At 42.0% G+C, this 54,583-nt stretch overlaps 1 protein-coding gene across 2 annotated transcripts; it reads right to left on the bottom strand.

Moving 5' to 3' along the window:
- Positions 1–28,632: 28,632 nt before the first annotated feature.
- Positions 28,633–54,362, bottom strand: LOC308618889 (kynurenine/alpha-aminoadipate aminotransferase, mitochondrial-like). 2 transcript variants are annotated; one of them, XM_081237208.1, is made up of 13 exons: positions 54,074–54,362; positions 53,336–53,504; positions 52,230–52,362; positions 48,941–49,015; positions 43,474–43,683; positions 42,842–42,907; positions 41,519–41,601; positions 40,983–41,079; positions 39,701–39,762; positions 39,369–39,433; positions 37,960–38,066; positions 30,053–30,154; positions 28,633–29,655 (listed from the first exon to the last, which is right to left on the bottom strand). In XM_081237208.1, the coding sequence occupies exons 1-13, from the start codon at positions 54,138–54,140 to the stop codon at positions 29,515–29,517; spliced, it is 1,377 nt and encodes a 458-aa protein (XP_081093334.1). In that variant the 5' UTR covers positions 54,141–54,362; the 3' UTR covers positions 28,633–29,514. The 2 variants fall into 2 exon arrangements, with proteins under 2 accessions (XP_081093334.1, XP_081093335.1); XM_081237209.1 differs by having other exon boundaries at positions 28,633–29,140.
- Positions 54,363–54,583: the final 221 nt, after the last annotated feature.

Genomic DNA, 54,583 nt, shown 5'->3' with positions numbered 1-54,583 from the left:
ATTGTCAGGAACCGGCTAAGAGAGTAGGACGGCCGCCCCAGCTTCTCCGGAAGTGCCCCCTGTCGCTGGGTCCGCCAGGGCCTCACTGCCTGTGGGAGAAGGCCGTGGTCTGAGTGGGCCTCTCTGCCGGCAGGGCCTGGGGGGCCAGGAGGCTGAAGGCTGAAAGCGCAGGGTGATGCCGCCTTCCGGGGGCTCGCGCTTACCCTGTTCCACCTCCTCTCCCGTCCCTGTCCTCAGAGTCGGGGGTGATGGAGGAGGGTGCGGGTCCTTTGCCTTCAACCACCCCCAGTCTCCCACCCCTCGTGGCGGCACCAGGTGGAGGCCTGGCATTGGGGCTGGGTGACCCTCCCGCTGCCCTCCTGTCACCTCTGCTCCCCCCGAGCACAGGCTGATAACCCGCTGGTTGCTGGGGCTAGACTCTGTTACCCTGACCCAGCCCTGTTGAGGATTCCCAGCATCCTGTGGGTCCCCCTGGGCTTTCCTCGAGCCCCTCAAAGCCAGCAGCCTCTTTGAGCTGCAGCTCAATCCCGAGTCTTAGAGCCATGGGTTCCTTGAGGTGGACCATGGAGAGACAGGAAACAGGAGCTTAAGAGGGGATGTATGTCCGCACTTCATCCTCTTGTCAGGTGAGTGCAATGTTTTCATGGAATCAGAATCTTTAATATCTATAAACACATATTGATCGTTTTAGAGTGAGAATATTTTTCAGTTGCTGCATTAACTGTCAAACTGCATCCTTCTGAACACTAAGGTGATGGTACCCACGTGAAGTGTTAAAGGGGCGGTGTTGTACAATCATTACAACAATTTACTCTTAATGTCGGTGCAAGAAATGAGCCGTAGAATCTGTGACTTTCAGACTGCATTAGGTGCAATATTTTGGGCCAGTGAGACTAACACTGCACATAAGTGGGAAAATTGAGTCTCACACATACATTTTAATTTATTATGAAATTAATATGCCAGATTTGTCTAACAAGTTAGGAACATTGCATAACTTATAGTGACAGTTCATTTACGAAAGAACTAGGGTGCCTTTTTTTTAAGCCATAAAACAAATTGGAGAGTGATTCTTAGCCCGTAAGTTATTTATGTAGGAATATTAGTAAAAACATTAAGCATGATGAATGCATTTGCGGTGACAGGGTTACAGCAAGAACAAATAATAACGAATGCCACATTTTCAATCGGGCTAAAGAATTTTACTACACAGCAAATTAAGGAATCTTATTTTTATCTGGTACAACATTAAAATTGTCTTATCACGCAAACGGCATTGAACACACATTGCCCATCCCCCCAAACTAGTTGGAACTCCTTGAGGACGGAGGCCACGTCTCCTGTCCGTGCAGTCTCTGCATCCAGGGTGTTATCCTACACGTGGTTGGTACTGGCTCAGTGTCTGCTGGGTAAAACCTGAACTTAAGACTGACTTAAACAGTTTTTTTTTTTAATTAATTTTTTTTGGAGTCTAGCTGGTTTACGATGATGTGTTAGTTTCAGGTGGACAGCAAAGTGAGTCAAAGTGAGTGGACATGCACATATATGCACTCTCTTTGAGATTCTTTTCCCATATATATAGGTCATTACACAGTGTTGAGTGGACTTCCCTGTGCTATACAGTAGGTCCTTATTAGTTATGCATTTTATATATAGTGGTTTTAAGTGAGCTCGTCTTTATGAGGAAATGTACATGAAAGAAAGGCAATGACTTCCTTTTGAATAGTTGTTTACCTAAAAAACCTGAATGATGACTTGATTAGAAGCAGGTTGGTATTTGGGGAGGTGGCTTTTCATGTACGGCTAATCTCTGAGATTAGTATGTAGTAAAAATTACTCTAGAAAAGCCCTTGCCTTGGCCATAAAGGTTAACGTTCCCGTTTGAGTATATACTCTCTCTCCAGTGGGAGAATGAGAGGACGTCTGTACAGATGTCCGGGCAGTCCTATCCACGGTCTTGAAGGAACCCCTCTACTCGTCTGCCCTGATAGTAAACCTTTATTCTTTAGTTCATTTATTTCACTATGGGGATTAAACATCAGGAGTTGCATTTTCTACATCCCACATAGGGAAGGGTCAGATGCGGGGTCAGAGACCACACTGCCTTTTGTGCTAAAAGTGGGGATTCTGTGATGTGAAGGAGCCAGTTCTTTGACTGAGTTATGTCGGGTGAGAGGCGGCCGTCTGGAGCCAGGCTGCACGCACTTGTGTTGATCCAACTCGAACTATTCAAGAAAGGCCGGTTTGGTTGGTTACTGCTCTCAGGTCACAAGACACATCAGCGTGACAGTAAAGCCAGGGCATCATTTATGTTTGGAATTTAGCCTCACTTTGTTGTGGTTTTAAGATGATCACGGGAGGTTGCATATGAGGCAGGGTGGACAAGTGTAGCTTGTCACCGATATTAGAAAACCGGGGAGCTCGGGTGGGCAGTTGGAAGTTGATTTTGTGTCTGAGGTGCATCAGCAGTACTGCCTTTGGACCGGAGGTGAGGTATTCCTGCTCCATTGGTACGAGTGCACTGTGTGTTTCTCGGCCTTTCCTTTAACGATGACCTTGCTAATCTAAGTGCCATCAGGGTCCTGTTTGTAACCTGCTCAGGAACCTGGGTGATCAAAGCCAGTGCGAGATTTACTCTGAAACAACCTGATGGTTTAAATGCCAGGGATGCTGCTTAAGTTTAGGCTTAAGGGCCCACAACGGCTTATCTTCCAGCGAGAGGCCTGCTGACAGAGGAGTAGGAACTGCATGTGGAGAGTGTGGATTCCGTAAGCCCCGTGAGTTTGGTGTCGTCTCTTTTTTATTAATTACATTTAATTTTTATTAATAGTAATTCTATTTAATTTAATAATTTAATAATAATTAAGTTTCATATTCCCAACAACGAACCCTTCCCGGCGGCCTGGCGTCCCTCGGTGGCCGAGCAGCTGGACCTCCGCGTGCTGAGGTCCTCAGAAGCCAGAGGCTCTGCCTACTGCTCGTCCTGCCGGCGTCCCCTGGCCATCCTGCCGAGGGGCGTCTCTCCCCCACCTGTGCACTCCTGCCATCTGAGCTGCCCTGCATTTACCAGGGCGCCTGGTCCTCCCCCGACGTGACGTGTCCCTCTGGGGAAGGATGCATCAGGACTTCAGTATATGAATTTTGGGGGACACAGTTCAGTACATAAGAGTGTGATCGGCATGAAGATAATCAGCTTTTGGAGGCGTAGACCCAGTAGGGTCTTGGGAGATGATTGGATGCAACCTGATTATTTTGCACGTGAGATCAGTGGGCAGTAAAGATCATATTATTTTAAAAATTAAATCGGGTAAAGGGTCCTTCAAATGCTGCAAAATAATTAAAGCTCCTTTGTTTGCCCATGTGCCTCTCCAGCCCCAGTGGTCCTTCTCTTCTTTCTCCGACTCTGCCCATCCTCCTGGCTCCAGCCCACCTCCATCACTACCAGGAAACGTTCCCTAGCTGTTCTCACCAGCAGACGGCCCAACTCTGTACCACCAGCCTTTAGGAACTTGGTTCCTTCTGTCTCCTGATTTTTATTCACTGAAATTTGAAATGTACACACCATCTTATGTTTTAATCACGCCATGCATTTATTAGTCTCCTGACATTTGTTGAAGGAAAACTTTCTGGTTCCGCTATTAAAAGGAAGTCTGATACATAGGCGTGTAAAATGTTTCTGAAATACAAGGTGGGTTGTTTTGGTTTGGTTTGGTTTGGTTTTTGACCACGCCACGCAGCAGGCGGGATCTTAGTTCCCAGACCAGAGACTGAACCTGGGTCCCCTGCAGTGCAAGTGTGGAGTCCTAACCACTAGATTGCCAGAGAAGTCCCCTGAAATACAGGTTTTAATCACCTGGATTTTGAACAGTGGACGTGTGGGGGTGGGCTGTGGAGTGGGTGGTAACGGGTGACTCAGGTAATGAGTTCCTGGCTGGCCTTTCTTTACCTAAATGTGAAACTCGATGACATTCTGCACCTTGATGACGTTAAGTCTTTTATTGGGACTGTAGGTGCAATCATATCTTTGAGAGCTTTAGAAAGCTCCCGGGGACATACGACTCTGATGGTCTCATCTGTATAACAAAGCTATGGGCTCCTTGAAGGCGGGAACCTTCTCTTTCCTGCTTCATGCCAACTTCCTGCTGGGGCAGAGCCATACTTGTTGACCTGTCACACCAGCTACGGAAGCCAGAGGTTGACTTAATGTGAATAAGGTCAACAGAGGAAAATGTGTTATCTTACTGGACTAGACTCGGCAAATATTTTGAGAGTAAACGTATACTTACCATGATTATCCTACAAGGTTTACCATTTTGAGTACTATATGAAATATACTTTTAAATGTTATAAAAATCACAGCCACATATGAATCTTTCTGAAAAGTTAACAGTAAATTTTGTTATTTCTCTACAATGAATGAAAACTTGAACTTTTTGATGAAAACTTGAACTTTTTTTTAATTAAATGAGACCCAGGAGTATGCAATATACAGTTAGTGACAGGCCTCACATAGGAAGACAAAATATGTTAAATATCTTAATGGGAAAATCAATGTTTAAATATATTACTTCCTCCCACTACGACTTAGAATGGCCTAGACATTGTGCGTTACGTGGAGTGTGCAGAAATGTCTTGACAATTAATTCACTTAATACCTACATGTATTATCTTGTATTCTTGCAGTTAATTGAATGAACAGATTCAGACAACATGATTCATGAAACTCAAGGCCATAGTATGATTAAACACTGCTGCGTTCATAATTCCTGCTAAATATGAGATACATCTGGATTTTTGTGGTGGTATCACTGAGAATCAAAAGTTTAGTCATCCTTTCTGTGAGCTTTCGAAGTCATCATGAGGCAAGCCTGCCACCTGCTGGTCAAGGAGTGTTACTTCAGCCTACATTTCAAATAATCTGGGCATTTTTCATTACAGCCAAAGAATGTCATGTGGGACTTCCCTGGTGACGCAGTGGTTAAGAATCCGCCTGCCAATGCAGGACACACGGGTTTGAGCCCTGGTTCGGGAAGATCCCACAGGCCACAGAGCAACTAAGCCCGTGCGCCACAGCTACTGAGCCTGCGCTCTAGAGCCCGCGAGCCGCAACTACTGAGCCCACATGCCACAGCTACTGAAGCCCGTGCGCCTAAAGCCCGTGCTCTGCAACAAGAGAAGCCGCTGCAATGAGAAGCTTGCACACTGCAATGAAGACCCAACGCAGCCAAAAATAAATAAATAAATATAATTTAAGAAAAAAAAGAATGTGATACAATTTGAAGCAATCCTACATATGGACTTCTGAGATTTCCCAGGCTGTCATGAATTATTGAAGCTTGAACATCCTAACCATTGTCATTCCCACAAGCCTTTCATGTTTATTCTTCCCTTCTGATGACCATTGGTGATAAATCTACAGCTGTATATTTCTGGGCCTTTGATACAGAGTCCAAGTTCCAATCAGGCTTCTTTCTCTTGAGCAGTTGTGTGCCAAGTTGGCCCGTAAATGCAGCCAACCCTCCTGCAGAGTCTCACTCCTCTGCCTTTTCTTTCCTGACCACATTGCGCACACACACACTGGTGCAGCCGCCATGTCCCCGTGGAGGACCCCAGCTGGGCTTCCCCACTCCTCTGTCTGGCCCTGAGCCCAGCCCAGGGTCATTCATCCCCCAGGTGTCCCAGGACCTCAGCTTCCTCATCTGTGAAGTAGGGCTGATGATTCCTCTGGGTTGCCTTGAGCATTAAGTCAGGTAATTGTGGGAAAGCACTTAGCCTCCTGACTGTAAGATTCTCCTGTATGTGTCCATCGTCAGCAGTTCAAAGACTTGCCAAGACACAGCCCTGTGACTTTTCACCTCATCTGTGTCACCCATTTAGTCCTCTTTTTCTTCCCTGTTGTACTTTGAAGACCTGCTTCATGGGCAGGCAGGCTGCAATCCCAGGGACTGGATGTTCAGGGCATCACCATGAACAGCATAGAAACTGTCTTGAGGCTGGAGGGAAACGTCGGTGGGTCCTGCGAGCATTTGAAGCTTCTCCATGTTGATTCGGCTGTTGATTCATCTGCACTCATTAAACCTGACTTTGTATTTGCTAGAAAGAGGGGTAATTGTCATGACTCAAAAAAGAGCAAGGGAGATAATTAGTGCAATAAGTGTTAATTAAGTGATAACCATACACAGTGGCCGGGGGAGGTGCTGGGAGCACGAGGTCAGGACAGGACCCTGTCCAGAGCCCTGCGAGAAAGTCCCCTGACTCTGTCAATCCCAGTAATAAGGTCCCTTCTGCGGCTGTTTTATGTGTTGTGTTACAGTTGGGTTTCCCCAGGTTTTTTACCTTTTTAGGTCTTCCGAGCTTCAACTGCCTGAAATTTCTGCTTTGCCTGCTTCTCAGTGGAGCTGACGGGTGTGGGTGTGGCTGGCTCTGTACTCATCCTGGGTAAACGTGGCCACAGTGTAGAGTAAGCATTCAGCGACCCCGTTCATCTCCTTAAATGTGGCGTTTAGCTTGTTCTTGCTGCATGGAAAGGGTTCCATAAACGTCTGTCTGAATTACTGAAAAGAATCTTCAAGTTGTCAGGGGCCTCATTAATTTCACAGTGCTCCATCATGGAAGTTAGGGAACAGTAGACCGGATGTGCGTCGTCTCATCTTCTTGGGAATCAGAAGGTGGGCACTGCCTGGGGACTGTTACTTTGCAGCAGTTGAACTGTTATGTACTGGACTGTCTCATGTACCGTTGAATTTGACCTACACTTTCTACGGCTCAGACCTGAGCCCCCGGGACTCAGTCAGCCTCAGGCCAGCATGGGCTGCTTGTGGCTGAAGCATTTAGAGAGGGATGTTGATCACTGTATTTTCACTTATTATAGACTGATCTGCATGATCATTTTAGCTCCCCAGTAAAGAGGTGCGGGGGACGGGACCTCACCTGGAACCTCCTGACAGGGGCACACTGCCTGCTCACATTTTCCTGCACGTTGCCAGGTGTTTACAGTGAACACAGCTGTGTGGAGTCTTTCCCTCCCACTCTGTCCCAAGCCCCCTCCACTCAGCTTTTCACGCCGCCTCTATGCCACGAAGCTGCTTTCGTCCAGGTCACCTGCTCTGCATGACCCATGGGTCGTCCTCGGCCTCAGCACCACCTGACCTCAGCAGCACTGGGCATGGCGGGTGTTCTCTCCTGACCTTTGCCCTTTGTCCTCTGGCTTCCAGAGTGCACACTGGCCTGGCTCTTTCTTCTTTTTTTTTTTTCGGTATGTGGGCCTCTCACTGCTGTGGCCTCTCCCATTGCGGAGCACAGGCTCTGGACGCGCAGGCTCAGCGGCCATGGCTCATGGGCCCAGCCGCTCCGCGGCATGTGGGATCCTCCTGGACTGGGGCACGAACCCGTGTCCCCTGCATCGGCAGGCGGACTCTCAACCACTGCACCACCGGGGAAGCCCTCGAGTGTTGATTTTTGAGTGGTAAGCAGCCGGACCTGATTGGGTAACTCCAAGTCTCACCTCTAGCCCCAACGTCACTCCAGACTCCGGGTTGACACTTCCAGCCACTTCATCCATGCCTCCATCTGGGTGTTCTGTCAGGAAAAGAGATGGTGCTCTCTGCGTTCTGAGTACATAGTTTGTTCAAGGGATTGGGACTTGAGACCATGGTGAGAAGGCCTCGGGGAGGGACAGTCAGCCAAGCTGTCACTCTGTTTCACCTGCAGCAAGCACACACTGGAAGCCACCAGGTGCCAGGGTCCTCCGGCCGGCTCCCTCAGGCTCCCCCAGTATACTGTCCTGAAGATGATGTGAGTATTCGAGCCTTGGTCCAGGAAGATCCCACATGCCACAGAGCAACTAAGCCCATGCGCCACAACTGCTGAGCCTGTGCTCTAGAGCCCACAAGCCACAACTACTGAGCCCGCGTGCCACAACTCCTGAAGCCCACGCGCCTAGAGCCCATGCTCTGCAACAAGAGAAGCCACTGCAATGAGAAGCCTACGCACCGCAACGAAGAGTAGCCCCCGCCTGCCACAAGTAGAGAAAGCTCGCACGCGACAACTAAGACCCAATGCAGCCAAAAATAAATAAATACATAATAAATAAATGAAAGAAAAAAAGATGCTGTGGGTAACAGGCACCCACCAGCATCCCAGATGTGGGCAGTTATCACAGAGCTCACTCAGAAGCCACTGCCAACCTCCCTCTGGCTACAACCACTCCCAGGGAATCGGGCCTCATATCTGAGGCCTCTCATTGGCTGACTGATGGAGAAGGGATTCCGGGGAAGTGGTTCCCGGCCTCTGGTCAGCAGATACTTTGTGAGAGGCCATTGCAGACAGTGACGCACAGATTCCTGGCAGGCTCCTCAAAAGTGACACGTCCGAGGCTAAGCCCCAGTTCTTTCTTTCAAACTGGCTTCGTCCTTTGCCTTCATCTTTGTGGTTGTCAACTCCACTCCCGGTTGCTTAGACGAAAACCTGTGGGTTTTGATTCCTCCTCCTGTCACCCCTCACATTCAATCCATTAGGAGACCTCCTTGGCTCTGTTTTTAAAAACCTGGACAGCAGCCTCTCCTAACGACCTGTCTGCCCTCTGCTGGGTCCGAGCCGCCATCCTCCCGGGCCTGGGTTACTGTAGTAGCCTTTGGACAGGCCTCCCTGCCTGTTCCCCTCAATTCCACAGCCAGAGCCACCCACTCAGACTGGAGATCCCGTCTGTCTTGTGGTCGAAATCCCACCATGGTTTTCCCCCTCGGAGAGCGAAAGCCACCGTCTTCACCTGGGCAACAGGAGGCTCTGGCCACACCCCCCTCCTCTCCCAGTGGGTCCCTCTTGTTTGCTCTGCTGCAGCCACACTGGTCCCCCGGCTGTCCCCTGAACCGAAGAGGCTCAAACCTGGGGTCCTGCTACGCCCTCAGACACCCGCTTGGCTAATGCCCACTTGAGTCTTTGCTCACCTTCCCAAGGACCAGGCTAGCATCTTAATTTCAGGTTGCACCATGCTCCTTGCCAGCCTCCCAACCCTCTCTGCCAGGTGACCCCCCATGGCCCTTTGTCCCATCTCACAGGCTATATGATGTACTTGTGTACTGTGCTTATTATTTGTGGTAAACCTCCCGTGCTAGAATGTAAGCCCCATGATAACAAGTGTCTTTATTCACTGATGCGTCACAAACACTTATAACTGCGCCCACAGATATGGGCATTCAAAAATACTGGTTAAACATGCGGATATATCCTTTTGTTAAGCAAAAAAAAAAACACCAAAAAGCAAACAAACAAAAAACACGGGGCTCATATTGTATAAATAAACTGCTTTAGCAAAACTCTTTTGCATGGTGTCTCTTGAATATCTTCCCATGTCAATAGACATGCAACTCAAACTTTTTTTCTAACATTAAATGCCACTGTATGGTAATTCTCTTTAGTGTTTAGTTAGTTTACTTGTTTTAATGGTAATGTCTTTTTATAATAGCTTTGTTGAGACGTAATTCACACACCACAAACTTCCCCATTAAAAGTACACAATCCAGTGGCAACGCATATTTACTGGAGGCCTGCCCTCGACCAGGCTCTGTTGCAGGCCCCGAGGACGCTGCCATGACGAGCATGGCATAGCTTCTGACCTCAGAGATGAGGGCTTGGGAGAGAACATCAATTAACAAGTGCACACAGAATTACTTCTTACTGTGGGAAGAGCTACAAAGGAAAAGAGATCAGGCTCCTGGCCTGGCCGTGGGGTCTGAGCCTCCTCTCCAAGTGTGTGGGACCTGAGTCCTCAGGGTGAGTGGGGATGGGGGGGCGGGGCAGGGTTGGGGGGCACTAGAAGGAACTCGAACCCCTCGAGTTTGGGTTTTGTTTTTTTTTTTAACATCTTTATTGGAGTGTAATTGCTTTACAATGGTGTGTTAGTTTCTGCTTTAAAACAAAGTGAATCAGTTATACATATACATATGTCCCCATATCTCTTCCCTCTTGCGTCTCCCTCCCTCCCACCCTCCCTATCCCACCCCTCTAGGTAGGTGGTCACAAAGCACCGAGCTGATCTCCCTGTGCTACGTGGCTGCTTCCCACTAGCTATCTATTTTACGTTTGGTATTGTATATATGTCCAAGCCACTCTCTCACTTTGTCACAGCTTACCCTTCCCCCTCCCCATATCCTCAAGTCCATTCTCTAGTAGGTCTGTGTCTTTATTCCCGTCTTGCCCCTAGGTTCTTCATGACCTTTTTTTTCTTTCCTTAGATTGCATATATATGTGTTAGCATACGGTATTTGTTTTTCTCTTTCTGACTTACTTCACTCTGTATGACAGACTCTAGATCCTTCCACCTCACTACAAATAACTCAATTTCGTTTCTTTTTATGGCTGAGTAATACTCCATTGTATATATGTGCCACATCTTCTTTATCCAGTCATCTGTTGATGGGCATGTAGGTTGCTTCCATGTCCTGGCTATTGTAAATAGAGCTGCAATGAACATTTTGGTACATGACACTTTTTGAATTATGGTTTTCTCAGAGTATATGCCCAGTAGTGGGATTGCTGGGTCCTATGGTAGTTATATTTTTAGTTTTTTACGGAACCTCCATACTGTTCTCCATAGTGGATGTATCAATTTACATTCCCACCAACAGTGCAAGAGGGTTCCCTTTTCTCCACACCCTCTCCAGCATTTATTGTTTGTAGATTTTTGGATGATGGCCATTCTGACCGGTGTGAGATGATATCTCATTGTACTTTTTTTTTTTTTTTTTTTTTTTTTTTTGCGGTACGCGGGCCTCTCACTGTTGTGGCCTCTCCCGTTGCGGAGCCTGTGTTCTGGATGCGCAGGCTCAGCGGCCATGGCTCACAGGCCCAGCCGCTCCGCGGCATGTGGGATCTTCCTGGACCGGGGCACGAACCCGCGTCCCCTGCATCGGCAGGCGGACTCTCAACCACTGCGCCACCAGGGAAGCCCTCATTGTACTTTTGATGTGCATTTCTGTAATGATTAATGATGTTGAGCATTCTTTCATGTGTTTGTTGGCCATCTGTATATCTTCTTTGCAGAAATGTCTATTTAGGTCTTCTGCCCATTTTCGTATTGGGTTGTTTGTTTCTTTGTTACTGAGCTGCATGAGCTGCTTGTAAATTTTGCAGATTAATCCTTTGTCATTTGCAAATATTTTCTCCCATTCTGAGGGTTGTCTTTTTGTCTTGTTTATGGTTTCCTTTGCTGTGCAAAAGCTTTGAAGTTTCATTAGGTCCCGTTTCTTTATTTTTTTTTATTTCCATTCCTCTAGGAGGTGGGTCAAAAAGGATCTTGCTGTGATTTATGTCATAGAGTGTTCTGCCTATGTTTTCCTCTCAGAGTTTTATAGTGTCTGGCCTTACATTTAGGTCTTTAATCCTTTTTTTTTTTTTTTTTTTTTTTTTTGTGGTACGCGGGCCTCTCACTGTTGCAGCCTCTCCCGCTGCAGAGCACAGGCTCCGGTCGCGCAGGCTCAGTGGCCATGGCTCACGGCCCTAGCTGCTCCATGACACGTGGGATCTTCCCGAACCAGGGCACGATCCCGTGTCCCCAACATCGGCAGGTGGACTCTCAACCACTGTGCCACCAGGGAAGCTCTTTAATCCATTTTGAGTTTATTTTTGTGTATGGTGTTAGGGAGTGTTCTAATTTCATACTTTTACATGTAGCTGTCCAGTTTTCCTGGCACCACTTTTTGAAGAGGCTGTCTTTTCTCCACTGTATATTCTTGCCTCCTTTATCAAAGATAAGTTGACCATATGTGCGTGGGTTTATCTCTGGGCTTTCTATCCTGTTCCACTGATCTATATTTCTGTTTTTGTGCCAGTACCATACTGTTTTGATTACTTTAGCTTTGTAGTATAGTCTGAAGTCAGGGAGCGTGATTCCTCCAGCTCCATTTTTTGTTCTCAAGATTGCTTTGGCTATTCAGGGTCTTTTGTGTTTCCATACAAATTGTGAAATTTTTTGTTCTAGTTCTGTGAAAAATGCCAGTGGTAGTTTGATAGGGATTGCATTGAATCTGTAGATTGCTTTGGGTAGTAGAGTCATTTTCACAATGTTGATTCTTCCAATCCAAGAACATGGTATATCTCCATCTATTTGTATCATCTTTAATTTCTTTCATCAGTGTCTTATAATTTTCTGCATACAGGTCTTTTGTCTCCTTTGGTAGGTTTATTCCTAGACATTTTATTCTTTTTGTTGCAATGGTAAATGGGAGTGTTTTCTTAATGTCACTTTCAGACTTTTTATCATTAGCATATAGGAATGCCAGAGATTTCTGTGCATTAATTTTGTATCCTGCTACTTTACCAAATTCATTGATTAGCTCTAGTAGTTTTCTGGTAGCATCTTTAGGATTCTCTATGTACAGTATCATGTCATCTACAAACAGTGACAGCTTTAGTTCTTCTTTTCCGATTTGGATTCCTTTTATTTCTTTTCCTTCTCTGCTTGCTGTGGCTACAACTTGCAAAACTATGTTGAATAATAGTGGTGAGAGTGGGCAAACTTGTCTTGTTCCTGATCTTAGTGGAAATGGTTTCAGTTTTTCACCATTTAGGACGATGTTGGCTGTGAGTCTGTCATATATGGCCTTCATTATGTTGAGGAAATTTCCCTCTGTGCCTACGTTCTGGAGGGTTTTTATCATAAATGGGTGTTGAATTTTGTCAAAAGCTTTCTCTGCATCTATTGAGATGGTCATATGGTTTTTCTCCTTCAATTTGTTAATATGGTGTATCACGTTGATTGATTTGCATATATTGAAGAACCCTTGCATTCCTGGAATAAACCCCACTTGATCATGGTGTATGATCCTTTTAATGTGCTGTTGGATTCTGTTTGCTAGTATTTTGTTGAGGATTTTTGCATCCATGTTCATCAGTGATATTGGCCTGTAGTTTTCTTTCTTTGTGACATCTTTGTCTGGTTTTGGTATCAGGGTGATGGTGGCTTCGTAGAATGAGTTTGGGAGTGTTTCTCCCTCTGCTATATTTTGGAAGAGTTTGAGAAGGATAGGTGTTAGCTCTTCTCTAAATGTTTGATAGAATTCACCTGTGAAGCCATCTGGTCCTGGACTTCTGTTTGTTGGAAGATTTTTAATCACAGTTTCAAGTTCAGTGCTTGTGATTGGTCTGTTCATATTTTCTATTTCTTCCTGGTTCAGTCTCGGAAGGTTGTGCATTTCTAAGAATTTGTCCATTTCTTCCAGGTTGTCCATTTTATTGGCATAGAGTTGCTTGTAGTAGTCTCTCATGATCCTTTGTATTTCTGCAGTGTCAGTTGTTACTTCTCCTTTTTCATTTCTAATTCTATTGATTTGAGTCCTCTCCCTTTTTTTCTTGATAAGTCTGGCTAATGGTTTGTCAATTTTGTTTATCTTCTCAAAGAACCAGCTTTTAGCTTTATTGATCTTTGCTATCGTTTCCTTCATTTGTTTTTCATTTATTTCTGATCTAATCTTTATGATTTCTTTCCTTCTGCTAACTTTGGGGTTTTTTTGTTATTCTTTCTCTAACTGCTTTAGGTGCAAGGTTAGGTTGTTTATTTGAGATATTTCTCATTTCGTAAGGTAGGATTGTATAGCTGTAAACTTCCCTCTTAGAACTGCTTTTGCCGCATCCCATAGGTTTAGTGTCATTGTGTTTTCATTGTCATTTGTTTCTAGGTATTTTTTGATTTCCTCTTTGATTTCTTCAGTGATCTCTTGGTTATTTAGTAGTGTGCTGTTTAGCCTCCATGTGTTTGTAATTTTTACAAATCTTTTCCTGTAAATTGATATCTAGTCTCATAGTGTTGTGGTTGGAAACAATACTTGATGCGATTTCAATTTTCTTAAATTTACCAAGGCTTGATTTGTGACCCAAGATATGATCTATCCTGGAGAATGTTCCATGAGCACTTGAGAAAAATGTGTATTCTGTTGTTTTTGGATGGAATGTCCTATAAATATCAATTAAGTCCATCTTGTTTAATGTATCATTTAAAGCTTGTGTTTCCTTATTTATTTCATTTTGAATGGTCTGTCCATTGGTGAAAGTGGGGTGTTAAAGTCCCCTACTATGATTGTGTTACCGTTTATTTCCCCTTTTATGGTTGTTAGTATTTGCCTTATGTAATGAGGTGCTCCTGTGTTGGGTGCATAAATATTTACAATTGTTATATCTTCTTCTTGGATCGATCCCTTGATCATTATGTAGTGTCCTTCTTTGTCTCTTCTAGTAGTCTTTATTTTAAAGTCTATTTTGTCTGATATGAGAATTGCTACTCCAGCTTTCTTTTGGTTTCCATTTGCATGGAATATCTTTTTCCATCCCCTTACTTTCAGTCTGTATGTGTCCCTAAGTCTAAGTGGGTCTTTTGTAGACAGCATATATACGGGTCTTGTTTTTGTATCCATTCAGCCAGTCTGTGTCTTTTGGTGGGAGCATTTAATTCATTTACATTTAAGGTAATTATCAATATGTATGTTCCTATTTCCATTTTCTTAATTGTTTTAGGTTTGTTATGGTAGGTCTTTCTCTTCTCTTGTGTTTCTTGCCTAGAGAAGTTCCTTTAGCATTTGTTGTAAAGCTGGTTTGGTGGTGCTGAACTCTCTCAGCTTTTGCTTGTCTGTAAAGGTTTTAATTTCTCCATAAAATCTGAATGAGATCTTTGCTGGGTAGAGTAATCTTGGTTGTAGGTTTTCTCTTTCATCACTTTAAATATGTCCTGCCACTCCCTTCTGGCTCGCGGAGTTTCTGCTGAAAGATCAGCTGTTAACTTTATGGGGATTCCCTTGTGTGTTATTTGTTGTTTTTCCCTTGCTGCTTTTAATATGTTTTCTTTGTATTTAATTTTTGATAGCTTGATTAATATGTGTCTTGGCGTGTTTCACCTTGGATTTATCCTATAAGGGACTCTCTGTGCTTCCTGGACTTGATTAACTATTTCCTTTCCCATATTAGGGAAGTTTTCAACTATAATCTCTTCAAATGTTTTCTCAATCACTTTCTTTTTCTCTTCTTCTGGGACCCCTTTAATTCGAATGTTGGTGCATTTAGTGTTGTCCCAGAGGTCTCTGAGACTGTCCTCAGTTCTTTTCATTCTTTTTTCTTTATTCTGCTCTGCAGTAGTTATTTCCACTATTTTATCTGCCAGGTCACTTATCCGTTATTCTGCCTCAGTTCTTCTGCTATTGATCCCTTCTAGAGTATTTTTAATTTCATTTACTGTATTGTTCATCATTGCTTGTTTCCTTTTTAGTTCTTCTAGGTCCTTATTAAATGTTTCTTGAATTTTCTCTATGCTATTTCCAAGATTTTGGATCATCTTTACTATCATTATTCTGAGTTCTCTTTCGGGTAGACTGCCTATTTCCTCTTCATTTGTAAAGTCTTGTGGGTTTTTACCTTGCTTCTTCATCTGATGTGTGTTTTTCTGTCTTCTCGTTTTGCTTATCTTACTGTGTTTGGGGTCTCCTTTTTGCAGGCTGCAGGTTTGTAGTTCCCGTTGTTTTTGGTGTCTGTCCCCAGTGGCTAAGGTTGGTTCAGTGGGTTGTGTAGGCTTCCTGGTGGAGGGGACTAGTGCCTGTGTTCTGGTAGATGAGGCTGGATCTTGTCTTTCTGGTGGGCAGCTCCATGTCTGGTGGTGTGTTTTGGGGTGTCTGTGGCCTTATTATGATCTTAGGCAGCCTCTCTGCTAATGGATGGGGCTGTGTTCCTGTCTTGCTAGTTGTTTGGCATAGGGTGTCCAGCACTGTAGCTTGCTGGTCGTTGAGTGTAGCTGGGTTTTGGTGTTGAGATGGAGATCTCTGGGAGATTTTCGCCGTTTGATATTACGTGGAGTTGGGAGGGCTCTTGTGGACCGGTGTCCTGAAGTTGGCTCTCCCATGTCAGAGACACAGCACTGACTCCTGGCTAGGGCACCAAGAGCCTTTCATCCACACGGCTCAGAATAAAAGGGAGAAAAAATAGAGAGAGAGGGAGAGGGAGAGGGAGGGAGGGAGGGAGGGAGAGAGATAGAGAGAAGATAAAATAAAGATAAAATAAAGTTATTAAAATAAAAAATAATTCTGAAAAAAATTTAAAAAGTAAAGAAAAAAAGAACGGACGGACAGAATCCTAGGAGAAATGGTGAAAGCAAAGCTATACAGACAAAATCTCACACACAAGCACACACATACACACTCACAAAAAGAGGAAAAGGGGAAAAAATATTATATCTTGCTCCCAAAGTCCACCTCCTCAATTTGTGATGATTGTGGAGCTTTAATCCACTGCTTCTGAGGCTGCTGGGGGAGATTTCCCTTTCTCTTTTTTGTTTGTAAAGCTCCTGGGGTTCAGCTTTGGATTTGGCCCCGCCTCTCCGTGTAGGTCGTCTGAGGGCGTCTGTTCCTCCCTCAGACAGGATGGGGTTAAAGGAGCAGCTGATTCGGGGGCTCTGGCTCACTCAGGCCGCGGGGGAGGGAGGGGTACAGAGTGCGGGGCGAGGCAGCGGCAGCAGGGGGCAGCGTGACGTTGCACCAGCCTGATGTGCGCCGTGCGTTCTCCCGGGGAAGTTGTCCCTGGATCATGGGACCCTGGCAGTGGCGGGCTGCACAGGCTCCCGGGAGGGGAGGTGTGGAGAGTGACCTGCGCTCGCACACAGGCTTCTTGGTGGCGGCAGCAGCAGCCCCAGCATCCCACGCCCGTCTCTGGGGTCCGCGCTTTTAGCCGCGCCTCGCGCCCGTCTCTGGAGCTCCTTTCAGCAGCGCTCTGAATCCCCTCTCCTCACGCACCAGGAAACAAAGAGGGAAGGAAAAGTCTCTTGCCTCTTCGGCAGCTCCAGACTTTTTCCCAGACTCCCTCCCGGCTAGCCGTGGCACACTAGCCCCATTCAGGCTATGTTCATGCCGCCAACCCCTATCCTCTCCCTGCGATCCGACCGAAGCCCGAGCCTCAGCTCCCAGCCCCTGCCCACCTCGGTGGGGGAGCAGTCAAGCCTCTCGGGCTGATGAATGCTGGTCGGCACCGATCCTCTGTGCGGGAATCTCTCTGCTTTGCCCTCTGCACCCCTGTTGCTGCGCTCTCCTCCGCGGCTCTGAAGCTTACCCCCTTCCCACCCACAGTTTCTGCCCACGAAGGGGCTTCCTAGTGTGTGGAAACCTTTCCTCCTTCACAGCTTCCTCCCACTGGTGTAGGTCCCGTCCCTATTCTTTTGTCTGTTTTTTCTTTTTTCTTTTGCCCTACCCAGGTACGTGGGGAGTTTCTTGCCTTTTGGGAGGTCTGAGGTCTTCTGCCAGCGTTCAGTAGGTGTTCTATAGGAGCAGTTCCACGTGTAGATGTATTTCTCATGTATCTGTGAGGAGCAGGGTGGTCTCCATGTCTTACTCTTCCGCCATCTTCTTCTCGAGCTCAAGTTTGGGGTTTTTAAGGCATGAGCCACCCATCTCCTTGCATGGCCCTGCAGTAAACCTTTCTCTGTTCCAGACTCTGACGTTTCGGTATTGTTTGGCCTCTCGTGTATCAGGCACACAAACTTGCGTTTCGGTAACAATTATGGTGAGCCAGCCAGGAGGTCTGTGCCAGTGGCAAGTGGACCCCAGCCAGGGGCAACCCCTTTCCTGAGTTCCCAGCAGCTGCTGGAGCTCATTTTGCTCCAGGGAACTGGGAGGGACTCTCCCTGATAGAAGTCAGCTGCCCCAGTGCACGAGGCTGTTGGGAGCAGAGAAAGATCCGGAGCTGTGCTCCACATTTGGTGTTGCTTGGGGGTAAGTCACTCCAGCTTGCGCAGGCTGGGAATTCTCTCCACTCCGTTTGGGCTGCTTCTGTTGCAGCAAGTGAGCCACTTTGGGTCCGTTCTCTTGAGAGCTGGGCCACTCTGTTTGAAGGCCTCTGTCTGGGAGTGGAAGTGGAATTTTAGACTACACTTCCTTTGATTTTCTGTCTATGCAACTGTAGCTTATTTGTTGTTTGTATTTTTGTATATGTCATTTTGGGGTGAGCCACTCTGGCTTGTGCTTTTGTTTGTGGGACCGTGTTTGTTATTTGTATATTGTATGTGTGTGAATCAGTACTTGCATTGGCTTGTTGAGATGTCTTTGGTGAAAAACGGAGCTCAGGTGTGATGACACCAGGTATCCTTCCCCATTGTGTTTGGTTTTGCCTGTGGTGGAGCTTTGGTTGGGATTTTCCCTTTGCAATGGATGGGAATCTCCTTTTTGATGCTAGGGAACTGTGATTCTGAGAGACCGTTTTGCACTGTATTTGTTTTTTTTTTTTTTTTTTTTTTTTTTTTTTTTTTTTTGGCGGTGCACGGGCCTCTCGCTGTTGTGGCCTCTCCCGTTCAGGAGCACAGGCTCCAGATGCGCAAGCTCAGCGGCCATGGCTCATGGGCCCAGCCGCTCCGTGGCACGTGGGATCTTCCCGGACCGGGGCACGAACCCGCGTCCCCTGCATCGGCAGGCGGACTCTCAACCACTGCGCCACGAGGGAAGCCCTGTTTGTTTGGTATTTGATAACACCTGCTGTGATAATCAGAGCTCTATTCCATCTTATAGTCCCCCTAGCATTAAAGAAAGAAGATTTTTCTTAACACTGCATGGCCACTGTATTCTTTAGACTCTAAAGAAACATTGGTTAAGATGAAACTCTTTTGGAATTCCAAAACTGCTTTTTTGCATATGCAGTTAGAGAAAGCTGGCTTGATGAAATACTTTTTTTCAGAATTCTGACCCTGAGAAAATAAAAGTATTGTAGGAAAAAACTTGAAGTTAACTAAGTAAACTTAACTTATTCCAACTGTTATTTTTGGTTTTGCGTTTACCAGGTGAATTGCCATGACACTTGTGGTCACGATTCCCTATCTTTCCATTTGCATGTTGTTTGTTGTTAAAAAGAGGGATCTTTGTTTGAAAAAGTTAAGGAAATTGTTGAACTTCACCCTTTTTTTTGTCCTGCAGGAAGTAGACTTTGTTCTTTGTGTGTACGTTTGATTTGGTCTTGTGTGTATGTTTGATTTGGTCTTGTGTGTAAGTGTGCTGGCTATGGGAAACTCAGATTTGTTTCCCAAATGCAGCCCCTTGAGAGGCATTCTCCAGATTTGGACCATTTTAGGTTATAATACTGCTGAATTAACTTGTAAATGAGCTCTATTTAACTGACTCTAAAGTAAGTGCTTACAAATTAAATACTTCCTAATACTTAGAAAATTGGCCAAAGTGAATGTCAGGTCCTCATGATCTGAGTTCATATCTGGTATTGAAGCTAGCTTAAGCTTGTTGGTTTGTTAAGCATAACACTTCTGTTGTACCTAGGTTTATTAGAAATCAAATAAGACCTTATATCTGTTGCAAATTTGTCAGCAAGAAAAATAACTTGATATGATGAAACTTTAAGTCTATCTAGAATAGCCTCTCTAGATTTTGGTAACTTGAAACTGAACTAAGTTAAATGACAAGAATTCATTGACTATCTGGGTCATTTCAAATAGGATGAAATATTTGAACACTGGTTGCCAGGCAAATCTAAGTTTATCTACCTTTGCCTTCTTAGGAGAGAAAAACTAAAGCATAAATTTCCAATCAGAAAATGCTGGAATGACAAACAGTTCACAATGACTTGCCTCTTAGTTTTCTCTAAAAATTAAGGTGTTTAAGAGTTGAGGATTCTAATCTAAATGTGTAATTAAAGCTACAAAAAATAATCGAATGAAAAAATTTTCATTATAAAGTGAGAAAGTAGGATCTGTGTTTTGAGTAAAAACTGAGTTTTATGCACGGTTGGGCTGAGATTAGATTAAAATTAGGTAAATGGATTTTGTTATTAAAAGTAAGCTGGTGCAAGACTAGATTTGGTTCCTCTCTGCTAAGAGAACAAGTTTATTTAGAATGCTGCTTTTGATAAGAGGTTATATGAACTTCCTTGCCTTTAAGTGATCTGTATTTGCTTTTAAGATCTCTTCTCACTTTGGATAAGAAAGAAGTATTGTCTTACAGTAACCGATGATCTCATTTGACCAAGTGTTTTGAAACTTTTTGACAAACTTCCCAAATATCAAATTTTAATTAAGGTTCTTTTGACCTCCAGCTAACTTTGGGATTCGTAAGGGGGCCCTTAAGTCATGTCAGGAGGAATATTTAGTAAGTATTATTTGGTGTATTGAATTACTTGGGAAGCATTGTCAAATGAGTGATAAGCCTTCTAAGATTATCCAGTACAGATAAATGTTACTACTATAGATATTCTAGAAATTATATAAAGTATCAGAAATGTAGATATGCCCTGGTATAATCTATCAGCCATAAGTCTGTTTATATCACTGCAACTTGATTAAGCTTCTTTGTCAAACCATGGTAATCAGATCTTTAACTTTGCCTTTTAAAGTCTTTAATAGACAGTTAAGCTGATGCTTTGCAAAAGTGCTTAATCTTCAGAAGATATAATAATTGTAGATATTTATGTACCCAACATAGGAGCACCTCAATACATAAGGCAAATACTAACAGCCATAAGAGAGGAAATCGACAGTAACACAATCATAGTAGGGGATTTTAACACCCCACTTTCACCAATGGACAGATCATCCAAAATGTAAATAAATAAGGAAACACAAGCTTTATGTGATACATTAAACAAGATGGACTTAATTGATATTCATAGAACATTCCATCCAAAAACAACAGAATACACATTTTTCTCAAGTGCCCATGGAACATTCTCCAGTATAGATCATATCTTTGGTCACAAATCTAGCCTTGGTAAATTTAAGAAAATTGAATTTGTATCAAGTATCTTTTCCGACCACAACGCTGTGAGACTAGATATCAATTACAGGAAAAGATCTGTAAAAAATACAAACACATGGACACTAAACAATACAATGCTTAATAATGAAGTGATCACTGAAGAAATCAAAGAGCAAATCAAAAAATATCTAGAAACAAATGACAATGGAGACAGGACGACCCCAAACCTATGGGATGCAGCAAAAGCAGTTCTAAGAGGGAAGTTTATAGCAATACAGTCGTACCTTAAGAAACAGGAAACATCTCAAATGAACAACCTAACCTTGCACCTAAAGCAATTAGAGAAAGAAGAACAAAAAAACCCCAAAGTTAACAGAAGGAAAGAAATCATAAAGATCAGATCAGAAATAAATGAAAAACAAATGAAGGAAATGATAGCAAAGACCAATAAAACTAAAAGCTGGTTCTTTGAGAAGATAAACAAAATTGGTAAACCATTAGCCAGACTCATCAAGAAAAAAAGGGAGAAGACTCAAATCAATAGAATTAGAAATGAAAAAGGAGAAGTAACAACTGACACTGCAGAAATACAAAGGATCATGAGAGACTACTACAAGCAACTCTATGCCAATAAAATGGACAACCTGGAAGAAATGGACAAATTCTTAGAAATGCACAACCTTCCGAGACTGAACCAGGAAGAAATAGAAAATATGAACAGACCAATCACAAGCACTGAAATTGAAACTGTGATTTAAAATCTTCCAACAAACAAAAGCCCAGGACCAGATGGCTTCACAGGTGAATTCTATCAAACATTTAGAGAAGAGCTAACACCTATCCTTCTCAAACTCTTCCCAAATATAGCAGAGGGAGGAACACTCCCAAACTCATTCTATGAGGCCACCATTACCCTGATACCAAAACCAGACAAAGATGTCACAAAGAAAGAAAACTACAGGCCAATATCACTGATGAACATAGATGCAAAAATCCTCAACAAAATACTAGCAAACAGAATCCAACAGCACATTAAAAGGATCATACACCATGATCAAGTGGGGTTTATTCCAGGAATGCAAGGGTTCTTCAGTATATGCAAATCAATCAACATGATACACCATATTAACAAATTGAAGGAGAAAAACCATCTAATCATCTCAATAGATGCAGAGAAAGCTTTCAACAAAATTCAACACCCATTTATGATAAAAACCCTCCAGAACGTAGACATAGAGGGAACTTTCCTCAACATAGTAAAGGCCATATATGACAAACTCACAGCCAACAGTGTCCTCAATGGTGAGAAACTGAAACCATTTCCTCTAAGATCAGGAACAAGACAAAGTTGCCCACTCTCACCACTATTATTCAACATAGTTTTGGAAGTTCTAGCCACAGCAATCAGAGAAGAAAAAGAAATAAAAGGAATCCAAATCAGAAAAAAAGAAGTAAAGCTGTCACTGTTTGCAGATGACATGATACTATCCATAGAGAATCCTAAAGATGCTACCAGAAAACTACTAGAACTAATCAATGAATTTGGTAAAGTAGCAGGATACAAAATTAATGCACAGAAATCTCTGGCATTCCTATACACTAATGATGAAAAATCTGAAAGTGACATTAAGAAAACACTCCCGTTTACCACTGCAACAAAAAGAATAAAATATCTAGGAATAAACCTACCTAAGGAGACAAAAGACCTGTATGCAGAAAATTATAACACACTGATGAAAGAAATTAACAATGATACAAATAGATGGAGGGATATACCATGTTCTTGGATTGGAAGAATCAACATTGTGAAAATGACTCTACTGCCCAAAGCAATCTACAGATTCAATGCAACTACCACTGGCATTTTTCACAGAACTAGAACAAAAAATTTCACAATTTGTATGGAAACACAAAAGACCCCGAATAGCCAAAACAATCTTGAGAAAGAAAAACAGAGCTGGAAGAATCAGGCTCCCTGACTTCAGACTATACTACAAAGCTACAGTAATCAAGATAGTATTGTACTGGCAGGAACAGAAATATACATCAATGGAACAGGATAGAAAGCCCAGAGATAATCCCACACACATATGGTCACCTTATCTTTGATAAAGGAGACAAGAATATACAGTGGAGAAAAGACAGCCTCTTCAATAAGTGGTGCTGGGAATATTGGACAGCTATGTGTAAAAGAATGAAATTAGAACACTCCCTAACACCATACACAAAAATAAACTCATAATGGATTAAAGACCTAAATGTAAGGCTAGACACCATCAAGCTCTTCGAGGAAAACATAGGCAGAACACTCTCTGACATCAATCACAGCAAGATCCTTTTTGACCCACCTCCTAGAGAAATGGAAATAAAAACAAAAACAAAAACAAATGGGATCTAATGAAACTTAAAAGCTTTTGCACAGCAAAGGAAACCATAAACAAGATGAAAAGACAACCCTCAGAATGGGAGAGAATACTTGCAAATGAAGCAACTGACAAAAGGATTAATCTCCAAAATATACAAGCGAGTCATGCAGCTCAATATAAAAACAAACAAACGACCCATTCCAAAAATGGGCAGAAGACCTATATAGACATTTCTCTAAAGAAGATATACAGATTGCTAACAAACACATGAAAGAATGCTCAACATCATTAATCATTAGAGAAATACAAATCAAAACTGCAATGAGATATCATCTCACACCGGTCAGAATGGCCATCATCCAAAAATCTACAAACAATAAATGCTGGAGAGGGTGTGGAGAAAAGGGAACCCTCTTGCACTGTTGGTGGGAATGTAAATTGATACAGCCACTATGGAGAACAGTATGGAGGTTCTGTAAAAAACTACAAATAGAACTACCATACGACCCAGCAATCCCACTACTGTGCATATACCCTGAGAAAATAATAATTCAAAAAGAGTTATGTACCAAAATGTTCATTGCAGCTCTATTTACAATAGCCAGGAGATGGAAGCAACCTACGTGTCCATCAACAGATGAATGGATAAAGAAGATATGGCACATGTATACAATGGAATATTACTTAGCCATAAAAAGGAATGAAAGTGAGTTATTTGTGGTGAGGTGGATAGACCTAGAGACTGTCATACAGAGTGAAGTAAGTCAGAAAGAGAAAAACAAATAACCGTATGCTAACACATATATATGGAATCTAAAAAAAGAAAAAAAAAGGTCAGAATAACCTAGGGGATGGGAATAAGATGGGAATAAAAATGCAGACGTACTAGAGAATGGACTTGAGGATATGGGGAGCGGGAAGGGTAAGCTGTGACAAAGTGCAAGAGTGGCATGGACATATATACACGACCAAACATAAAATAGATAGCTGGTGGGAAGCAGCTGCATAGCACAGGGAGATCAGCTTGGTTCCTTGTGACCACCTAGAGGGGTGAGATAGGGAGGGTAGGAGGGAGGGAGATGCAAGAGGGAAGAGATATGGGGACATATGTATATGTATAACTGATTCACTTTTTTTGTTTGTTTGTTTGTTTGTTTGTTTTGTTTGTTTTGTTTGCAATACGCGGGCCTCTCACCTCTGTGGCCTCCCCCGTTACGGAGCGCAGGCTCCTGAAGTGCAGGCCCTGTGGCCATAGCTCACGGGCCCAGCCGCTCCGTGGCATGTGGGATCTTCCCGGACCGGGGCACGAACCCACGTCCCCTGCATCAGCAGGCGGACTCTCAACCACTGCACTACCAGGGAAGCCCTGATTCACTTTTTTATAAAGCAGAAACTAACACACCATTGTAAAGCAATTATACTCTAATAAAGATGTTAAAAAAAAAGTGCTTCATCTTCAAGAAGATTCATAGGAAGGACTTTTTGACAAACACAGATCTAGGGTATATTTCAGATCATACCCCTGAACTGGGTAAGAAATTTAAAATCCTAATGGAAGACCTGATGGCTTCATAAAAAGTAAAAGGATTGGTTACTGAGTAGACTGTTGTTTATGGTTATGTTTATGGGTTTTGTCTGGAATATTACTGATTTTGATCTGTGTTCTCCAGATATAGGGAAGCCCTTCCCCTCAAGTTACTCTTGACTTATAGCAGTTTTGTTAATTATACTTCTTTGAGTCTGGCTATCTAGGAGCAAGTCTCCCTCAGAGTGCAAGATCCAGACTGGTTTTCAGTCTTATTTTCCTGAATCCCTTATACAAGATCTTTCTTTTACAAGACTTGGATCCAGGACTTGGAACTGGGGAATATTTCCAACTTGGTATCCATTCCCCAAATCAAGGTAGGACTACACCCCATTTCAGCAGGAATTAGCTAGAGCAGTCATCGTCCGATTCCCTGAAAGACTTGGGGAAGGATGAAACAGGATTGAAAGTGGAGACCAAGTCCCCCCAAAACCAAGTTTCTCTGCCGAGTTTATGATTAGCCACTCTGTCCAAAACATACCCTCGTGTTCTTCTCAAGACTAAGGAGTATCAAAGAAAACGGGGGAATTGTAATAGAGCACAGCACCGTGCAGCCCTTAGCGTAGCCATTGCTGTTATCACCCACCCCCCCACCCTGTTATCAGGCAGTGGTTACCGGGAGACCACAAACACCATGGTTAGAGCTGTGTCGGTGGTCCCACTCAACCATTGGTCGGCACCACAGTGGGCCCCTCCCTCAAGTGGTCCTCAGCCAGTGGTCCTCAGGCGAGAGTGAGATAAGAGGCGGATCTTGGCCTTCTCCCCTGGGCCCTCCAGCTCACCCGGCCTTGGGCCTGACAGGTGAGCTGGGGGGCCCAGGGAACAGACTGGGGGCGTGTCCTGCAGGGCTCCAGAGCCCTCACCAAGGCCACCCAGTGGCCCGGCCCAGGCCCTGAGGCGGCGGTGACCGTCTCCCCCATCCCCGCCACTGTGACCTAATGGCAGCGGCAGTTTGGATGAGACACAGTCTGCAGGACCTGACTTTGCCATCTGGGTGGCCTGAGGAGCCTGAGGGCCAGTTGGGTCCTGGGCGCCTGGCTCCCTCAGTGATGACGGCTGGGCAGGGTCCGGGGACCCCCGGCCCTGAGGGCGCCACCAACTGAGATCTGCTTCTTCAGCAGAGCCTGGGCACTGGCTGGAGGACCCAGACCTGGTGCTGGACGCACCCCTGCCCCCAGCCTGCCGCAGGGACCCCTTCCTCTTATCCAGGGCCTGGACCTCGGAGGGCGAAAGTCGAGCCTTGGGACCTTGCCCTTCCTTATCAGAACAGAGATAGCATTTGTTTAGGGGGAGGTTTACAGGAACATTGTGACCATGACCCGACCTCAACAACAACGGATCTGACACCAAGAAGTCTGCAACAACTAACTATGCCCCTCCCTCACCTTTCCTGTAAGGGGGCTTTGCTGAAAGCTTTCGGGGACATAAGGGTTTTTAAAGCTTGAGCCATCCGTCTCCTTGCGGTGCCCTGCAGTAAACCTTTGTCTGCTCCAAACTCCAACGTTTTGGTATTGTTTGGCCTCACTGTACGTCGGGCAGTGAGGTAACAGTTTGTGTACACTTTTATACCCTGACTTTTCATCCCATATAATCATTTTACCATGCTGGTGTTTAGTGGTGGCCTAAAACTTAGTTAAGTGGATGAACCATAATTGACGTAACATCTTCCTATCGTGAGACCTCTAGTCACCAAACCTCTACTCCCACCCCCAGCTTTTGGCTGTTTTAAATTACAATTACTCTCTTTGTAGTTTTTAGTGTCTTGCATATTTCGGGTAACTCTTTACCTGTCCAGAAGTGGGATTCCTGGTGGACAGGAGAGGGTTAAGGCAGCAGCTCTGGGTCCCTGGGACCGTGCACGTACCCAGGAACGGGCTGCTTCCATGTCTGCCCTTGGCTGGCTCCTGGGGACCGAGCTCTCGGGGTACACGGGCTGGAGGAGTGTTCTGCATGCTTGGGGGCTGGTCCCTGCTGTCATGGTTTCTGCAGGTGGTTTATGCTGACACTGTCTTTATGCTGAACACCTGCTCTCCCTCTGCGGCAGGTGGGGCCGTCTTGCAGCCACAGCGTCACCCATCATTGCTGAAGGAATTGAGTCCCGTGGCACTGCTGGGAGAGGACTCTCGGAAGCTTGTGTCTGGTTTCCCCTAGACTTTGCCCACGTGACTTTCCCTTTGAGATTTTGCTCTATCCTTCTGCTATAATAACCTGTAACTGTGAATAGAACAACATCTGGTCCTCTGAGTCCTTCCAGTGACCCATGAAGCCCAAGGGTGGTCTTACAGACCTCAACACACCTGGCCTGGTGGGCATTCAGTTGCAGATAATGGAAACTACTCTGGCTAGTTTAAGCAAAAAACATTTTTATCATGTATTCCGTGGTTTCCAAATGGTTGGCATGACTGAAAATGTGGATGGAGCATTTTCCACAGGGCTGGGGACAATTTCTAGCCCTGCATTTCCCTATTTCTGCTAGAAGAAGCAGACCCACCCAGCCGGGCAGCGGCCTGCTGTGAGGTCCTGCTGCCTTAGCTGTGCCGGGAGACGGGAACCCCATATCCTGCCCGCTCGCCTCCTGACTCAGTTCTGAACGCAGGCGTCTGGGGGACAGAGCTCACACCTGAGGCTGTGTCTGCAAGGCCATCTGGAAATGTGGCATTTCACCTTCCAGAGCTCAAAGACACAGGAAGGAGCTCAGATCCTGAGCCAAGCCACAGCATCTGATATGCTGTGTCAAAGACTACAAACCTGTTAGCGTTTCTGGATCCTGCCAGACAGCTTTCCCAGCTTGGAAAGACGCACAAGGGCAAAGCCACCAGGCGAGGCTCCTGTTTGTGGTGCTTTAACGTTTGAGATGCAGGAAACCTCTGGAAATGAAAGTGAACCCTGAGTGATAAGGGGCAGCCTGCCCATCTCCTGTGTGTCCTGTCTCTGCCTTTCTATTTTCCTATGAAGAAGCAGATTCCCACAGACTGTCGTTAGATTGCGTGTTTCCCGGCTTGAAAGGGGGCTGTACATCAACTCCCCTATGTCGGGGACTTAACGAGAAAAACGAGGCCCTCCTGTATATAGCCCGGGCTGAGCACTTTGGCTCTTGTTGGGAACCACTGAGTAAAATGCATGGAAGAGGCCGGTTTTACTTTTACGAATTAATTTGCACTTTCCTCTCTCTTGTCCCACTTCACAGGCTTGTCAGCTCCCCCATCTCAGCTGTCCTCTGCTGCCTGCGTGTGTCCAGTCTCCCAAAGAACCACCACCGCTTGTCCTAGAAAGGGGATCCAGGCTTGGAGCCAGCCGATTGGATTTGAGCTTTAAGGTAAGATTTTTGTTCAAGAACTTTAGCTGCCAGAGGTATAACATGTCATTCAGATGCTGGGAAAATAATAACCATGATGGAGATGTTTATATACACAAGGATGGTGGGAATGATAAAGAGGTAAACTTCCTAATTCCTCAGAGGACCACATAACTTTACAAGGACTGGGTCTTGGAATGCTGGTAAACTGTTCTACAGCAATAGAAAATGGATACAGGATATTTATGATACTGTCCTAATGAGATCCCATTCTTGTACATATTACATGTACATGCATAGAAAACATCTAAAAGGATGGATATAAATGTTGGGGGTGAGATACCCAGTGGCTTTTACTTTATTCCTTATACTTACTGGGTTGTTTGAAAAAAAAATTAAGTGAGCATATATTTAATAATCAGATGGGAGAAATAAAGACCTTAAAGTGAGAAAGAAAAGCATTAAAAAGTATATCCTAAGTACCTCAAAGGAGTCTAGTAGATTGAAATTATGTAACTGACAAGAATGCATTTTTGAAAGTGGTGTAGTTTCATAAAAATACGATGTAGTACATTTTTCTCAGTCCTTAATCTCTCCTCCTTACTTAGAATTAATAGGCGCACCTTTGTGTATGTTTAGATTCAGAATTTTATTTTAAATGGATTTCTATGCCGTAACATAATGTCTCTGATACTCTTACTAAAAATTATGTATAACAGTCAAATTCTAACAATTTTTACAACAAGCTCTCATTACATTTTCTTTAAAATAGGAAAAGTTCACATTATATATCATTTTGAACATGATTGTTTGCTTACAAATAATTTACTGTAAAAATGTTATTTTCAAAGAAAATTTATGGGAAATGATAAAGCAACTACAAAAATCTTTATAATAAAATCCAGGGTAAAAATACTTTTGGGGCGTTGAAAATTTATCAACATGTATAGGTGGATTATAAATATATTTTGGCAATCTGATGGGTTCAAGGGCACTTTAAAAGTTGTCTAGTTAAATTACTACAAATATGACGTGTTTGGTGAAACTCAATCTGTAAGTCTAACACCAACAATCATTTCTTCCTGCTAAAACATAGAAATAATTTATCTGAAAACCGAGTGCTATGAAGAGTTTGATTTCTTCATAAAGATTCCTTTATAAATTGGGCTAATCCCTGGAAGGCCTAAAAACGAACAGAGAGAAGAATTAATAAAATTAGGATGCTGTTTAGGAAAAGTCTGTCATAACTTTAGAAATTTAAACAAAGAGTATCCATCTTAGGTTGAGATCAGACAGTGAAAGGTCAGGATTAACCTCAGTTTTATCTGGGTCAGATGCCGTCATGTCCACTAATGTACGTAGACAGAAGCATATCAGAGTCCCAGGAAATTTTTCCAATCCTTTTTCCCTCAAGATCATCATTTTCTCCCAGAACTGGAATTATTTTTTTCATATACTCTCTCACCTGCACATGCCTTCTGTATAGTTTCAGTTGTCCAGCTCTATGCATATATAACTTATGAAAAGCATATTTAGTGACATGAGAAAGCAAGTCAATCAAGAACACACCCGGAGACAACCCATCTCCAAGGATAAGTATATATTCTTCTTACACTTACTGGACTCTTCAGTTAATGGCTCTTCTGTGGGTTCCCGACACACAGTTCTTAGGAACTTGCTTCTTGGTTTCCTGTAATCCTGGTTAAAGCTGGAGTTTGTGATTAAGCAATTACTTAACTCCAATCATTAATATTATTCTATTTGACCCTTCCACCAGAGATAGAGATAGATGCCTTCATGAATTTGTACTATGGCTCACGTTAATTCCATGAAGGAGCCAAAGAGGTTCTCTTTGTAACGTGTTGATAATCTGCCAACACTGTTGAGCAGGTCTGAAATCTATTCAACTCCAAGTTGGTCGCATCATTTGTCTATAGAAGCCTGGCAACTTCTCTGAATGGTAGTTTGTGACTTTCCAACTAATACCCATTTTGCAGAAACCCAAGAAGATATCAAATAATGTTGTAACTCACAAAATGAACACAAAAAAATAAATGGATATCTAGTTTTACTCTAAAGAGAATATTGTACTCACCATGTCCATCTGCTCTGGAGAAGCTAAAGAGAAGGATGCTCTGAAGTAAGGGCAAGGAGCTGAACTATCAAGGTAGAAATTATATCCAGGAAGCATGAATATCTAAGAGAGTTTATGGAAAACAGGTGATATACCGTTAAAGAAACCTAAAAGAAAATATAGGTGAATCTAATCTCAGAGTGGAGGATGACTTTTAAACTTAAAAAGCAATGAAAGAAATCACAAGAGAAAAATCAATTTATATAAAATTACTGCATGTCGTACAATAAAACTAAAAGCATAGAAATCAGTGTTTACAATAAATACAGCAATTCTACCTCTTCTCCATATATTATAAAGAATGTACAGAAACAGAGGAAAAACTTTAAAATGGACAAGGACAGCTTATTCAAGAAATAGAAATGGTAATAAACACAAATAAATGTTTAACATAACTAGAAAAGTAAAATAAATCCAATGAAATATCATTTTAAAAAATATTTTATTTCATTTTTTTAAGTTAAACTATAGTTGATTTACAATGTTTTGTTAGTTTCAGGTATACAGCATAGTGATTCAGTTATACATATGTGTATATGTATATCTATCTATCGATCTATCTATTCTTTTTCATATTCTTTTCCCTTATAGGTTATTATAAAATACTGAGTATAGTTCCCTGTGCTATACAGTAGGTCCTTTTTGGTTATCTATTTTACATAATAGTGTATGTATGTTAATCCCAAACTCCTAATTTATCCCTTCCCCCCCTTTCCCCTTTGGTAACCATAAGTTTGTTTTTTTTTGTTTTGTTTTTTTGCGGTACGTGGGCCTCTCACTGTTGTGGCCTCTCCCGTTGCGGAGCACAGGCTCCGGACGCACAGGCCCAGTGGCCATGGCTCACGGGCCCATCCGCTCCGCGGCATGTGGGATCTTCCTGGACCGGGGCACGAACCTGTGTCCCCTGCATCGGCAGGCGGACTCTCAACCACTGTGCCACCAGGGAAGCCCCATAAGTTTGTTTTCTATGTTTGTGGGTCTATTTCCATTTTGTAAATAAATTCATTTGTATCATTTTTTTAGATTCCATGTAAGTGATATCATGTGATATTTGTCTTGCTCTGTCTGACTTACTTAGTATGATCATCTCTAGGTTGATCCATGTTGCTGCAAATGGCATTATTTCATTCTGAGTAATTCTGGCTGAGTAATATTCCATTGTATATATGTACCACATCTTTATCTGTTCCTCTGTTGATGGACATTTAAGTTGCTTCCATGTCCTGGCTATTGTAAATAGTGCTGCAATGAACATTGGGGTGCATGTATCTTTTTGAATTATACTTTTCTCCATATATATTCCCAGGAGTGGGATAACTGGATCATATGGTAACTCTATTTTTAGTTTCCTTATGAACCTTCATACTTTTCTCCATAGTGGCTGCACCATTGTACATTCCCACCAACAGTGTAGGAGGGTCCTGTTTTCTCCACACCCTCTCCAGCCTTTATTATTTGTAAACATTTTGATGATGGGCATTCTGACTGGTATGAAGTGATACTTCATTGTAGTTTCGATTTGCATTTCTCTAATAATTAGTGATATTGAGCATCTTTTCATGTGCCTGTTGGCCACCTGTATGTATTCTTTGGAGAAATGTCTTTTTAGGTCTTCTGCCCAATTTTGGATTGGGTTGTTTGTTTTCTTGATATTGAGCTATATGAGCTGTTTGTATACTTTGGAAATTAATCCCTTGTTGGTCGCATCATTTGCAAATATTTGTTCCCATTCTGTAGGTTGCCTTTTTGTTTTTTTATGCTTTCCTTTGCTGTGCAAAAGCTTTTAAGTAGGTCCCATTTATTTATTTTTGTTTTTATTTCCATTAATCTAGGAGACAGAACGAAAAAGATATTGCTGTGATTTATGTCAAAGAGTGTTCTTCCTCTTTTGCTGTAGTTTTGTATTATCCAGTCTTACATTTAGGTCTGTAAGCCATTTTCAATTTATTTTTGTTTATGGTGTTGGAGAATGTTCTAATTTCATTCTTTTACATGTAGCTGTCCAGTTCTCCCAGCAACACTTACTGAAGAGACTGTCTTTTTCTCCACTGTATTTTCTTGCTTCCTTTGTTGTAGATTAATTGGCCATAGGTGCTTTCTCTCCTGTTCCAGTGGTCTACATTTCTGTTTTTGTTCCAGTACCATACTGTTTTTTGTTTTTTGTTTTTTTTTTTGCGGTATGCGGGCCTCTCACTGTTGTGGCCTCTCCCATTGTGGAGCACAGGCTCTGGACACGCAGGCTCAGCGGCCATGGCTCACGGGCCCAGCCGCTCTGCGGCATGTGGGATCTTCCCGGACCAGGGCACGAACCCGTGTCCCCTGCATCGGCAGGCAGACGCTCAACCACTGCACCACCAGGGAAGCCCTACCATACTGTTTTGATTACTGCAGCTTTGTAGTATAGTCTGAAGTCAGGGAACGTGACTCCTCCAGCTCCATTCTTCTTTCTCAAGACTGCTTTGGCTGTCAGGGGTCTTTTGTGTTTCCATACATATGTTAAAATTATTTTAGTTCTGTGGAAAATGCCATTGGTAATTTGATACAGGGATTGCATTGAACCTGTAGTTGGCCTTGGATAGTAAAGTCATTTTGACAATATTGATTCTTCCAATCCAAGAACATGCTATATCTTTCCATCTGTTTGTGTTGTCTTCAATTTCTTTCATCAGCATCTCACAGTTTTCCAAGTACAGGTCTTCTGCCTTTTTAGATAGGTTTATTCCTAGGTATTTTATTCTTTTAGATGTGATGGTAAATGGGATTTTTTCCTTAATTTCTCTTTCTGATCTTTTGTTGTTAGTGTATAGAAATGCAACACATTTCTGTGTATTTATTTTGTATCATGCAACTTTACCAAATTCATTGATGAGCTCTAGTAGTTTTCTGGTAGTATCTTTAGGATTTTCTATGTATAGCATCATCTCATCTGCAAACAGTGACAGTTTTACTTTTTCTTTTCCACTTTGGATTCCTTCTATTTCTTTTTCTTCTCTGATTGCTGTGTCTAGGTCTTCCAAAACTTTGTTGAATAAAAGTGGCGAGTGGGACATCCTTGTCTTGTTCCTCACCTTAGAAGAAATCCTTTCAGATTTTCACTATTGAGTATGATGTTAGCTGTGGGTTTTTCATATACAGCCTTTATTATGCTAAGGTGTGTTCCCTCTATACCCACTTTCTGGAGAGTTTTTATCATAAATGAATGTTGCATTTTATCAGAAGCTTTTCTTGCCTCTATTGAAATGATCATATGGTTTTTATTCTTCAATTTGTTAATGTGGTATATCACATGGATTGATTTGTGGATATTGAAAAAAACTCAAAAAACACAAACATGTGGAGGCTAAACAATATGCTACTAAACAACCAATGGATCACTGAAGAAATTAAAGAGAAAATCAAAAATGCCTAGAGATAAATGAAAATGGAAACACAAGTATCTAAAACCTATGGGATGCAGCAAAAGCAGTTCTAAGAGGGAAGTTTATATCAATACAATCATACCGCAGGAAACAACAAAAATCCCAAATAAACAATCTAACCTTACACCTAAAGCAACTAGAGAAAGAAGAACAAACCAAACCCATAGTTAGTAGAAGGAAAGAAATCGTAAATATCAGAGCAGAAATAAATAGAGACTAAGAAGACAGTAGAAAAGATCAATGAAACTAAAAGCTGGTTCTTTGGAAAGATAAACAAAATTGATAAACCTTGAGGCAGACTCATCAAGAAAAAAAGGGAGAGGGCCCAACTCAGTAAAATCAGAAATGAGAAGCAGAAGTTACAACCAACACCACAGAAATATAAAGGACCAGAAGTGACTACTACAAGCAAGTATATACTAATAAAATGGACAACCTAGAAGAAATGGCCAAATTCTGGGAAAGGTACAACCTCCCAAACCTGAAGCAGTAAGAAAGAGAAAATATGAACAGAGAAGTCACCAGTACTGAAATTGAACCAGTAAGTTAAAAACTCCCAACAGGCAAAAGTCCAGGACTAGATGGCTTCACAGGTAAATTCTATCAAACATTTAGAGAAGAGTTAACACCTATCTTTCCAAAACTATTCCAAAAAGTTGCATAGAAAGGAACACTTCCAAACTCATTCTATGAGGCCACTATCACCCTACTACCAAAATCAGACAAAGACAGCACAAAAAAAGAAAATTACAGGCCAATATAACTAATGAACATAGATGCAAAAATCCTCAACAAAATGCTAGCAAACCGAATCCAGTAACACATCAAAAAGATCATACACCATGATCAAGTGGGATTTATCCCAGGGATGCAAAGAGTTTTCAACATCTGCAAATCAATCAGTGTTAAATACCCTTTTAGAGTTACCAAATTTGGGGGTGACCTCTCAGACTGGATTTGAAAGATAAGTAGGTATAGGCCAAGCAAAAAGTAGGGGAAGAGTCTGTCAGGGAGAAGATACAGAGTGTAGTGTCCCCGAGGTGCAAGCGAATTGGTCACTCAAAGAGGTGGAAACACTTAATACATAGAGTGAAGGAATAAAAATGATAGGTAATGGTGTCAAAACGGTGGGACACCTGCTCTTCTTGGTGACTTCTGTGGCCAACAGCTCGCTGCCCCAGAGCACGTGTCCTCTGCTTCCTGCGCATGAAAACACACTGTCCCCAGCCTCTTTCTAGATGCCTGTGGCTGCGTGATTGAATCCCAGCCAGGAGAGGGGAAGTTGTGGTGCTACTTCTTGGCCCGGCCCCGAACGTCTCCCTGTGTGACCCACCACGCCCTCTCAATGCTGCGGTCATCATGGATCCCTGTGTTGAAAAACTCAGAGCAAGAAGGTGGCAGGAATCTAGGTCTCTGACTCACGGCAGGATCAGAGGAGCCTGTAGACCACATCTTTGAAAACTGTGCGTGAGTCAGAACTAAGCTGGGTTGTGTTAAGTCTTTGAGATTGTTGTCTAGTAAAATCATGATATTCAGAACTTTATGAAACTGCTTGTTTTTTCATGGTGTAAATCTGGCCCCTGGTTGTTGAAGTTAGGTGAGCTGGGAATGAAATGATTTGGGGGCGTTCTGGGGAGAAAATTTCAAGGCCAAAGATGAGTTTTTTTTTTTTTCCTGATTAACAATGAAATGAAAACTGTCATTTCTACCAATATTGGGGAACAGTTTAGGGATGTGCCAGAAGCAAGTTTCTGTAGAGAAGGAGGGAGTGGTAATAATCTTGCAAGGTGACCAAAATCTGGGTTAAGAGAGTGGTGTTAAAGTTAGAGATTAGTTAGAAAAGTTGAAGGTCCATGCAACAGGCTATATGGAATAAATAAAAGGGACTGAAAAAACTATAATAAAATATGAAGCCCGTATCCTTATCTCCTAGCTCAGGGATACAAATAAATAGCCTCTTATCAAATATTGTGAATAATAATGGCAGTGATAACAAAGCAAAGAAAATGTAATAAAATTGATTTATTGTACTAAAATGCACTTATATGTGTTAAGTCATTTAAGTATTTATTAAGCACTTTCTATGTGCTGTTATTAACATTAAAACAATTTATAAAGCATGAGTCCTGTGGTCAAGTATGATGATACAGAGAATGAGTGGCTTTCCCAGGGGAGTGGATTGGCTCTCGGGTCCAGGCAGCCAGTTCCCAGCTCTGACCTCTGGACTGTCTCTTATGCTCTAGCAGAGAAGTTTGCCAACAACAACACGATCTGTTCTTTGTACTCATTGTCTCAAGACAAAAGTGATACTAGAAACAGATCTTGGTGTTTACAGAAGAGTGACTAACATGATAAAGGAATTAATTAATGGAGAATGGTTGATTGATTTTGTAAATTGGAAAGCTACACAGAAGCCTATTTAGACATCTCAGCTTAATTAGTGCCTCTGAATGAAATCTAAGTAGACATGATTTAAGTACAAAAGGAGAAAAAACCTAGAAATCCTTGCGGGCTAATTTTAAGTGAAAAAAGCAGGATATAAACTTTTCTGTGTAATTTTAATCCTGTAAAATAATTGCACAGCCATATCAAACAAACAAACCACCCGATTAAAAAATGGGCACAAGACCTGAATGTACATTTTTCCAGAGAAGACATACAGATGGCTAAAAAGCACATGAAAAGATGCTCAACATCATTAATCATCAGGTTAATGCCAGTCATTAACCATTAATCATCAATGCAAATCAAAACCACAATGAGATATCACGTCACACTTATCAAAATAGCAACCATCAAATGGACAACAAATAACAAATGCTGGTGAGGATGCAGAGAGAAGGGAACACTTGTAAACTGTTGGTGGGAATGTAAATTGGTGAAGCATTATGGGAAATAGTATGGAGGTTCCTCAAAAAACAAAAAATAGAACTACCATATGACCCAGCAATTCCACGTGTGGGTGTATGTCCAAAGAAAACGAAAACACTAATTAAAAAACATACATGCACCCCAGTGTTCATTTCAGCATTATTTATAATTGCCAAGATATGGAAACAACCTAAGTGCCCATCAACAGATGAATGGATAAAGAAGATGTGAGATATATATATGTGTGTATGTGTGTATGTATATACATACAGTGATGTGATACAAAGTTATAAAATGAATGAAATTCTGCCATTTGTGACAACATGGATGGACTTGGAGGGTATTATGCTTAGTGAAATAAGTCAGAGAAAGACAAATATGCACTTATACGCAGAATCTAAAAAAATAAAATGAATAAATACAACAAAAGGAGAGAGACACACATAATAGAGACAAGCTGGTGCTTACCAGTGGGAAGAGGGAAGGGGGAAGGGCACGATAGGGGTAGAGGATTAAGAGGTACAAACTGTTATGTATAAAATAAAGAAGATACAATGACATATTGTACAGCACAGGGAATATAACCAATTTTTTATAATAACTTTAAGTGGAGCCTAATTGTTAAAAATATTGAATCGCTATGTTGTACACCTGAAACTAATGTAATATTGTAGAGCATTATACTTCCATAAAAAAATAATTTCATAGGCAAACTACTAGATATATACAAACTGTTCAAGAAAATGTTTCACAAATGGTCATAAAATCTGGGTGGTAAAATTGTGGGCTATTTAAAAAATTTTCATTATGCTTTAATGAAGAATCATGTTACCATGAGTATCCTTGACTTTCCTAATCAGGAAAAAAATCCTTTTATTTTAATACTAATGGCTTATGGTTACCAGTGGGTAAGGGGAGGAGGGTTAAATTGGGAGTTTGGGATTGACATATACAACTACTATATATAAAACAGATAACTAATAAGGCCCTACTGTATAGCACGGGGAACTCTACTCAATACTCTGTAATGGCCTATATGGGAAAAGAATCTAAAAAAGAGTGGATACATGTCTATGTATAACTGAATCACTTTGCTGTACACCTGAAACTAACACAACATTGTAAATCAACTATACTCCAATAAAAATTTTTAAAAAATAATAAAAAATATTACTGGCTAATACTTATCAAGCATTTACTATGTGCCAGGCATTGGTCTAAGTACTTTATCCATATTTATTGCTTTCATCATCATAGCAACCCTAAGAGGGAGAGGTTCTTATTATCTGCATTTTACCCAATGCCACATATAAGGGCAGGGCTGGAGCTGGGATTCACACCCAAGGATATGACTGCAGAGAGTGTGCTCTTAGCCACTAAGCTCATCAGTAGCTGAGCTGAATGACTGTATTTCCCCGGGTTTAGACCAGGAGACTAATTCTGTAACCCAAAATCTATTTTGTTCTTAGTAAGGAGATAATGTATAGGATAGGCAAACATTATGCCTTGGGTTGGTGGGTTGCCATTTTATTAAGATATTACTTTAAAGAAAAAATGTAGCTTTTCTTCCTGTTTTACCTCTTTCTTAAAGGCTTTCTCTTCAATTAGTTTTCTTGCATCATCGATGCCCTTAATTTTAACCCATAAAAACATTCCAGCAGTAGGAACATGCCATTCTGCCAAACCTACAAACAAAAGAAAAGAAGAAATATTTCCCGAGACCATTTCTGATGATGTCAACTATATCGCTGAAATGACAAATTGCAGTAACTGGAAACTAGAATTTCCAAAAAAGTTCCTTCAGGGATAGCATTTTTAAAAATATAGTTTTAGGAGTCCTGAAAATTGATGCTCTGAGTTTTATTTTAAAAAGTAAGGGGAGGGTTTGAAAGGGAGAGAGGAGACTCGTGTGTTTATTTATAATTTTAGTGGGTCTCAGGGCAGTGCGGGAAATCCAGTGCCATGCCCACCTCCCTTCCTTAGAACTGCCCCTAAGCCAAACACGGCTCTTTCAGTTTTAGGAGCGGATTCCTCAACTCTTTCTAGAGGCTTCTAGTGTTTCAATAAATCCTATCATTTATGTAATTGTTCATAAGTCTAATGAATTGAAGTTTTTATCAGAATATAATTAATTATGAAAGGAGTACATAAAATTAAGAAATTCTGGTCATTTGTAGGCTTTATGCTTCATTGAATATAAAGATAGAGAAACCAAGAAGGAAGAATAATTATTTTGATTTTGATTATTACCTTTAAAAAAAAAAACCTTGATGTTGATTAAAGCCTTTTTTTCAACTTCACTATAGGAAGTGGTAGACTAAGTACTCTTATCAAAAAGATAGTAATTCTCTTTTTACCAGGACTACATAGGGAACAAGATATGAGGGAAATAAGAAGTGAATACTTTGTATTTACTATTATTCTTGCCAAAGGCATTTTTAGTGGTGTAATTAAAGCCATGCAATTCATTTTACTTTCTTTCTTAATAGAAAATTAAATCTAAACCATTTTGAAATCAAATGAGCAATAGAAAATATTAGATAAATGAGGTTAATGATTAAAAGGCAAATTGTCTGTAATGAGAAACCTGCCTTAGATTGTACTATTTTGTCTTTATAGAGTCAGAAAAGGAGTATGTTGTTGATTTCACAATTCCTCTTCTATATGGAGCAAAATTTTGAAAACCTTTTGAGTACAGATATTATTTACTTTAAGTAGGTTATTGCTGGTTGATTGTTAGACTAATTGGTCGTTTTTCTTCGAACCACAGTTACTTTGCAGCAGTCAGGTATAGTAGAAATGTGTAGAATTGTGCCAGGGTTTGTGCTCTTACTTCTGAGATCATTCATAGGGTAACATTTTCTTGACAAGAATACTCCTGGACCCTGTTTCCTTCCCCAGGGTTATTAACAATACTCTGTGGTGTGTATCACTCACTCATATAAGGGCTACTGTTCATCCCAGGACAGGATGTAAGTTCCACTCACCACTTAACCACTTGTCTGCAGCTGTCAATAATGCATCCCTTTGCTTTCTATAGAAATCAATAACCCTAGAAGAAGAAAACAATGAGAAGGATGTGTTTGCTACATTGATTGTAGACAGTAAAAGGCTCTGGAGTCCAGTCTATAAGAATCTATTTTCTATCTTGATGAAAATGTTGAATTCTTGATGAGGGAATAGAGCATATTTATTTGACCTGTTGGGTGGTAAACTTTTTACCATTGTGGTTTTTCCATTATTTTGGAATAATTCAAAAATGAAAATTAATAGAGTGAAGTCCATTTCTATGTAAAGTATGGAAGCTAAAATACAATACCTCTCTACATGAGCCAGGAAGCCCTCTCCTCCCCATTGGTGTAGAAGCTGTGATACCAGGAGCTAAAAGGGATGAGACTGTTATAAGGTTCATCCTCTAAAATGTGTTTTTTGCCAAACATAACAGCAAATCACTCTTGATTCTGTGCAAACGACCCTAAGAACATGCAACAACCTGCACGAAGCCTTATAGGGTCAGCGACTTAATAACAACATTGACTAATAACAATGACAATAATAATAGTAAAAATAACAAATATTTATATGGTCCTTGTTCTGTGCTGGAAACTGCTGTACCATATGAATATATGTCAGCTAAGTTGATCTTTGCAATACCCTTATTAGGCAGGTCATTATTTCCACTCTACTGATAAAGAGAATCAAGCACAAGGTGAAATTAACTTTCCTGCAGTCACTGCTCATCACAGAGCCTGGACTTAGGTCAGACTGTCCAGCCCCAGATCCACCCAATAACTATCGCCCTAGATGGCCTCTCTAAATATAAAACACATACAGTCTATATATGGAGTTATAAAATATATTTAGAGATTTTTGTATCCAGAATGAAAGTCCTAAATGTTCTAAATGGATAGTGAAATTTGGTTGATAACAGATACAGAAAATATAGAAAAAGCCCCCAACTTGATAAAACACGGGGACACGTGCACTTTGTAGAATGTATAATGTCAAAGAAATGTCTATTCTACATAAACTATGCCTTTTGAGTTGTTAGGTAGCAGTCCTGTCCTTATGGTTGGTTCTCAAGATTGCCTTAGGGATGGGTCCAATAGTTTCTCAAAGCTTGTAAAGAAATTTATACATTCTCCAAAAATAATTTTACTGTATTTTAGTTAAAATACATTCCAGCCGCTGTCTGTAGGGAGCTTAGCACATGGGCAGTGAAGGGAGAGGTCGGGCCACCACATGGGTTTGAACCCTTGCTCTCAGATTCCAGGACAACGAAGCTAACGGTGTGTTACTTCACCAAAACTCTTCCTCCCTGTTGAGTCCAATACAGTTTTTATGGGATTCCTGGGCTAGATGCCAGGACTCAGATGAATAAGATCTCTCACCCTCAAGGAGCTTGATCTACACTGTGAAACAGCACCAGGTCCATTCAAATCTCTTTTGGCTTTTAGAGCAAACATCTGCTGTGCGTGGTCTCCTAATTCAGTCCATGCAGAACTAGAGTTGCAATCAGTGATTTCTCTCTCTGCCACCTACACGCAGTCATATTTGCCAACGTCTATTTTATATTATGATCTGATTCAAAAAATTCCTACCTGGGTGAAAGTGCTGGTGTGCATTGTTGAAACTTCTGTGTGTAAAACAATTCTCTCGATCAAGGGCTTTGGACCAGTTAGAAACCCTATTCTTAACCTGCACAAAGAGAGAAAAGGCACAATACCAACCCTGCATTAACAATTAATACCTTGTTACTGATTTCATGGGGAAGAAAGTTGTGACCTGGGGACAAATGGATCTAGACAGTTAACCCATTCTAATAAAACAACGTCTTATTTAAAATACACATTTAAATTAAATTGTACAGTTAAAATAGAATGCATATCTGACCAGGTATTTCTAAATGTGCTCTTTCAAATATGCAACCAAAAACCTGACCAGTCCCCATTAAGCTATAGCTTAATGGCCAAGTATCTTTGACCACTCGGAAGGATTGGTAGAAAAGCCTGTTATTAATAGATAAAATCAAACAGCAATACAAGTATCTTAAATGAGAACTGTTTGCAGTAAAAGATGCTGAGGTGCAGCCTCTGTCACCTTTAGATGCATCCTGAAGGCACAGCCAGGACCTTACCCAGAAGACAGGACTTTGGAAAAAGAGTCAGCTCGGATGACACGCCCATCAACGTCCATGGAGAGAAAAGTCGGTGCCCAGGGCTTGAAATGGAAGAAAAATACTGTTGGTTTGGGAAGTCTGTTAGAGACCGTATCCCTACTTTGTGCAGAGAGTGGGGAGGAATGGATTTGGAGAACACTAGGACAAACATCCTTTTTCTTGTCTTCATCTCAGCCCCTTGAAATGGAGTAAGAACCAGAGATGTGTGTTCTTCTGTTCGCATCTGCCGATCTTCACGGCTTTTCTGCCAAACACACACACACGTCCTCTCACTTGCTCACGATGCCACTCCCGTGAGTTTAGAGAAACCTCACACGGGACCTCCTTGTCCCAAGGCTTGAGATCCAGGAGGAACAGATTTCGAGGAAGGATTCAAGAAAAACTCGTTTGGAAAAGACCAAAACGAAGAGGGCCATCAGCATTCAGGGCTGTTTAGGAAGAGAATGCTGCCCCTTAGACCAACTAGAAACACGAAAAAGGTGCAGATGAAGCTGAGCTGTGTAGTCAGTATGCAGTGCTGAAACTTCCATATTTACTTCAAAAGTAAATGCCAACAAGAAAGGGGGCCAGGGTCGTGTTGAAGGTGGGCGGCAGGCAGACATGGTATTCAGGCAAACTAGATAAAAAGCCAAGAGTTCTGTTTCTTCTCCGTAGATACAGAGTGGGGACTGAGTGCATGTGTTTGTTGTGTGCAGCCCTTAGAGCAAATACAGTGTTGGATTTTGCGGAATTGGGCCTTGGGGTCTGTACCACTACTGTTGTCTCCTAGGACACCGTGCTCGTGGACAGTGGTGTACGTATACAGTGGGAAAGGATCTAAAAGCCCATGATTCTGCAGGAAGGTCCCGACCCTAAGTGACAGGATGGCGAGCAGGCAGCCTGATGCTGGGAACGCCCCTCCCCTGCCCAGCACCAACCTCACTGAGGGAGCGCGGCCCTCCTTCTCCTTCCGCCTGGACACGCCTCCCAAGTCCTCCGCCCATCAGCCACCCCCGAGACACTGAGGTTGACACCCAAGGAGACACCCACTCCGTAACCCTGGCCCGAGGTCTAAGGAGCCACGACCTGGATTCGGAGTCCAGACGACCCTCACCCTTGACTCACTCGGGCCTCCACGTGCCTGGCACAGAGCGCCAGCCACTGTTCTAAAGGGAAGGGATTGCTGGAAAGCGCAGTAATACCAGATGAAAACACTCCGCAGCCTGGGGCTGAACTCTAATCGGCACAGGAACTGACAGCCACTTATCTACTGACTGTGGGCTGAGCCGACCCTGCACGTACCTTGTTGAACTGCATAAAATAGTAAGGGTCGTCTTCTATGATGAGGAAGTCATATGTTCTTGCGAGCTAAAAAAGGTTAAAGGAGCATATTTATTTCTTCAGAGCGCTCGAAGCTGAAAATCACTTGGAATCCTAGTTCTTGGTACTCGTTTCTGTGTAGCTTATTATGTGATTTTAGAAGTGTTTATAGTGAAAATCTTAGGTATCCTGTTCAGCTACCTAGAGGAGACTTTACAAAAGGAGCCTGCCTCCTATTTTAAAGGAATTTCTTTGTAACCTGAAATGACAAGAACTAGGAAAGGGAAGGGACAGGTTGAAAATACAGACATAAAATAATGAAAATCAAACTTGGGGCCAATTACTAAATAACCTCATAGAGTTTAACATCACACCAAGAAAAGCATTTCGTCCAATGAAAATATCCATTAAAGGGAAAGAAAAATCTCATAGTCAACAAGAGTGTAATAGTTTCTTGAATTTAAATTCATGGCGGCCCTGGCATAGATGACTTCCTTTTATTAAAAATCATCTTCCTTGAGAGCAGGGGTCATGAGAAGGAACTTGCAGAGCAGTCTTCTAGAGAGTCAGAACCAAACAAGAACACAGCCACATAGCACATTCTTTGAAAATACCTCATAGATTTCCTTTTTGCGGTTAGTTGTTAATGAGTTCCCCGCAGGGTTGTTGCCATTTGGGACAGTATAAAGAAATTTGGGGGTGTTTTTCTCGGGGTTCTTTGAATCTTCTGGTTTCCATTTGGAAAGTATTTCTCTGAGGGAGTCTGGAATAATCCCGTGTTCATCACTGGAAACATTAATCATGTTGCAGCCCAGGGGTTGCAGCTGTCCAGTACAAAGAGAAAAGAAAGCCCAAGACTCAGACTTGATACAAAATATCAGTATCACTCGTTCTTACACTAAGGAGAATGTTACCATTTATACCCTTAAACACAAACCTGCACTCAGCTCTACGGCTACAGTGCATTATCTTTATAATTATGATTAGAACTGGTTCATAAAATAGGTATTTATTAAGGAATGATTTTTGACAAAGTAAATTAATCTTATAAAGCATCTAATACATAAGATAGTTATAAGCAGAGGTGTTATTCAAAATATTGGACAAGTGGTGTAGCATGGGCACATCAGATACAGAGCAGGCTGGAATGGGGTCCTGGAGGCCCCCTACCATGCCAGCATTGGCTCTGTACTATGGGGTGTTCAGGTTGGTCTTAGGAGAGGGACCAGGGGAGCCAGGGTGGTGCTGGGGCACCAAGGAGCACCAGGGCAGTGGCTCACGAAGGCAGGTGGATACTATACTGTACCTATTGCAAAGGCTGAAGTCACAAGTAGTGGCCTTGTTTAAAGACATTGTTTTATGAAAGTTTTGTATTTTTATGTTTTATGTTTGTGGATGAACATAAAGAAAAAAACCGGAACTTAATAAGTAACAAGCAAAGGAAATCATCAACGAATGGAAAGACAACCTACAGAATGGGAGAAGCTATTTGCAAACAATGAAACTGACAAGGGATTAATTTCCAAAATATACAGACAGCTCATACAGCTCAATATCAAAAAAAAAAACAAACAACCCAGTCCAAAATTGGGCAGAAGATCTAAATAGACATTTCTCCAAAGAAGACATGCGGACGGCCAACAGGCACATGAAAAATGCTCAATGTTACTAATTATTAGAGAAATGCAAATGAAAACTGCAATGATGTACCACCTCACACCGGTCAGAATGGCCATCATCAAAAAATCTACAAATAATAAATGCTGGAGAGGGTGTGGAGGAAAGGGAACTCTCCTACACTGTTGGTGGGAATGTAAATTGGTGCAGCCACTATGGAGAACAGTATGGAGGTTCCTTAAGAAACTAAAAACAGAATTACCTTATGATCCAGCAATCCCCTTCCCGGTCATATATCTGGAGAAAACCATACTTCTAAAAGACACATGCACCCCAATGTTCATTGCAGCATTATTTACAATAGCCAAGACATGGAAGCAACATAAGTGTCCATTGACAGATGAATGGATAAAGATGTGGTATGTATATGTATGTATGTATATACATATATATATACACACACACACACACACACACACACATATACACAATGGAATATTACTCAGCCATAAAAAGATTGAAATAATGCCATTTTCTGCAACATGGATGGATCTAGAGATTATCATAGTAAGTGAAGTAAGTCAGATGGAGAAATACAAATATCATATAATATTGCCTACATATGGAATCTGATAAAATGATACAAATGAACCTATTTACAAAACAAATAGACACACACAGACATAGAAAACAAACTTCTGGCAACAAAGGGAAAGAGGAGTAGAGGGATAAATTAGGAGTTAGGGATTAACATACACACACTACTATATATAAAATAGGTAACCAACAAGAACCTATTGTATAGCACAGGGAACTATACTCAGTATCTTGTAATAACCTATAATGGAAAAGAATCTGAAAGTTATACATATATATGTATAACTGAATCACTTTGGTGTACATCTGAAATGAACACAACATTGTAAATCAAGTACAATATATTTCAATAAAAATTTTAAAAAATAGCAATAACTGAGTGAGGTTCTCAGAAAAAATATTTTCAAAGGATAAGCAAACACTTTTCTTAGCAGTCAAATGTAGAATTATGCACTGAGAATAATCCAGACCCCACTTATGGTAAATTTAAAAGGTCTTAGACTTAGAAATCACATAAACATGAATAAAAGAAGTCAATATTGGACCATGAGGTAAACACACATGGACCATCAGCATATTCCCTCACAGCCTGGCATTGGTCTCTGTTTGGGTGTGTGAAAACGTGTGTGCATGTGTGCTGTTTACATAGATGAAAATTTTATATTTATAGGCATTGTGTAATCTTATGACTTAGGTGTTTAGGAAAATAATTAACAATTAGTATCCAGTCACTAAGAAAAGGTAATTACTTTATTTTAGTTTTTTAAATTATGGCAAAATATGTAAATAACAAAAATTTGCCATTTTAAAGTGTGTGACTCAGTGGCATTAGTTACATTCACAATGTGTGCATTCATCGTCACTATTAATTTCCAAAACCTTTTCATCACTCCAAACAGACCCCCCTGTATCATTAAGCAATAACTCCCCGCTTCCCCCTCCCTCAGCCCCTGGTAACCACTAAGCAACTTTCTGTCTTTATGAGTTTGCCTATTTCAGATATTTTGTACAAGTGGAATCATACAATATGTGTCCTTTTGTGTCTGGCTTCTTTCACTTGGCTTAGTGCTTTCAAGGTTTATCCATGTTGTAGCAGGTGTCAGAACTTCCTTCCTTTTTCTGGCTGAATAATATTCCATTGTGTGGGTGGACCACATTTTATTCATGCATTGATGTACACTTGGGCTGCTCCATGTTTTGGCTATTGTGAATAATGCTGCTATGAACGTTTATGTTTATGTTTGAGACCCAGTTTTCAAATCTTTTTGGGTACATACTAGGAATGGAATTTGTGTGTCCACGGTAATTCTATGTTTAATTTTTTGAGGCACTGATAAACTGTTTTCTACAGGGCCTGCACCATTTTACATTTCCACCAGCAATGTACTGCTGTTCCAATTTCTCTATGTATTCACCATTACTCTATGTATTCGCCATTTTTTATTCCATTAAAAAAATAATAGCCATCCTAGTAGGTGTGAAGTAGTATCTCACTATGGTTTTGACTTTCATTTCTCTAATGACTAGTGATGTTGAGCATCTTTTCATGTACTTATTGGCCATTTATATATCTTCTTTGGAGAAATGTCTATTCAAGTCCTTTGTCTATTATTATTATTATTATTATTATTATTTTGCGGTGCGCGGGCCTCTCACTACTGTGGCCTCTCCCGTTGCGGAGCACAGGCTCTGGACGCGCAGGCTCAGCAGCCATGGCTCACGGGCCCAGATGCTCCGTGGCATGTGGGATCTTCCCGGACCGGGGCACGAACCCATGTCCCCTGCATTGGCAGGCAGACTCTCCACCACTGCGCCACAAGGGAAGCCCCCTTTGTCTATTTTTAAATTAATTTCTTTGTCTTTTGTTTTTTAGTTGTAGGAGGTCTTTATATACTCTGGATATTGAACCCTTACCATATATATGATTTGCATGTATTGTCTCCCACTCTGTAGGCTGTTTTTTCACTTTCTTCATAATGTTCTTTGATGCTCAAAAGAGTTTAATTTTTGATGAAGTCCAATTTATCTATATTTTTGTTGTTGCTTGTATTTTTGTTGTTATATCTAAGAATAGTGCCAAATCCAAGGTCAAGAAGATTTGCCCTTATGTTTTCTTCTAAGAGTTTATAGTTTTAGCTCTTATATTTAAATGTTTGATCCATTTTGAGTTAAATTTTTATATGGCATGAGGTGAGGGCCCAATTTCTTTCTTTTGCACGTGGAAATACAGTTATCCCAGCAAAATTTGTTGAAGAGACTTTTTTTTTCCTGTTGAATGGTTTTGGTACCCTTGTCAAAATCAGTTGGTCACAGTTGCATGGTTTATTTCTGAACTCTCAATTCTGTGCCATCGGGATATGTATCTATCCTTAATGCCAGTACCAGCCGGTTTTGATTACTACAGATTAAGGCAGTTGGTTTTGAAATTGGGAACCGAGAATCTTCTAACTCTGCACTTTTTCAAGATGGGTTTGCCTATTTGGACCCTTTCCAATCCCAAATGAATCTGAGGATTGGCTTTTCTCTTTCTGCAAAAAAGGCTATTGGAATTTTGATAGGGATTGCATGGAAGCTGTAAATTGCTGTAGTAGTATTGACACCTGAACAGTATTAAGTCTTCCAACCCAGGAGAAGGTGATGCCTTTCGGTTTATTGGCATCTTCTTTAATTTCTTTCAGCAATGTTTTTTAGTTTTTAATGTGGAAGTCTCTCACCCATTTTGTTAGATGTATTCCCAGATATTTTATTCTGTTGGATGCTATTACAAATGGAATTTTCTTAATTTCCTTTTCAGATTGTTCATTAGAAAAGCAATGTGTATAATACATTTTTACCCCTACTTGGGAGTGTTGAGGAAATATGCCTTTCATCAAGACTAGCTAATTGCTTTCTATATATATTCATTTTTCACAAAGATAATATTAAATTAAAAAAAAGATAATCCATGAAGTTAGATTCAGTAGAGCATAAGGGTCATCTCATTAAATCCCCTACGCTAAGCTAGAATTACTTTGCTAGCATTCATGTCAGGTGGCCATTGGGAGTTACTCTGAGCCCCTGCAGTGATGGGCAGTGCTTTACTCCTCAGAGAGCCGGTAAGGCTGATGGTTAGACAGTTGTTACACTGAGTTGAAACTGTTTCCCTGTAGTTTCCATCCTTTGATTCCAGTGCTATGAACCTGAGGACATGCACAGACAAATCTAACTCCTCTGTCACATGGCTAGCTTTAATGTACTTGAGGACAATTCTCTTGCCCCTGTGGAGTCTTCTCTTTCTGCAGAAAAGAGCATAGTTCCTAAAACAATTCAACCTATGGTATTACTTCCATTTCTTTGTTCACTCTGGTCGCTTTTCTCCAACGGTGCTCTAGGCTGTATTCACATCGACCCGAAAGTATTGTGCCCCCGACAGTGGTGTGTTCAGCCCAGGGCACAGCAGAGCAGGTGATCCGATTCCCCATTCTGGATATTAAAGTCCCATTAATTAACACTGGAGAGGAAACTCCTAATCATACCATGTTACTGTACAGTTATTCTACATTGACATAAAATCATCCTGAGGCATGTGGTAGTATAGATGGTAGTGAAAAAATGTCTTTGTAAATTAAGTCACATTTCAGGTGGAATATTAAGCAATCTGGACATGATTTTGCACAACCCAATTTTAGCACCTCTACATTTAGACTTTGTAAGGAGAAATGTATAAAGCAGAGGGTACATTTCACATATTTTGCATATATTAATGATTCTCCTGTTGAAGAAGAAAGATGCTATTTTATGTTTCAGTGGACAGATAATTCTCAGGGTGCAGTGGTTTCTTATTTGTTATAAGAAAGAGAGTTGCCTTTTGTAGAAATGTGTACTCACAGCATGAATTGTTCCTGAATAAATAGGTTCATTGACGAGGATATTATCTCCAGGATTAACGATCATTTCAAATACCTAACAAAAGAAGCATAGGTTAGCTTGGTTAGTTTGATTTCTGGTCTTAGAAACCCACCCCCCCTTTTGTTTTTGGTTTGGGCTCACTAGGATTCTAGAGAAGAAGTTGGCAAGTGTTCTGTAAATGCCAGATGGGACGTATTTTGTGAGCCCTGGTGTTTTCATTGCAACTACTCATCTCTGCCCCTATGGTGAGAAAGCTGTAGACAATACGTCAGCTGATGGTGTGGCTGAGTTCCAGTAAAACTCTATTTACGGAATCAGACAAGGACAGGCTTGGCTCTCAAGCCACAGTTTGCAAACCTCCGTTCTAGGTTGGGAAAAAAAAAAACCATAACTGCTTTGGCTCCTAAAATTTATTTATTCCTTTTATTCCTTTTCTGAAAAATTTAAAAATATTTGTTATAAGCCAGGCCTGTGTAAAGGATGGAGATAAAGTGATGAGCATAAAGGCATGGTTTTTACCCTCATGGAGATACTAATCCACCATACTGACTAAATCTTATACGAGTCACAGAATCATTCTTTCCTACCCTGTGATGTTTCACAATCCCCAGGTCAAGCCTCTCCTCCCTGTTATTTTAACAACCTAGAGCTCTTGATAACAGCATGGCCATTACACACTGGGACAGAAGGTTTGACTTTTGTTTCCTGATTTGGTCTAGGATATTCCATTTACTTTTCCTTATGAGCTTTGGGCATTTTATGACAGTGTCATCCTCTGACAAGTTTCTAATGGATTCAGGATTTACAGGACCTCCTAGGACCAAACAAATCACTGGGTGGCTTGTGTATTATCCATGGATCAGATGAAAACCTCATCACATTCATTTCCCATGTCAATTAGGGAACATGAGAAAGTCAAATATCCTAAATGAGGAGGGAGGGCTGTTTATTATCTGAGACACGGACACCTAAAATAATATCCATCCTGGAGAACAAAGTGGGAGAAATATTCAACCAGATTCCCAGGAGGCCTCTGGAACAAGCATGGCCATAAGCCAGTGAGTTACTGATGCATTTGGCTATCTATGCTCTCTTTCTCTTTGACATGACTGATATTGCAACAGACAAAGAAGAAACTTTCTTGTGTATCTTTCTGGAAAAAAAAAGGCACATAATGTCCCTTCCTATGAAAAGGATTTCACTGAAAAGAATTTTTTTGTCCTACTAGTCTGGAGCATCACAAATGTTTCTCTTCAAGAAAAAAAATCAAACAGCAGCTAATCTTTTCATTTTTCTTAATTCAGTCCAAAAAGGGGCAGGAAAATTATAAAGTCTTATTACTTTAATACCTTATTCTGTAAAAATAATTTAATTGAAATTCATTAAAACTAACCGGATTATAACTTTCACATTTACATAAGAAAGAAGAGCAAGAAAGCTACTCTGCTTTGAGATAAACAAGAGTCATGCTTTCATCTAGATGTGAGGACTGAATGTAGAGCCTCCTTATCCAGGACTAATTATTCATGAAAAAGAAAAGAAAAGAATAGATGAAACTGTAACCATATATGCAGTCTGTTTATCCGGGGACCCCCAAGTGGTGGTTATCTCTGTGGAGTTCCTGGAATCCAGGAGAGAGGCAGAAAGAGAGAGAGAGAGAGAGAAGGAGAGAGAGAAAGTAACCCAGAGGAGAAGTCAGCCACAGATACAGACATATACGTAGACCTGGAGAAGCACTGCCAAGAGGGAGTCAGGGTACAAGAGGCAGCCGGCACAGATGATAACACCAGCAGACACACAAAGGAATGACGTTTCATCTCAGGAGTATCAGGATACACCCTCAAAGAATTTAAAAGTCATACACTGAAATGTTATAGCCACAAGCAAAACTGAAATTTAGCCTGAATCTCTGAGTCAGATGAAAGTAAGCAGTGCTCACTAAGCTGCAGGTAGGGGTTGAGTTCTCCCTGAATGGGAACCTTGTCCTAATGACTCAGAGCTCTGGGTCCATGATGATGGGATCTCTGTTTAAGAGAAATCAGGTTGCAAATGAAGCAACTGACAAAGGATTAATCTCTAAAATATACAAGCAGCTCATGCAGCTCAATATCAAAAAAACAAACAATCCAAAAATGGGCAGAAGACCTAAATAGACATTCCTCCAAAGAACACATACAGATGGCCAAGAAGCACATGAAGAGATGCTCAACATCACTAATCATTAGAGAAATGCAAATCAAAACTACAGTGAGGTATCACCTCACACTGGTCAGAATGGCCATCATCAAAAAATCTACAAACAACAAATGCCGGAGAGGGTGTGGAGAAAAGGGAACCCTCTTGCACTGTTGGTGGGAATATAAATTGATACAGTCACTATGGAGAACAGTATGGAGGTTCCTTAAAAAACTAAAAATAGAACTACCATACGACCCAGCAATCCCACTACTGGGAATATATCCTGAGAAAACCGTAATTCAAAAAGGAACATGTACCACAATGTTCATTGCAGCACTGTTTACAATAGCCAGAATATGGAAGCAACCTAAATGTCCATCGACAGAGGAATGGATAAAGAAGATGTGGCACATATATACCATGGAATATTACTCAGCCATAAAGAGGAACAAAATTGAGTTATTTGTAGTGAGGTGGGTGGACCTAGAGTCTGACATACAGAGTGAAGTAAGTCAGAAAGAGAAAAATAAATTCCATATGCTAATGCATATATATGGAATAAAATAAACCCGGTACTGATGAACCTAGTGGCAGGGCAGGAATAAAGATGCAGATGTAGAGAACAGACTTGAAGACCCAGAGTGGGGAAGGGGAAGCTGGGACGAAGTGAGAAAGTGGCATGGACATATACACACTACCAAATGTAAAATAAATATCTAGTAGGAAGCTGCTGCATAGCACAAGGAGATCAGCTGGATGCTTTGTGACCACCTAGAGGGGTGGGATTGGGAGGGTGGGAGGGAGGCTCAAGAGGGAGGGGATATGGGGATGTATATATGCATATGGCTGACTGACTGTTGTACAGCAGAAACTAACACAACATTGTAAAGCAATTATACTCCAATAAAGATGTGATAAAAAGAAAGAGAAATCAGGTTGGTGAATGTCTTTAAGTTCCATTTATGATTCTAGGTGAAGACAAGGAAGACTTTGTAGGCCACAAAACATGATGCTCTGTGGTTAAGGGAGAGATGGCTGTATGAACCTAGTATTTGATTCTTCCTGCGGGTGCCCTTCCTTCCAGTCTTACCTTACAGAGACCTTCTTGGCTGCCACATGTGACACATATGTCCATTTGTCCTTGGCTGGGTGGATAATGGATGGTGGGAGGATTATGCAATTTTACTTGTAACTGTTTTAGCCAGGATAACAGCTCTGGGAGTCTAAAGCATAAAATGCATTTAAAAATTGACAGTAGTGAAAATCATAATAATAGTAGACAGGAACTAAATGGTGGCTTTATACCAGGCACTTTAAAGGTCCTCAAATGCTTTTTGCCAATATTAATATCTTTACTTAACAGACAAGGCAACAGACTTAGAGATTAAGAAATCCACATAAAGTTAATCAGTTGATGATTAAAAGAGCTGAGATTTGAATCTACAGCTTTCTCACTCCAAAACCTGTACTTTCTCTTTTACATTAGAGCACTCACTGCATAATTCATTTTTTGTTTCCCTTAGGGAGATTTCTGTAGGATACCTGGAAGTGCAGGTTCAGTAAGTTCTTTGCATCATGGAAAAAAAAGCCTAGGTATACATTATATACGATACAATTTTTATGCACCCAACATGCATTATTCTTGAATCACAGAGCAAACAGGCTTTAATAAAGTAGAATTCATAGACACTCTGCAAGTTACCCTTTATCACTGGAAGAAGACCAGCTAAGGAAAGCCTTAGAATATGTGTTCCAGTTGCCTTTATGAAATTAAACACATCTGAACTGAGGGCAACACGCTTACATAGCTGCCTGTTTAGAAAGGGAACTTAATCATTAAAAAAATTCCCCAGGACCTAAACTGGCTGCTTCCTGGGTCATCCTTTTCCTCCTTTCTCCTACCCTGCTTCAGCTAGCTATCGTCTCTCTCTCTTTTATTCCAGTCTCAGCTCAAATGGTACCTACTTTCAAAAGCCTTCTCTCCCTCTCCTAGTGGTGTAAGGTTGAGAAGCAGTCCCTGGCGTCTTAGGCATTCAGTATCATTGCTGCAATGATTTTTTCTTCTAAAACTCTTCCCCAAACCTTCCTCACTGCTGAATTCCCAGTTAAAAAACGCACACGTCACTCTATCAGTGGGCTGTAGAATATTGCTCATGAACATGACCCAACAAGGTTACATTGTCTACTGATCAGTACCCGGCGCTCTGAGAATACTGCAGAGCCCTCTTCATCATCTCTTCATCAAATTGGATTGTCTCTTTGTTTTCTGTGGTGATAGTCGCAGACTTGAAAGGGAACATGTTGGGGTTTGGTGCTCCAGTCGCCAGGGAGAGGACAGATTTCGATGACTTGCCCAATATCTCAGCTACAACAAATAAGGAGGAGAAGAAGAAACACTTTCAGTGAAGACTTTCCTAAACAGAGACGGTGCAGCTTGTTGCATTAAAGTCAGTAAAACTTTAAAGTGTAACGATTTCTAGTGATACAATGCTAGTCCGAAAGTAACATAGAAGATGCCTTTGTTTGTGAACCGACCTCACCGGTGGAGGAACTAAGGAATAGACACGTGCATCTAAGAAGGCGGAGTGATCAGGCAAACAAGCCAAGGGCCAAAGTAACAGAAAACGGTCTTCCACTCGGCCTGTCCCTGCCCGGCTCCGCGCGCACCCCTCTCTCTCCGGCGAACCCGCCCTCCCCACTCCGCACGCGCCCGCACGCCGAGCCGAACCCCGACTCCTGTGCCCGGAAGAGCCCTCTGGAACCGAAGCAGGACGTGTCCACAGCGGCCTGCCCTCTCTCCACTGCTGATGGCCCGCCCTCGTGCCCGTTCCAGCGCGCCTTCCGTGCCAGGTGTGCGCAGAGCCGGGCTCAGGCCGCCCCGAGCAGCTGTGCGGGGACCGCCCCCTCCAGCGGGAGAGCAGGGCCCGGACTCACCCATGACTCGAAGGGCGGAAGGCTTTCTGGCCGCGCTCGTAGCCGTGATGAACCGTGTGTAATTCATTCTCGGATTCCAAGCGGCAAGCCCCGCCTTAGGTGGTTGAAGCCTGGGAAAACCAAGGATCCGCGTCAATCCTGCCCCCTGATCCCGGCCCTGGAAAGGCCGCCTCTGCTGTCCCCCGCGTCTGGTCTGGCGCGCGGAGCCAGGAGAGGCCGCCGAAGGCCCGGCTGGTGGCTGCGCGAGAGCCTGGTTAGGATCCGGCCTGGCGCGTAGCAGGACTGGCAAAGTCCCCTGGCAGGTTAGGATGCGTGCCCCTCCCGCCCCACTCCCTTTGGTACCTCCCCCTGCCGCGCCCCTCCATCCCGGCCACGCCCCTGCTACTCCCTGCCACGCCCCTCCATCCCGCCCCGGGCCGCGCCTCCAGACCCGACCCCGCCCTCGTATGCCTCTAGCCAGTCCCGCCTGTGACCGCCTGTCCTGCTGGGGACCTGACCACGCGCCTGCAG

The sequence above is a fragment of the Mesoplodon bidens genome (genome assembly GCF_964165515.1).
Source record: "Mesoplodon bidens genome assembly, chromosome: 6".
In the NCBI taxonomy this organism is placed as follows: Eukaryota; Metazoa; Chordata; class Mammalia; order Artiodactyla; family Ziphiidae; genus Mesoplodon; species Mesoplodon bidens.
Note: the sequence above shows the minus strand (reverse complement) of the source record. Positions and strands in the feature narration are given on the sequence as shown.

Coding starts and splice junctions, on each gene's coding strand:
- LOC308618889 (XM_081237208.1), bottom strand. CDS start 54,140: ATGAATTACACACGGTTCATCACGGCTACGAGCGCGGCCAGAAAGCCT. Junction 43,684..48,940: donor ATTCAGGAACAATTCATGCT/GTGAGTACACAT, acceptor TGTACTGGACAG/CTGCAACCCCTGGGCTGCAA. Junction 39,763..40,982: donor ACACCAGCACTTTCACCCAG/GTAGGAATTTTT, acceptor CATCCCTTTTAG/CTCCTGGTATCACAGCTTCT.